The sequence below is a fragment of the Pinus tabuliformis genome, chromosome J (genome assembly GCF_031772625.1).
Source record: "Pinus tabuliformis cultivar Carrire ecotype Pingquan chromosome J, CPIR1, whole genome shotgun sequence".
Classification (NCBI taxonomy): Eukaryota; Viridiplantae; Streptophyta; class Pinopsida; order Pinales; family Pinaceae; genus Pinus; species Pinus tabuliformis.
Window position 1 is genome coordinate 604073066 of NC_142295.1, and position 72089 is coordinate 604145154.

Consider the following 72089-nt stretch of genomic DNA (forward strand, 5'->3'; position numbering starts at 1 on the left):
CTGAGCACCCTCAAACAAGAGAATTGCAGAAAGAAAAGGAAGTTGAGATCAATTGGATCTAATGATGAAGCTGAACCAAAGAGTAATTGATCTGGAAGGGGAGCTGGAGAAAGCACTGCAAGACAAATAGGGAGAATCAACCTCCCAGCCTCCTCAAACTGCCCCAACTACTACAACAACTATAGATGCTGCAGCGGCAGCAACAACAGCTCCTAAGGCTAGCATAAGCCTAGATGATTTGACGAAAGCTATCAAAGAGCTGGAACTTCAGGCAATTGACATCAAACAAGCCAAAGAGAAATTGGCTGAGATGGAGACAAAATATGACAAATCCAAAATGACAGTAGCAGACCATAACAGAGAGATTAAGGCCCTAAAAGACAAAATAAAGGCCTTGGAAAAGGAACTAAATTTAGAGAATACTATGGCAGAGATAAAGAAGATTTTGTGGACCCGGATTGACCACTCCATTACCAAACAGTGGAAGTCAATCAAAACAGTGCATGAGCAGATGGAGTTAATAAGCCAAGCATAAGTTGAAAGTCAGAAGGCCAGAGCGGCACTAGGGAATAAGCCTGAGCAGGCCAACAGGATGATAGATTTCCTCAACAATCACACCAAGGAGGAGTTGGTAGCCCTAAACATCAGCAGCAAAACAAATTCTGTTCTAACAGCTAAAAAAGTGCTAACCCTCAGAAATTTTGTGCAGATTGTGGAAAGAAAATGTCAGGAAATGCAGGCTGAGGTGGATGACTACAAGCTTAAAATGGGAGCATTGCAAGACAAAGGATTGCCAAGCCTATTGACCGGCGCAGGAAGTCTGCTCACCCGTGAGAAATATGCCACTAGGATGACCAACTTTATTACAAATTAGATCACAGCATCCACTAGCACTTCTGAAGAAGCAGGACCTCCATCAGGGCAGAGCCTCTAAAACAAGTTAGAAAATTTATTGTACATTGAGCATGAAATTAATCACCTGTTTGAGGTCCCACCAAATTTTTACAGGTATACAGAGGCAGATGAAACTTTAATAAAAATACGAAGACACCAACTACCCAAGGAGGATTGGTGGCAGGCAATGCTGCAAATTTTGCCTCAATAATCTCAGTTCGGTCTCTTCTAATCAGCTTCAGGTCAACAAAAGTCAAATACAACAGGAAGACAGCAGGCAGGGCGGGTGAAAGTAATGACTCAGCATAATACTGGGACAACAAGCCAAAGAAAGGAAACGCGCAAATTTTGGACAGCACGGCTCCAGCCGACTCAATGGGTCACAAAAGTCAAAGCTTTCTGACAATTTTGGACAGCTAATGCACTAAATAGTTATTACAGTATTTACTCTCTCAGCTGTAATTTCTCAGGGGTTGGCATAGAATTTATGAGCCATTAACTCATCAGCTAGATATTTTTGTACCAAAATTTTGTATATATACCTCCGCACACAACGTATTTGGGGTTGGTGATTTTCTCTCTCAGACACTGTTTTGTATACTTTTAGAGTATCTAATACAAAAGGCTAGAAAAGTTCACTATCTATGCACTGTTGAGGTCTAAATGATGATCTGCGTTCTGCTATAGAATTCCTGTGTTGTCTAATGGAACAATAAGTTATCCTAAACTATGTTTTGTCTTTTATGTTTGTTTAACTCATATATGTGTTTTACTAGCTTAGCAATAGAGAAAAAGAATAGTACAGGAATTGTTTGACTACACCCTATGCTCAATCTCTGTTGTTAAATATGTTTTCTTCAGAATTAATCATAGACATGAATTCTTAATTGCTCATGTTTGTATTTGTTCTATTAATATGAATGTTATTCAATAATTCTTAAATGCTCCTAAGTAATGCTCCCACTATTCCCCCTATCAGCTCTCTGAAAGATCCTTAGTTGCCTTTCACTCCCTGATTTCATCCCATCATATTACAGATTTGAAAAATTTGTTCCATAGACGCTTGTCTGGCTCTATAGCATAACCTCTTCCTCAAAAGGGACACTTCCAGCAATTAATATCATGGACTCCATGCCCAATGGCCTAGATCATCCTGCAAAAACATACCTGTTCTGACTAAAATCATCACCCAACAAATTCAAAACAAAATCCTGTGCACCATAACTAGCCTAAAATTACACCAAACAAAGATAAATCAGAAAGAGAGAGCTCTCTCTGGTTACAGGTAGGCTAGGACCTGTGGCCAAAAGATTGGTTAGTGGTTACCTCGGCCGTATTCCCTTCGGCGTCAAAGGGAACAACCTGAGTGATAACAGTACCATCATTGATGAAGGCGCTTCTACTTGCATAATGTCTATTGCTTGTTGGAAGGCTATTGGTTCTCCGACACTGAGCCAGTCTCCTATGACCTTGGAAGCCTTTGATGGGAGAGAGTCTCATCGTTATGGAATACTCCAACACTTTCCTATTACTTTTAAAGGGAAGATGGTTGAGTGGAGGTTGAAGTCATTGATGCCAATCTAACTTACAACCTCCTTTTGGGATGAAGCTGGACATATTCCATCCAAGCTATGGCTTCATCTCTATTTCGTGTCATTCATTTTCCTTATCAGGGGAAGATCGTCACCGTAGACTAGTTTTCTTTCTTCCCTTCCTCCTCTTTCGATGGCAATGTGCCTTTTGTGGAGCATACCTCCATTCCATGTGAGAGTGTGGGAGCTAGACTCTTTAAAGATCCTGCCCTTATGGCCATTTTCTCGCTCCTGCCTCCCAACATTTCTCCTATTAATATGATTTCTCTTTGCTCTAATCCTTGGGTTCTTCCCCCCGTTGATCAGATAGAATCCTGAGGCGATGAGATGCCATTGGGTCTTGCCGAGATCAACTACATCGAAATTGTTTCTGCATTGGCTCCCTCCTCTGAATCTGCTCCTTCAAGTAGAGCTCTCGACTTGTACGTTCAAACCCCTTGGCTTGGAGATGCCACTTCTTCAAACCCTTTAAAGGAAATTTTTCCTTCTGATGAAGTGATTATTGAGACTATGTCTTTCGAGGAACCCCCGTGGTTTGATCATCACCATCGTTCCTCGTTTCTCCCTGCCCATCGGGAAATGCTTACTTGTCTTGAGCGGTTTGCTCCTTGTCTCCCATTCCAACCCCTTCAGACACCCATCCAAGTTTATCAAGTGTCTTCTGAAGGGAACATGGGAAATATCACACAAACTTAGCCAATCGACATCTCTATTAAACCAAGGATTGTTGAGCACATCCATGTTGGAGTAACTTGTACTCCGAAGGAGATTTAGCTTTATACTAATCCTTTTCGCGAATTCTGTGATGTGTTTTCTTGGTCTTATGAAGAGATGCCCAGCATCGATCCTAGCATCGTGGTGCATGAGATACCTACATATTCCGGTGCTAAGCCTGTTCGGCAGCGTCTATGCCATGTTCACCCCCGAAAGGCTGCAGCTATTAAAGTGGAAGTTGAAAAGCTTCTTAAGGCTAGTTTTATTTACCCCATCCCACTCACAAATTGGGTCTCTAATATTGTCCCTGTGACTAAAAAAAAGGGCACTATCAGGGTATGTGTTGATTATCATGATATTAATCATGCCTATCCTAAATACGGTCACACAGTGGCACAATTTTTATTTAATCATGTTATCTCACGGTTCGGAGTCCTTCAGGCTATCATCATTGATCATGGCAAACATTTACGTAATCATATGATGACTAAGTTAACAACCCAACAAGGCTTGTAGCATGAGAGATCGACACCATACTATCCTCAGGCTAATGGCCAAGTAGAAGTCGTCAACAAAGTTCTAGTTACGATGCTTCAACGCACCATTGGCATGCACAAGTCCAACTGGCACTTGATGTTGTTCTTCACCTTATGGGTCTACCGAACTTCTATGAAGGATGCCACCGGGTTCACCCCATTCCAATTGGTTTACGAGCTGGAGGCTACCCTTCCGATTGAGTGTAAGATCCCTTCTTTGAAATTAGCCATCAAATTACTCCCCAACACTACTCCGGTAGAAGAACGTCTTCTCTACCTAGTGCGGCTCGATGAGACTCGTCGACTAGCCTCTCTAGCTATTGAAGCACAGAAGAAGAGAGTGAAAACTCACTTTGATCATACTGTCCATCCTCGTTCTTTCGTTGAAGGAGATTTAGTCCTACTTTATGATGAAGTAAATTATAAGCTGGGGGCAGGCAAATTTGAGCCCATGTGTCACGGGCCTTATATTGTTAAGCAAGTTTTGCAAAAAGGGGCCTATGAGTTGATTGATTATGAAGGGAACCCTCTCCATAAGCGCCAAAATGGGCTTTACCTAAAAATATATTATACATGAACCCCATGCACTTTGATTTGTACATACGTGTGTTTTCAGCAGGTGCGTTGTGTATGTGTTTTCATGTTTGGCTTGGTGTGTAGGCATAATTGCCGCTTATTGTGTCTTTTGCTTCTTGTGCAGATGTCTGGTACACCTTACGTTGGTTTCGTTGCCTGCCGCAATACCTGCAACCTTTCTTCTGTGGCATGGTGATCTACGATCCTCATGGTGAGTTAGTAGACCTTCAAGGTGTTTTTCTGGGTTGTACCACAAATAATGTCGCTGAATATAGCATTGTTATTGAGTTATTGGCCGAGGCTATCAACCTGAGTATTCATACATTAGTTGTGAAAATGGATTCTCAGCTTGTTGTCCACCAGCTTAATGGGCATTATTCTGTCAGAGACCATCAGATTTTAAGGTTGTATTTATGTGTTAAATTGTTAGAAAGGAATTTTGATTTTATTACACATCAGCACATTCCCAGAAGATTAAACATGTTAACTTATGCATTAGCAAACCATGTATTAGACAGACATTTGCGTAACATGTAATCAAAACAGCATATAGAAGCATTCAAAACACAATAATGAACCATAGGAATATATATATATATATATATATATATATATATATATATATATATATATATATATATATATATATATATATCGTGTGGTGCACCGAGGTGCTCAAAAAATAAGTGTATATGTCCAAATAGAGTTTGTGTTCTCCATACATCCGAGACACATGTCTCTCAAAAAATCAGCAGGAAATACAACCTAGGCATCTACTACGGTGGGTTATGCTCCCTATAGCACACCACTGCTCATGCCACTCGCCTCAACAAGCGATACACCTTGGGTGTCACTCCTACTATATATATTTGGAACTCTATGGGGACCTCCTTGACCCCCATGTAATAAGGGATCTCCACTGTCAGGCCCTCAAGATTTTGGGCCACTGTCTCCACTAGATCACCACTTGGGGGAGCTAAGGCCAGCTCTCTGATGCCTTGTGGGTCCCTCCGTGCCTCTAGAGCCACTCCTATAAGCCTCACTAGTCCCACATCTACGAATACCATAGAGTACATCATTAGGACATATACATGAAAAAATATAAAAAAACATCATAAAAGATAAAATGCAAAAATAATGTGATCAAGTGTCTCACCACCATCGTCCCACTACTCGCCAGTGGGAAGCTGCATGTCGGGGTCTCCACGAAAGTCCATACCAGCATATGGCCAGTCCTTGATGAAGATCTTCTGGCGATCCAGCCACTCACGGAATAGTGTCCCCCATGACATTGGTCGTCCGCCACCTCCTCGTGGCATAACGTGTGCCCACTGTGTGATCCTGGTCTCCCGAGGTCTGGGCAAATCCAATTCCATGTCCTATAAATACAGCACCGGCACCCACTCCAGCATGAGTGGGATCAAGATAGACCCGTATCTGAATTGTTTCGTCTCCCCACGACGATAGTTGGTTAGCTGTCTCTTCATGTTCATTGTCACTGTTTCCGCACAGTTGAACATGGTAGGGTTGAGGCATTCAAGAGCCAACTGGAGTTGGGTCTTTGATGCCTCGTGTTGGGCTTGGGAGCCCGCTACCCTCTTCAACATGAATAGAATTGCACGAAGAACCAAGTCTTCCATTGTCGGAATTGCCACCTTCTCGCTTCTCATTTTGTGTCCCAGTGGGCACACTCGTGCCATCAGCATCTCTAGTGATTCACTCCCAGTCTGTTGGCCCTCTATAATTGACCTCTCACTGTGACGAGACAATCTAGTCAGGAAATATGTGTCTGTAGCATCGAACTCAATGTCCCTGCCACGGATGATGAATTTTCCATCTGTTTGGTTCCAGACATGAATCAATAGCTCTAGCAACTCGGGTTGGGCTCAAAGGTGTGGAGTAAGGAAGAATTTTAACAACCCGCACACACGTAAAGCATTTTGGCACCCAGCATCAGCAAAATCTTCCTCATCGTTGACATCGTGAGTTCATTCCTACCAAACAAATGCCATGATACCCTGCATGACAAGAAAAAATGAATTAGAACTCCCTCTGTAAATTTAAATTCATAATTTACGTAAAAAAATTATTTTACATCGCCATCGTGACTGTTTTTAAAACAGTCGCGATGACGCTCAGTTCATAGTTTTTTTTTCTTGCTATCAACGTGAGAATACATCAGTTTCTCGCGGTGATCCGAAAGTGCTACGTGTAAAATCAGCTCGGTCATCGCGAAACTGAGCGGCTTTCCCACGATGACCGAGAAACGGATGCCGTTTCAAAAAACCATCTAAATTCATCTACCTAGCACCAAATTACGTGAAGAAAACTACTAAAATGTAGTGCACAACAAAATGTACTTACTTGGTGAAGGTTTTAGAATGAATTGTGGACGGATGAGGCCAAAATTAGCTTGAGAACTTTGCTCAGGTTGGTGCTCCAACACTCCAATGGTAAGATGAACAGTGAAAATGGTAAAAACAAATGAATTACCGCACCCCTTTTATAATAATTTTTGAAACTTAAAAAAAAAATAAAATTATATTTTAAAAATGTGGGTTTTTTCTCATTTTTATCACATGGTTAGTTAAATTTTTAGCTTTGTAACTATGTTTCCATATATATCGATCATTTATCTCGAATGGGTTTTACGTTTGCTGTGTCTTGTGCAGAACTATAGGTAGTGAGGTTATGCCATGCTTCATGTGCACTTGATCCATAAAGTCTTCTTTAACGCTCTTTTCCAACTTAAAAGAAGAAAAGATAGCCGAGTTATCCCTTTTGACTCGTTAAATGAAATAAGGAGTGGTCTGCTTTAAGCTCTTTTCCGACCATGTAAACACGAAAAAGATTGTCAAGCTTTTGTTGTTTCAAGCTCGTTATTAGTTACGAAATGACGTGATTTCGATCACTTTTCTACTCTTTCAGGTCGAGATCACTAACCATGAAAAGTACTCCTTGATCGTAATGGTCAAGCGGTTCTTTCGAGTATCATTTTATACTTTTTCGGGCTTGAGAGACACAAATCTATGAAAAAGGACCCCCTTGGAGTTTTCTTTTCTGTGTCTTTTTCAAACTCTCTAAACATGAAAAAGACTCCGAGTTTTACCTATGTTGGACTCGTTAAACCCTGACGACATTGGAGTCATCACCATGATGAGACTCGAGCTTCTCCTCCCTAGGGCTCGTTAAACTATTACTAGGTTGGATTCGACTGAAGCTCAAGCTTATATTACAGGCATATGCTATCCCCTTCAAGCTTGTTTTAAAAAATAATTAGGGTACTTGCCAGCAATGGTGGGGGAAAATTTAGAAATCATCATGGCAGCTCGTCACTCTTGAACATCGACACTTTCGCTTCTTGTCGGGTTGGGACATCCATACATCGTCGTTTGGCCTTCCGCAAGTTTGGGTTGTCATTTAGCCTCATTCCATCTGATTCATGCCGTCTCCATCAAGCCTCTGATCCCTTGGTACCTGAATGCTACCACCCTCTAGATTCGTGTGGCCGATATGTTCAAGAGTATAATCCTTCTGCAGTTTACATCCTTGCCTCCTCCTCTGATACTCTATTTCACCATCTACCGCTTGTTCCTTATCTTGTGTCATTGGTGGGGGAAACATTATGGCCCTCCTATGACAAATCATCTCTTGTCGACATCAGCTCATTATCCAGGAGATTGATCTAGAGATCCCATTTGGTACCATAGAGCTTGCATGCCTCAATGGCAAGTTCTTCGTGCTTGACGGTCGACTTTCATCATTGGTCATCAATTGGGTGATTCCACGAGTGTTCGACTTCAGCTCCTTCTTCACACTTCGTGGATTGTGCTAGACTGTACCTTGAGAACCATTGGCATTATTGGTGGTTTCTCTCGCGCTTGTTAACGGTTTCCATCATTGACCAGTAATCAAGCGACTTTCTATCATGCTCGACCTCAGCAAATCTATTCGCATGCTAGAATTTGTACTATGATCGGTTGGGTTCAAGACCCCGAACTCATATTACACATGTTCAGGCTGCATGGATTGGTTCGTGATTACATGACTCATTGATGGATGGCTGCAACCATACCTGAGTCTTCATGGATGGCTGCGACCATACCTTTATCACTATCATGGTCTTATTAGCTGGATGGCTATGTCCATACCACAGACCTAGTTCGTATGTCTTTTGGATGGCTGCACCCATGCCTAGACTACATGTATTTCACTAGCAGAGATATCAGTTGTACTTGCACCTGCAGGTTCTTCCAGATGGTGTTCCAGCTCAGTCAGTTTCGTAAAGCATTTCACCCCTCCCACTCTCTCGGGCTTCATACTTTAGGGGGCATCTGTTACACAGTAATTTGTCACTGCTTTCACCCCAGTCTTTCTGTTGTGTCATGTGTCCCAATGAAACATGCTCATACTGAACAAATGCTCTCTGATGTTGCCAAGTGACCCACTTTTCCTAATTTTTCTGCCTCATCACAACTCTGGACTTAATATACGCGATGAACAGTGGTTGTAAATAGTTTGGTCATGCTTCCGGCGTGGAAGTACATCTGTTTCTCGCGATAGTCTGATTTCATACTCCAGCATGAGGAGACTTATTATCTTTAGCTATGATCTGACTGGGTACATTGCTCACTAGCGATGTCAGTGCTAAGAATCTGTTTTACACTTGTGATGATCTAGATTGGGCGAATTCGTTCCAATAGTTGGCCTTCTAGATGTCTCCAGACCTAGTTGTTGGCATAGTTTGTGTCGCCCTTCCTCCTCTGGTATGGAGACTCCTTCTCCTATTTAAACACTCACCATTGCTATGATCATCTAGTTTGTAAATTCTTGGATTGAGCTGTGCTATTAGTGTTTTTGAGTTTGCTAGATAGTTGGCATGGGTGTGACAAGTGTGGGATTGTTGATAGTTTGTGGGAGGTTGTGAAGTGCCCTTAACTTTGTGTAAATCTTATGAGTGAGAGAGAACTTTGTATATTGGGAGATCCATCTTCAAAGAGTGAATGCTTGAGAAATATACTAGTTGGACTGTCTAAGAAGGCTTGCGACGTCAAGGCTTCGGTTGTAAGCTTGCTCTTATTTCATTATTAATACAATCAATGATGTTTTCCTATGTCTTGTATGTAATTTACTTGATAGCTCATGACTTCTTGACCTTGTGAGTAAATAGATCATTGTTGTTTTCCGGTTACATGATTTGTTGTATTTCATTTGCATTTTTTCAAGTTGATCACTCATTAAGGAGAAGGAAGCGGAAGCTGGAGTAGTGCAATGGAACTCCATTGACCACCGGCTGAGGTAGGCCTCCAACTATGATTGTTTAAAGAAAAATATTGTTGATATGTCTTTGCTGTGACTAGACCCACTCTAGGGCTAGAGGGGTTGCCTCTGTCTGTAGAGGGAACACTTTCCTACATCACAGAGGATATCCGGGATAACCTAGAATCAGATTTGCATTAGGAATGTTATAACCTCCTGGGAAACCAAGATTAACCAGACCAAAATGAGTTTGTTGAAGTTGTTGATAAGTATAGCTAGGATACGATTGATACTGATAAATTGGGTTTTGCACAGTAGGACCAAATTGATACTACTCCTGGTACAGTTGATAGGTAAATTGTGGTTGACTTGTAGCAATGGTAGCAATCGTACTAGCTTGTCCTGTAGGCATCTGGACCGAAGTCTGAATTGTAGGTCCCGACTGAGGCACAGAGACTTGAGGAATTTGCACTGATGCAGGGGTAGTAGAAAACGGAGCTATTGATACTCCAAAAACAGGTGTTGTAGGTTGAACAAAGGTTGCAGTAGTTGTAGCAGTTTGGGGCGGAGTATGAGGTGAACTAGGCCCAGGTTGCTGAACTGTACCAGATGCAGGGGTTTGAATATTAGGTTAGACAAGTTGTTGGGTTGGACCAGAAACCAAAGGTTATCTAGGTTGATTAACTAACTATACATTAGGTTGCAAAGTCTATTGAGTTTGAGACGGATCCCACACCATGTTCATTATAGAGCATGGACCGACAAAAGGTTCTGCATATGGAGGACCATAACCTAGTTGAACGTAGGGTTGATAATTAGGTGGTACATTTCCAGTTCCTTGAAAAAATGGTTGACCAGAAGGTGGTTGGAAACCTTGAGTTGGGTACTAACCTTGGGGTTGATAACCCTAAGGCAAGTACTGAAACTGGGGTTGACCTTGAGGTATGTACTGAGTCTGAGGTTGACCTTGGGGTATGTACTGTCCTGACGGTTCATAAACTTGAGGAAGCCTGCTAGGCAGTAACTGATTACCTTGGAGTTTCACCCTAGGCAATAACTGACTACCTTGGGGTTGCCCCCCGGGTGGTAAATGACTACCTTGAGGTTGCCCTCTAGGTGGTAACTGACTACCTTGACGTTGAGGATTTGGAATACTACCAGACATCATAAGGATTTGTTCTATGTTCAACACTTGAGTTCCATTACATCCAGATGATAACATTTGTTCAATTGGTCGAGGAGATGCTCCTGAAAATGTACCACAGAGTGACTGGTACCCCGTAGGAAGAGAAGGACCACCAGATAAAAAAAATTCTGGTGTTTGGGAAAACATAGATGATTGTCTTGACATAATCGATAAAGGATAATAACCTCTTGGCATAGGATGAAAGGGAATTCGAGGTGGAGAAAAACTAAGACCCGAGTTTTCTAAAAAATGTGTCAATGAAACATACCAAGAATCACTCCTAAAAGGACTATAGAATATTGATTCACGCTCCCTGAGATTTAAAATCTGTTGGTTTTTGGGAAGAGTTATGTCTTCTTCTGGATTAACAAGTTCTTCAATAGAAATGAGACTAGAAGGAATATTTTGAGTAATGATATTGCTTACTCTAGGTGAACCAAGATTACTAGAAGTTGGAGAAGCAAATCTTGAAGTTGGAGTAACAGCAGGTTCAGTGTCAGGCTTAGAAATTTTAGGTTCTTTAGTTAATTCACTAGAAGGAGAAATACTACCAGTAACTTTGGAAAATGAAATTGGCTCTTGAATAGACTATGTTGTTTGTATTTGATAATCAGGATAAACAATTAAAGATGACTCTCCGGCTTTTGGTGATCCAACTCTACTATCACTAGGTGATACAAGAGATCGTAGCCCTTCAAGATGGCTTGGTGAATACTCAGGAGGTTTCCCCTGAAGTCTACAATATTGTCTCCATAATTTAGCCATGATTAAATATTAACTACTCACACGCAAACAAAGAAATTTTCAATAAAACCACCTAAAGTCTCTAAAGAAACAAACACTTGAATCACACACCTAAAAAATCTAAGAGTTCAAACCATACACAAATAGTAACTTCCCATACTAAAAACACTAGTTGGTGATGAAATCCAACTTAGTAGAAATTTAATACAAAAAGGGCGGTTGGAACAGTTACCCCAACAACCTGCTTAATGAAATAGACTGGCACAAGTTTCTTCACAAAACCATCTCGAGTGAAGAGAACCCCCTAGAGAGTCCAAGTGAGTCTAGTCGACGTCTACTCCAGGTACAGTGAGACCGGTCCTTCACCGTCACCTTAGGAAATAATCTTAAGTTTATGGACACTAAGGTTACCAACAATAACAAATGCGACTGGGGCAACAGTCTACGATCCGATCTACATGCAAGAGCAGAGTAAAAAAGCTCAATCCCCTTGAAAGCTCCTCAACATGATCAATTCGAGGTTTACCAACAAGTGACCCCAGGTTCCTCGACAATGGTTAATCTAAGGTTTACCGTTTATAATACGCACAAATATTCTATCTTTCCCATGAAACAGACTTGATTGTCTCAAAGGTTCGGACATGATCTCGTGATTGACTCCTTTAAGAGAAGATTCCCAGAATGTATCGATTACAATTGGATTTATTTCCTACCGCAAGATATATCTACTTGTTTTTTTAACTATATTGGAGAGTTAATTACTCCCTACTCCAAGATACTAGCCTAAGCTATATTGGTGATAAGAGCCCTAGAAATAAAAAGGATTACTAGATCAATTTTAATTAAACGTTGCTTTTATGGGTTGTACCTTAAGTCAATACGTATGGAAATGAAACTTTGATGGTGTGAAGACTCGACTCCAAATGCTAAAATATGCACCTAAAATGATAAGAAATTTGTTTTTCTTTCAATGAAATTCTAGCTAAAAGAAAGAGTTTAAGAATGCAATTCTTTAAGGAACAATTCTTTCTTTCAACATGGAAATGAAAAGAAAATATTTTTGTATTTTTCAATAAGAACTCATAACGAGACTAATAATTAATGCTCACAATAAATCCCTTTCACTTTTCAAAACTTGAAACTACAAGAAAAACAATTTTCCTTTCTAAAGAGATCTACAAGTTCTAGAAAAGCACTCAATGTTGGCATTATGATTCAAGTGTTGTCCTTGATGGCAACTCACTCAGAGGTTAGTACAGGTGCTCAGAGGTTGGTACAGGTGATGGCAACTTAATCAGAAGACAGATCTTAGTACAGCATGCCAAGGAAGTTCATATACGCAGGTTCGTTAAGCCCAAGTCGCGTGTACACGCTAGTTGGATTCAGAAAAAGCGCGTGTATGTGGAAAAGTACCTTTGGTCCATGGTGGTTAGTCCTTGGAAGTTGTGCCTATGGTTTCGGACCATTGTGTCTCGACGGGCGTGTCGATTCCTAGTTTTGAAGTTGATGGTATTGTGTTACTATGGTTTTGACTCTTGGTATTGAGCAAGGCCTAAGGCTATATAAGGAGAAGAAGATCATTAGGCAAAATCATCTTTTGACAAGGCTTGAATATCTAATAGAGAAAGAGATCTGATATGCAGGGTTATGGGTTGATGATGCATTGCTTGATCTGAGCTAAGGAGAGATCTCACCGGTTGATGGAAGACTAGATCTAAGGATAAATCGGGATCTAATGGTTTGAAATGCTCTATTATGATATGGTTGATTATGCGTATTTCTAGATCTGCATACTGTCGCAATATTATGTTCTGGATCTAACTGATGTCTGGTACAGCTGCAAGTTGAGAGAATCTATTTTTAGATCTGTACGCAGGTTGGCTTAGGTAAAAGCGCGTGTATACGCGGGTTTCGCTTATTGAAGTAGCGTATATCTCTTAAAGCTTGATTTTTGGGTTTGCAGTTGGATCTGACTGTTATTGCAGAGTTCTGTAGACTGCTCTGTGTTCTGGTATCTGGTGATTGATAGGGTTCAGTGTTTCAGTGATTCAAAGTTTGATAATACTAGTATTGGTTGTTTTATGCTTCATTGATCTGTTGTGAAAGTTGAATGAATTGGGGTCTACAGATTGTAATGTTGTGCTTCAGGAATATCCAGTCTGAAAATGTATGAAAGGTGGTACCTGAAGGAAAGAAGATTGTAGGTCAGCACCTACGTACTAGTATCTTGGCTAGTACAAGAGCAAAGGGGGTTGGAGCTCCCTTCCAAGGAAGTTTGGAGAACGAGAGAAGGTTGTAGCCTTCTGCAGTTTGTAGCCTGCGTACTGGTATAAGGCTGCACCAGTACAAAAGATTGTAAACTGAAGTTTCATATTAAAGAAAGATAGAGACAACTTGCAGCAGGTGGTTTTCACCCACATTGGGTTTCCACCTTATATCTTGGTGTTCATGTGTGTGGCTTTTGATCTGTTCTGTTATACTGCACCTGTTTACTGTTAATGTGGTGAATAATGTCCTGATGAACTTAACTGAAGAATAAGCTAACTAAATTATGAGTTTTCTTCTTATACGCTGTTTTATTTAGTCACAGTAGCGTGTACACGCTGGTTCACCTAACTGAAGTAGCGTATATGTTTCTGAGCATTGAAAAAGTTTGATTGATCTGATAATACTGATTCACCCCCCCTCTCAGTATTATTTCCAACAATTGGTATCAGAGCAAGTCCTTCAGAGAAGCTTGATCGCTTGAAGGTAGATCATTCATCATGAGCAACTACGAGAAAGAAGCATCAATCAGGCCACCGATTTTTGATGGGACAAATTTCAATTATTGGAAGGTAAGAGTTACTGCATATCTTCAATCTCTTGGTACAGAAGTTTGGAACATTGTAGAAACAGGCTATGCTTTTCCTTCAGCTACTCCTACAGATCCAGCTGAGAAAAAGCAGTATGAAACAAATGCAAAAGCAGTCAGTACTCTATTAGGAAGTATATCCCAAACAGAATTCATGAAGGTCATGCACTTCAAATCAGCAAAAGAGATATGGGACAAAATGATCACTAGCTATGAAGGAGATGAACAGGTAAAGCAAGCTAAACTTCAAACTCTCAGGATTCAATATGAGACTCTCAAGATGTATAATGATGAAAGTGTGGCTAATTATTTTCTTCGGGTAGATGAGATTGTTAATTGTATGAAAAATTTGGGTGAAGAAATAAAAGAGACTATAGTAGTTCAAAAGATTCTAAGATCATTATCCCCCAAGTTTGAATCTAAAGTATCTGCAATAGAAGAAAAATAAAACCTCCGTGTTCTCACTATGTCTCAGCTACATGGAATTCTAACTGCTTATGAAATGAGAAAGGGAGGTCCATCTGACAGAAGGGAAGCTGCTTTTAAGGCATCAGGAAAAGAAGATTACTATGAAGCAAGCCATGTTCCAGAAGAAGAGAAAGAAGAATCAAATTTTGTCAGAAATCTTCAAAGGGGTTCTGGAAGGTTCAGAGGTAAGTTGCCTTTCAAATGCTTTGCTTGTGGAAGAGTAGGTCATTATGCTGCAAAATGTCCTTATAAGGATAAAGGAAAAGAACCTGCTAGATGGAACAAGAAACAAAGTGCAAATAAGAAAAGCTACTACACCCATGAAGATAGTGATGGCTTATCAAACAGTGATGAAGATGAACAAGGTAATAAATATAAGCTGTTAATGGCATTTGAAGATGATGATTATGAGGATGCTGTAGATGTGGATAATCTCTATAATGAAATTACTAGACTCAAGAGATGCATAGAAGAAAAGAATGTGATCATTGATACTTTGCAATTTCAAATTGATGAAAAGGAAAAACATTTTGAAAAACTAGAAGGTGAAATTGTTGGTCTCAGAAAAGAAATTGAGAAAACAAAAGCTATTAATCTTAAGTTTGTCAAAGGATCTGAAACTTTGGATGAGATTATCAATGTGCAGTGGTCTCCTCTAAACAAGACAGGTTTGGGCTATAATGGAGAAACCTCTCAAGCATCCACCTCAAAAAGTTATCTTGATGCAGCAAGAAGAAATGAGCAGAAGAACAATGAAGATAATCAGGTAAAGCAGGGACGAATTACAAACAGAAACTATCAGGGACAATCCTTCTTAAGGGTGAACAAAAGCTACAACCAACCACAGGTAAAATCTTCTCAGTTTGGCTCAAGAATAGATGAAAATAGAAATTACAATCAGTTGGCTGGTAGATTCAATAACCGCAGAAGCTTCTTCAATGGACAATGCTTTTCTTGCCATAACTTTGGTCACAAAACAGCTCAATGTGTTGCATATAAAACAATCATGACTAGGGAAGCTCAAAAACAAAGAAGTATGACAGGGATTACAAAAAGGACCTATAACAACTTTTCGGTTCTTGAAAATGAAGTTGAATGTTCTATTTGCAATAATTTTGGTCATAAAGACTCTGAATGCAGGAGCAGGTTTCAGGAGAAAAAGGAACAAGCCACGAGCACCAAAACATGGAGAATAAAGGAACCTCAAACAGAAAGATGTGGGATAGCATTTTATGCAGAAGGACAGGAAAATCTATGGTACATTGACAGTGGATGTTCGAAACATATGACAGGTGATAAAGAAAAACTTGAATCTTATTCTACTTTAGAAAAGGGAAAGAAAGTTTCTTTTGGAAATGATACTCCTGCAACTATAAAAGGAAAAGGTATTGCTCCTTTGAAAGAAAAGGTCAAGGCTGGAAATGTTTTGTATGTTGATGGATTGAAGCATAATCTACTAAGTGTCAGCCAGATGTGTGATCAAAAAACCGAGGTTATTTTCAGATCGAATGGATGTCTTGTTCGTGATCTTGATACAGGTAAAACAGTTCTCAAAGGCAAAAGAACTCCAAATAATCTGTACATATTTGAAGAAGGACAACAACAATGCTATCTTAGCAAGGATGAAGAGCACTGGTTATGGCATCGAAGGTTGGGACATCTAAGCTTCTCACAAATAAGGAAAGCATGCAAATATCAGGCAGTTCGCGATCTTCCAGATATCAAAATTCCAGACAACACCATATGCAAATCTTGTCAGTTTGGAAAGCAAACCAGAACTAACTTTCCAGAGAAGGAAGGATCAGCTAGCTTGCCTCTTGAGCTAGTCCATACAGATGTATGTGGTCCATTTAGGAAAAGGACACCTCGAGGAGAAGAATATCTGATATTATTCATTGATGATTTCTCAAGGTTTGTTTGGTTAGGGCTTATGAAGCACAAAGATGAAGCATTCGAAAAATTCAAATCCTTCAAAGCATTGGCTAAAAATGAATCAGGACACAAAATTAAGTGCCTCAGATCTGACAGAGGTGGGGAGTTCACATCAAATGAATTTTTCGATTTCTGCGATGAACATGGGATAAGAAGAGAATTCTCTACAGCTAGAACTCCTCAGCAAAATGGGGTTGTGGAAAGAATGAACAGAACTATCCAACAAATGGCTCGTGCTATGCTCGATGAATCAGGTACTCCTGCAACCTTCTGGGGTGAAGCTGCACATGCTGCTGTTATTATTCTTAACAAAACAAATGTCCGAGTAAACAGCACTCAAACACCTCATGAGCTTTGGAGTGGTAAAACTCCTTCCGTGAAGCACTTCAAAATCTTTGGGAGCAAATGTTATATTAAGAATACTGATGAGCAACTTGGCAAACTTGAACCTAGAGCAGATGAGGGCATTCTTCTTGGTTATTCTCCACATAGCAAAGCATACAAGTGCTACAATAAAAGACTTGGCAGAATTGTTGACAGTATTGATATAGTGGTTGATGAGAAGGGATATATTCCTAGGCAAGTTCATCATGAAGACATTGAAGAAGATGAAGGTTACTCTCAAAGGCGAAATGATGAAGAAGAAGAACCTCAAGAAGAAGAAGAATCTCAAGAAGAACCAGAGGAGCAGACAAGAATAGAAGAGAAGACTCCATCCAGATATGTTCAAAAGAATCATCCAGAAACTCAGATTGTGGGGCAGAAAGAAGCAAGAGTACAAACAAGAAGGACACTTGCAGAAGCTTCAAGCTACTTGGCATTACTCTCCTCCACTGAACCACAAAATGTGAAAGAGGCATGCAAAGATGAATGTTGGGTCAAAGCAATGGATGAAGAACTTGAGCAAATCGAAAAGAACAACACTTGGGAATTAGTTCCTAGACCAAAAGATAAGAATGTAATAGGAACAAAATGGGTCTTCAAGAATAAATTAAATGAAAATGGAGAAGTAATTAGAAACAAGGCCAGACTTGTTTGTAAAGGGTATGCACAGCAAGAAGGAATAGATTTTGAAGAGACCTTTGCTCCTGTGGCAAGACTTGAGGCCATCCGAATGTTCCTTGCTCTCTCAAGCTTTCAAAACTTCAAGGTATTTCAAATGGACGTGAAATCAGCCTTCCTGAATGGAGACTTAGAAGAAGAAGTATATATTGAGCAGCCAGATGGTTTCATTCTTGGGAATGATCCAAACCTTGTATGCAGATTGAAAAAGGCACTCTATGGACTCAAACAAGCTCCAAGGGCTTGGTACTATCGGTTGGACAAATATCTTCACCAACAAGGCTTTTCAAAAGGATCAGCAGATAGCAATCTCTATATAAAAGTTGAAAATAACAAATTGCTAATTCTTGTTGTTTATGTAGATGATATTATTTTTGGCAGCAATGAAGAGACTATGAGTCAAAACTTTGCCTTGGTTATGCAGAAAGAATTCGAAATGTCACTTCTTGGAGAATTGACATATTTTCTTGGATTGCAAATCCAACAAAATGAAGGAGGTATCTTCTTGTCTCAAACCAAATACCTCAAGCAGATCTTGAAGAAGTATGGCATGGAAGAGTCAAAGCCAGTATGTACACCCATGGTTACAGGATGCAGCCTCAGTGCAAATGATGAATCAGCAGCAGTTCACCAACCCACTTATAGATCCATGATTGGGAGTTTGCTTTATTTGACAGGTACTCGACCAGATATTACACATGCAGTAGGAATGGTTGGAAGATTTCAAGCCAACCCAAAGGAAACTCATCTTCAGGCAGTCAAAAGAATCTTCAAATATCTTCAAGGGACCCAAAATTATGGCTTATGGTATCCTAGAAATACAGATCTCACTCTTCATGCTTACACAGATGCAGATTGGGCTGGAAGTGTGGATGATAGGAAAAGCACAAGTGGTGGTGCTTTCTTCATGGGTTCCAGATTAGTATCTTGGTTCAGCAAGAAACAGAGTTCGATTGCCTTATCTACAGCTGAAGCAGAATATGTGGCTGCAGCATCTTGTTGCACACAACTTCTTTGGATGATGCAGACCTTGCAGGACTTTCAAATCACTTGCACTCCACCCGTCTCTATCTTATGTGATAATACAAGTGCAATCAGCATTTCAAAGAATCCAGTCATGCACTCAAAGACCAAGCACATACCAATCAAGTACCATTTTCTTCGGGAACAAGTGCTTGAGCAGAAGGTCAAGTTGGAGTATGTTCCTTCTAAGGAACAAGTTGCTGATATTCTCACAAAACCACTGCCCAGGGAAACTTTTGAATATCTCAGACAAAAGCTGGGAGTAGTTGATGCCTCATCCTGCTGTTGAAGCTTGTCTGTTCTACAGAAAAGTTGGTATACGCAAGTTACGAAAGGTATATACGGGTATACACGCGGATTTATGGTGGGAAAGTCGCGTGTATGGTGTACGCATGTTGTAGAGATTATATCCGCGTCCATACGCCGTTTCATGCAGGAGAAATCGCGTATATGAAGTTCTGAACAGAAAAGGCAAACTCTGGAGTTCTGAACAGCAATGGGTATGTCAGAATTCTTCAGGCATGGTTTCAGGGGGTGCAGCAGGCACAGGTTCAGGGGGAGCAGCTTAAAAGTCTCATAAAGTATTGTTGGCATTCAGATGTTTTGGTTGTTGATTTCAGGTTGCTGATCTAAAAAGATGTTTATCATATGCTGCTGGTGACTTTCATAAGTTTTGGTCTAGATCTGTTGTCTCTATGTCATGTATCTCTCTTGTGATATCTCTTTTATAGTGTCAAGGTCATGTAACGGCCTATGTTGGTTTCCCCACTATGCCTGGGATGAATGCTGTAATATAATTGGTTGTTTCTGATATGTCCCCTCTTGGTAGGGAGTATGGATGTATGTATTGAGTCTTTCGGTGATAGGACGGTCCCTTATGGTGTATAAGTCTTGGTTCTTGTTGAAGAACATCTTTTGCAGATCTGGCCTACTGTCAGGAGGAGCATGAGTCATCATAGCCAAGCAGAGGTATCAGCATGTCCTCAGGGGGAGCACAGCCCTTTGCCCTTGATGTCAAAGGGGGAGAGTGACTTGGTGTGGTGGTTGCGATCAAGTCCAAAGGGGGAGATTGTTGGCATTATGATTCAAGTGTTGTCCTTGATGGCAACTCACTCAGAGGTTAGTACAGGTGCTCAGAGGTTGGTACAGGTGATGGCAACTTAATCAGAAGACAGATCTTAGTACAGCATGCCAAGGAAGTTCATATACGCAGGTTCGTTAAGCCCAAGTCGCGTGTACACGCTAGTTGGATTCAGAAAAAGCGCGTGTATGTGGAAAAGTACCTTTGGTCCATGGTGGTTAGTCCTTGGAAGTTGTGCCTATGGTTTCGGACCATTGTGTCTCGACGGGCGTGTCGATTCCTAGTTTTGAAGTTGATGGTATTGTGTTACTATGGTTTTGACTCTTGGTATTGAGCAAGGCCTAAGGCTATATAAGGAGAAGAAGATCATTAGGCAAAATCATCTTTCGACAAGGCTTGAATATCTAAGAGAGAAAGAGATCTGATATGCAGGGTTATGGGTTGATGATGCATTGCTTGATCTGAGCTAAGGAGAGATCTCACCGGTTGATGGAAGACTAGATCTAAGGATAAATCGGGATCTAATGGTTTGAAATGCTCTATTATGATATGGTTGATTATGCGTATTTCTAGATCTGCATACTGTCGCAATATTATGTTCTGGATCTAACTGATGTCTGGTACAGCTGCAAGTTGAGAGAATCTATTTTTAGATCTGTACGCAGGTTGGCTTAGGTAAAAGCGCGTGTATACGTGGGTTTCGCTTATTGAAGTAGCGTATATCTCTTAAAGCTTGATTTTTGGGTTTGCAGTTGGATCTGACTGTTATTGCAGAGTTCTGTAGACTGCTCTGTGTTCTGGTATCTGGTGATTGACAGGGTTCAGTGTTTCAGTGATTCAAAGTTTGATAATACTAGTATTGGTTGTTTTATGCTTCATTGATCTGTTGTGAAAGTTGAATGAATTGGGGTCTACAGATTGTAATGTTGTGCTTCAGGAATATCCAGTCTGAAAATGTATGAAAGGTGGTACCTGAAGGAAAGAAGATTGTAGGTCAGCACCTACGTACTAGTATCTTGGCTAGTACAAGAGCAAAGGGGGTTGGAGCTCCCTTCCAAGGAAGTTTGGAGAACGAGAGAAGGTTGTAGCCTTCTGCAGGTTGTAGCCTGCGTACTGGTATAAGGCTGCACCAGTACAAAAGATTGTAAACTGAAGTTTCATATTAAAGAAAGATAGAGACAACTTGCAGCAGGTGGTTTTCACCCACATTGGGTTTCCACCTTATATCTTGGTGTTCATGTGTGTGGCTTTTGATCTGTTCTGTTATACTGCACCTGTTTACTGTTAATGTGGTGAATAATGTCCTGATGAACTTAACTGAAGAATAAGCTAACTAAATTATGAGTTTTCTTCTTATACACTGTTTTATTTAGTCACAGTAGCGTGTACACGCTGGTTCACCTAACTGAAGTAGCGTATATGTTTCTGAGCATTGAAAAAGTTTGATTGATCTGATAATACTGATTCACCCCCCCCCTCTCAGTATTATTTTCAACACTCAAAACAACAAAAACTAATTTTGAGCTCTAAAAAACTTTTAAAAATATAATTAAATGAAAGCTTCAATTCTTTTTGAGGATGTTTTACTTAGTTGTTCAGAAAGCTAAGGATTCATTTGTTCAGAATAAAAAATCAACCAAAAAACATCCAGATATGTTTTCTTTTGTAAAAATGAAATTCAACACTTATAACGAATAATGTTCAAAGATTTGCAACGAGAAAAATAAATCTATTTCTCACAAAGGATAGATTTCACAACCAAGTCAAACTCATCAAGAAGAAAAAAATACACCTAGGTAATCTAAGGTTTATCAAGCTTCTGATCTTTGAGTCACTACAGAGACCAACTGAAAATCACTCCAAGCATGCAAACTTCTAGAAAATCATCTAAAACAAAAATACTATCGGAACTCACTCACAAGAGGTTTTTGAAAAGAAAAACATAGATCTGGGTAGACCCTAAAGCTTCTAAATCAAACCTAAACCTAATTGGAAAAAGGCATTTTAGGTTTTTCAAAAAAATTTACAAGGCCTGCAGGCTCCAGAAATAACAGATGCGGTCCCACTCTACTTACTAAAGGAAAAGTGTGGAGATGCCCACACTGTCTATGAAAAGAAAGTGCGGTCCCCTGAAAACTTTGAAAAAAACAAAAAATACTCCCAGATTTAAAAAATACCCAATCCAGTATACATCAATCAAAAACCATAAATGAAAACACTTTTCTCAAGTCAAAACAAAGGAAAGCCAAAAATCGAATCCATTCCCCAGTGGAGTCCATGATGACCAGCCGCTCTTCTATAGGATAACTATACATTTGGAATGCTTGTCCCCTAGAAATTTTTTGGTCAAGATATATATCATAGGGTTACAGTTAGAAATTACCGTGGTTTTGCTTAATAAGATGTAGTGATGAAATCTTTGGACAACTTGAACAGCTGTGAAGGCCAATTTCTCCATATGCGAATATTTAATCTTAGTCAGATGTAGAGTTCGATTAAGATAGTAAGTCACATGCTCACTGTTGAATTCATCTTCCTACAATAAAACCATCCCAATGGTGGAATGAGAAGCGGTGAGGTACAAAAAGTAATCCTGGTTGTAATTAGGAGGATGCAGTAACGGTGTATGCGTCAACGCTTGTCTGAGTGCATCAAAAGATCGATCAACGATCTCATACCAAAAGAATGGAATATTCTATTTTAACAACCTGGTAAAACCTTTCATTATCTCAACGTAGCCAGGAATGAAACGATGTAAAAAGTTTGCTTTCTCTTACAAACCTTGGATTTGACGAAGAGCCGAAGGAGGAGGTAGATTGACAATAGCTTCCACCTTCGAGGGGTTGACATGAATGCCTGCATTTGGTACGATAAATCCCATTAAGCGACCCATTTCTACAAAGAATACACATTTGTGTGGATTCAGAAGAATTCGATAATGCTTACATCTCATAAAGATAGCTCGTAAATGAATGAGATGATCAGTTCTATGTAATGAATGGGTAGGTAAATCATTGAGATAAGGCTGCACAATGTGCTTGAAGTCATGAAATGCATAAGACATAGCCCTTTGAAAAGTTTCTCTAGTGTTCTCCAATCCAAAAGTTAATTTGCAATAAGCAAATGTCCCCCATGGACAAATGAAAGTTGTTTTAGCTTGATCAGCAGGGAGTATGTTGATTTGATTATAACTAGAAAAACAATCCATAAAGGAAAACATTTCATTGTCGGCACAATCATCAATAATTTGATCGATATAGGGTGTTGATAATTGTCTTTAGGAAAATATCGATTAATATCCCTATAGTCGATACATACTCTTATCGTTCCTTGCTTTTTGTTGATAGGAACAATATTCGATACCCAATCGGTTAAAGGAATTGGATAAATGAAACCTGCAGAAGTAATTTCTTGATTTCGGCTTTGATAGCAGCATCTTTTCACAGATGTATCTAACGTAAGCATTGTCAGATAGGTTTAGCATCTGGGCATGTTTTAATTTCATGGACAACAATTGACGGATCAATTCCTGGCATTTCTTCATATGACCAGGCAAACACTTCACAGAATCCTTGCAATAGGGCTTTGTAAGTTTGGATTTCATCGTCCGTATAACAAGCACCTATATGAATGTTTTCAATAATTCCAGGCTTAGCTGAAATGTCAATAGGAACTATTCGAGAAATAGTTTCCAAATTTAACTCAGAATCAAAATGTTGCAATGGATTCTGTAGTTCCTTGACATAGTCAGTCGTAAAAATAGAAGAGAAATCATTTTCAAAATGATCAAACTCAAGTAAAAATGAAGACCCGTGATGCAGATCCTCCCATGGTAAATCATCAACATACAATAGTTCACGAATCTGCTCATTAGAATGAACAGGATCAGAAAGTGTTGATGAAGTTGAGTTTGATATTGAAAGCGACTCTCCATGGATCACATTCATTGGATCTGTTTCAGTTGAATAGGCATCAGAAAACAACTGTACAACCTGATATGCAATTTCAAAGGGACTCAGAGGCATCATGCCACTAAATGAATCCACCTCAGAATCAGAAGGTACAATCCAAGGATCATCAAAAGTAAGATTATTCGATGAAATTATATGAATAGTAAAACAAAACCTTTGATCAAACCTACGCCAACATCCTTGTAAGGGATAGTCATTTTTCAGATGTGCTGAATACTATTTGTAGTGGCTGGGTCAGATGAGAAATAAGTCAGCTGGTTTATTGTAATGATCTTTCCATTATGAGGAAACTTGATAAGCCGAAATACCGATGAAACCACAACAGTCATAGCATAAGACCAATTGCAACCCAAGGGAAGGTTGTAATCTAGAGGGGCATCAACCACTTCCACATCTAGATTCACAGTTTTTCCTTCGACCCCTATAGGTAAATCTTACAAAATGCCAAAAGGATGGAACCCGTGGCCATCAAAAGCCTTTAGAATTATCGGAGACTGATTAAGTGTGGGAGAACCAAGTGATTTCCAACAATGGATCGACATAATACATGTAGAAGCCCCTTCATCAATCACAGTCCTAAATTAAGGTCTATTTTTGACTAACACTGGAATCTAGAAAGCCATTTGATGAGGGAGGCGGGGTGTACTATTCTCTAAATCGAATATTATTAGGTTCGAATCCTTAATATTGACAGCTCCTATAGTAGAAAATAGTAATTTACATTATGCTAGGCACGATTGCAGCACTTCCAAAGCCAAAATCACTGAAGGGGAAATAGCTAAGTCTTCAACAATGTTATAATTATGAGTAGCTCTCGCATGTGGATTGAAAGCTGATTTCCGAAGTATACCTTTAGTAGGTGGTTTGATTACTAAGTCATGGTTTGGTTTCTCAATCTGTAGTGGACCAGAACCATTAGGAGGTGTAGTTGATGTGTTTGAATTAGAAAATTCTACTTCTTTACCACCAACATGACTTTTACTACCTTAATCTTACGATCGCGTCGCAATCCTGACATGAGACATCATCATAATGGGTTCTTTTGAGGCATTCGAGGAAGAACCAATCATCTTACTATCTTGAGTAGGAAAAGGATCCTTCAAGATAGCAAGCATTTGAGAACCTTTAATGATTTTTGAAACCTCTGCTCGATGTGGGTAGTCTTTGGTAAAATGATCCTCGTCGTAAATGAAACAAGGATAACAAGGTTTTTGTTTTTCGTCAGTAGATTCATTTTTATCTATTTTATCTTTTTAATTTTTTATTTTTCTTCTTCCCCTTCCTTTTACTACCAGATTTTTATTTGGTCGTAGATGATTCTATGACATGGATGTCAGCAGAAATTTCAGCGGAAGACTCTCCCGTCAGGGTATCAGGTAAAGTTATTATAGGAGAAGAATTCTTTGAATATTTATTCTTACTTTTGGTGTTAATTGTACCAATCATACCATCAACAGCATGAGACCCTGAAGGAGCTGCAGTTATTTGACTGTGTTTTGGAAGATTAGGGATTTTTTCAAGTAAAGTACCTGATTGTGTATAAACAAGGTCAAGGTATTGAGCTTGAGCAATGACTTAGCTAACAACTCCTCCCTTAACTACATCTTCAGTGATTTTAGGTAAAAATGATTTAATGAACCATTATGCTAAAATTTGATCCAGAATGAAAACTTTCACTAAACACCTTCTACATCGCCATTCATGAATGTGATCAGAAATATATGTGGACGTTGATTGTTTCAGTGAAGTTAACAGTTCCGTGCCATTGTTATATCTGACAGGCAACTGAAAATGAGTTAAGAAAGCAATGGCTAACTGATTGAAATTATAAAAAGAGGCTCATGGTAACTCAATGTACCATTTGGCTGCAAGACCAATAAGAGTTCGTTGAAAAAGACGTAATCGAATTGAATCATCAATGATGTGATTAGATGCACATCAGAGGTGATAAGTCATAACATGATTTGATGGATCCTCTCCTGACTTACCCTCAAATTTTGAGATATCACTAGGCAACTTAATAGGCATTTGCAGCCAATACGGAAGATAGTAAATTGGATCGTTCATAAGGCGCGACAAATCAGGTAAATCGAAAGTTGCAATAAATGGTAACTGACAGTTAGGGTAGTGAAAACCTTGAGTAGCGAGACCAGTTCCAGGAGGAGGATATCCAGGATAACCTAGAATCAGATTTGCATTAGGAATGTTATAACCTCCTGGGAAACTAGGATTAACCGGACCAAACTGGGGTTGTTGAGGTTGTTGATAAGTATAGCCAGGATACAGTTGATACTGATAAATTGGGTTTTGCATAGTAGGATAGAATTGATACTGCACCTGGTACGATTGGTATGTAAATTGTGGTTGACTTGTAGCAATGGTAGTAATCGTACTAGCTTGTCCCACAGGCATCTAGACCAAAGTCTAAACTGTAGGTCCTGACTAAAGCACAGAGACTTGAGGAATTTGCACTGATGCAGTGGTATTGGAAACTAAAGCTGCTAATACTCCAGAAATAGGTGTTATAGGTTGAATAGAGGTTGCAGTAGTTGCAGCAGTGTGGGGCGGAGTACGAGATGAACTAGGCCCAGGTTGCTAAATTGTACCAGATGCAAGGGTTTGAATATTAGGTTGGATAGGTTGCTGGTTTGGACCAGAAACCAAAGGTTTTCCAGGTTGATGAACTAACTACACATTAGGTTGCAATGTCTATTGAGTTTGAGATGGATCCCACACCATGTTCATTCTGGAGTATGGACCCACAAAAGGTTGTTCTTATGGAGGACCATAAGTTGCTTAAACGTAGGGTTGATAATTAGGCGGTACATTTCCAGTTCCTTGAAAAAATGGTTGACTAGAAGGTGATTGGAAAACTTGAGTTGGGTATTGACCTTGGGGTTGACAAACCTGAGGCACATACTGAAACTAGGGTTGACCTTAAGGTATGTATAGAAACTAGGGTTGACCTTGGGGTATGTACTGAGTCTGAGGTTGACCTTGGCATATGTACTATCCTGAAGATTGATAAACTTGAGGAAGCCCTTCAGTGGGTAACTAACTACCTTGGGGTTGCCCCCTAGGTGGTAACTGACTACCTTGTGGTTGCCCCCCAAGCGGTAACTGACTACCTTAAGGTTGCCCCCCAGGCGGTAATTGACTACCTTAAGGTTGAGGATTTGGAATACTACCAAAAATCATAAGGATATGTTTTGTGTTCAACAATTTAGTTCCATTATTCCCAGATGATAACACTTGTTCAATTGGTCAAGGAGACACTCCTAAAAAGGTACCAAAGAGTGATTGGTACCCCGTAGGAACAGAAGGACCACCAGATAAAAATGTTTCCAGTGTTTGGGAAAACATGGATGACTGTCTTGACATAATCGATGAAGGATAATAACCTCTTTGTGTGGGATGAAAAGGAATCCGAGGTGGAGAAAAACTAAGACCCAGTTTTTCTAAAAAATTTGACAATGAAACATACGAAGCATCAATCCTAAAAGGAATATAGAATATTGATTCACGCTCGCTAAGATTTAAAATCTGTTGGTTTTCAGGAAGAGTTATGTCTTCTTTTGGATTAACAAATTCTTCAATAGAAATTAGGCCAGAAGGAAGATTTTGAGTAATGATATTGCTTATTCTAGGTGAACCAGGATTACTAGAAGATGGAGAAGCAAATCCTGAAGTTGGAGTAACAACAGGTTCAGTGTTAGGCTCAGAAATTTTAGGTTCTTCAGTTAATTCATTGGAAGGAGAAATACTACCAGTAACTTCGGAAAATGAAATTGGCTCTTGAATAGACTCTGTTGTTAGTATTTGATAATCAAGATGAACAATTAAAGATGGCTCTCTAGCTTCGGGTGATCCAACTCTACTGTCATCAAGTGATACAAGAGCGCGTAGCCCTTCAAGCTGGCTTGGTGAATATTCAGGAGGTTTCCCTTGAAGTCTACGAGATTGTCTCAATAATTTAGCCACGATTAAATATTAATTATTCACATGCAAACAAAGAAAATTTAAATAAAACCACCTAAAGTATCTAAAGAAACAAACAATTGAATCACATGCCTAAAAAATCTAAGAGTTCAAACCACACAGAAACAGTAACTTCCCGTACTAAAAACACTAGTTGGTGATGAAATCCAACGTAGTAGAAATTTAATACAGAAATGGTGGTTGGAACAGTTACCCCGACAACCTGCTTAATGAAACAGACTGGCACAAGTTTCTTCACAAAACCATATCGAGTGAAGATAACCCCCCAGAGAGTCCAAGTGAGTCTAGTCGACGTCTACTCCAGGTACAGTGAGACCCATCCTTCACCGTCACCTAAGGAAACAATCTTAAGTTAATGGACAATAAGGTTACCAACAACAACAAATACAATTGGGGGAATAGTCTACGATCCGATCTACACGCAAGGGCAGAGTAACAAAGCTCAATCCCCTTGAAGGCTCCTTGACATGATCAATCCGAGGTTTACCAACAAGTGACCCCAGGCTCCTCGACAATGGTTAATCCGAGGTTTACTGTTTATAATACACGCAAATCTTCTATCTTTCCCAATGAAAAAGACTTGATTGTCTCAAAGGTTCGGACATGATCTCGTGATTGACTCCTTTAAGGGAAGCTTCTCAGAATGTATCAATTACAATTGGATTTATTTCCTACCACAAGATATATCTACTTGTTTGTTTTAACTATCTTGGAGAGTTAATTACTCCCTACTCTAAGATACTAGCCTAAGCTATATTGGTGATAAGAACCCTAGAAATGAAAAAGATTACTAGATCAATTTTAATTAAGCGTTGCTTTTATGGGTTGTTCCTTAAGTCAATAGGTATGGAAATGAAACTTTGATGGTGTGAAGACTCGACTCCAAATGCTAAAAGATGCACCTAAAAAAAGAAACAATTCGTTTTTCTTTCAATGAAATTCTATCTAAAAGAAAGAGTTTGAGAATGCAATTCTTTAAGAAACAAATCTTTCTTTCAACATAAGAATGAAAAGAAAATATTCTTGTCTTTTGCAATAATAACTCATAACGAGACTAATAATTAATGCTCACAATAAATCCCTTTCACTTTTCAAAACTTGAAACTACAAGAAAAACAATTTTCCTTTCAAATGAGATCTACAAGTTCTAGAAAAGCACTCAAAACTACAAAAACTAATTTTGAGATCTAAAAAACTTTTAAAAATCTAATTAAATGAAAGATTCAATTCTTTTTGAGGAAATTTTACTTAGTTGTTCAGCAAACTAAGGATTCGTTTGTTCAGAATAACAAATAAACCAAAAAACATCCAGATATGTTTTCTTTTATAAAAATGAAATTCAAAACTTATAACAAAGTTTATTCAAATATTTGCAACGAGAAAACTAAATCTATTTCTCACAAAGGATAGATTTCACAACCAAGTCAGACTCATCAAGAAGACAAAAAGACACCAGGGTAATCTAAGGTTTCTCAAGCCTTTGATGTTTGAGTCACCATAGAGACCAAGTGAAAATCACTTGAAGCATGCAAACTTCTAGAAAATCATCTAAAACAAAAATACTATCGGAACTCACTCACAAGAGGTTTTTGACAGGAAAAACACAAATCTGGGTAGACCCTAAAGCTTTTAAATCAAACCTAAACCAAATTGGAAAAAGGCATTTTAGGTTTTTCAAAAAAATTTACAGGGTCCGTAGGCTCCAGAAGTAACATATGTTGTCACGCTCTGTTTACTATAGGAAAAGTGCGGGGATGCCCGCACTGTCTATGAAAAGAAAGTGCGGTCCCCTAAAAACTTCGAAAAAAACATAAAATACTCCCAGATTTAAAAACTGCCCAAGCCAGTATACATCAATCAAAAACCAAAAATGAAAACACCTTTCTCAAGTCAAAACAAAGGAAAACCAACAACCAAATCCATTCCCCAGTGGAGTCGCCAATTTGTTGGCTGGATAAATCGATCTTGTGGACAAGACCGATCTCCCTAGTATCACAAGATAATCTAGCAACAAACAGACAAAAAAATATATCTTTCTCTAGACATATGCAATTTACAAATAGATACTATAGAGGTGTTACGATCCTACCTTAGATCCAATGCTTGTTCGTTGTAGTCATCCATCGATCATTCGAAAGAGTTATCTTTAAAGACTTGCAATCACAAGCAAGCAAACATCAAATAGCACGTACATAGAAAATATTATAAATCATGTCTATTATGGTGATCAAGGAATCCATAAAATAAACCATTAATGAACAACTTATTGAGAAAAACAAACTTATTTCCATTAACTTTGAAGTAGAAGAACCTTACAACCTTTTCAGCCTTGATGTTGAACAAGCTCTTCCTAGGCTCTGAAACAGGAGTTTCCTTTACTTTGACAAGCCTTGCACTCTTCCAAATGAGATCTTAGAGATATGTAATCTCTCCTCATAAAAGCTCAACTAAAGAAGACTAAGTTCCAGTAGCATTTCACCTCAAAAATATTCAGCTTCCAACCTCTCTAGTAACCAGCCCAATGCTTCATTCTATAGTGCAAAGGAGGAGGTTATAGGTCCATCTATGAAGGGATAGAATCCTCCTTCAAAGGGATAAGCTCCTTACATCAAGGGGTTAGCTCCTTAAGGTATGGGATGCATGAAACGTAAGAGAGCGAACTTGCCACCTCAAGAAGAGAGCGAACTTGCCACCTCAAGATTCCTTCCAGAATCTTCTAGAAATTACTAAAAGTGAGTTTTTTTTAAGAATGTACTTGTGCCTTTTAAAATTTTACAGGGGTTCGCACCCATAACACATGGACAGAGCAGTCAGGTGCATAGGGGACATGACTATTAGGTGTGGGACCGCATGTAATGCAAAGAGAAAGTGGAGAACTAGTGTTTTAGAGAATTTTAGGGCTTTTCTCTTACTTTCAAGGCTTGATATGAAGAACTGAGGCTTTAGACTTACAAAAGAGGAAGGTATGAGTGATAATGAACTCACATAGATTGTAGAATGTCAAGGTGACAATTTTTTAGTGCAACAAGAAGCAAAAACGGTGGAGAATATGTCTCTCAAGAGTTTAAGAACCTCTGTGCAATGAAAGGAATTAAATGAGAGTTGACGGCACCTCATAATCCACAGAAGAATGGGGTGTCCGAGAGGAAGAACAGAACTATTGTAGGGGTAGCACGGGAAATGTTGCATGACCAAGGCCTACCACTTCACTTGTGGTCTGAGGCATGCAACACAACGTCTATTTGCAGAATATAAGCCTGCATCGCATACTTGGGATGAAGACACCAGAGGAATCTCTCTTTGGTAAGAGACCAAATGTGGGTCACTTCAGGATCTTTGGCTCATTGGTATATTTCCATGTGATGAAGGATGCACGGAAGAAGCTTGAGCCAACAGAAGATTTAGGGATACTTGTGGGATACACTGATACACCTCACAACTATTGGGTTTACTTGCCTACCAGTCGGAGGACAGTGGTTTGCAGAGATCTCAAGTTTGATGAATAGAAGGCCATGCAAGTTTCCCTTGAGAGAGAGCTCCAAATACAGGCTGTGGAGGAGCCTCAGACTGATGCGAAGCAACCACATGCATAGTTTCCAGGAGTGGAGACATGCAATCAAGCTGAGTCTTCTAAAGATGGATGGAAGCGCACAAGAGAAGTTGAGAGATTGTTGGAGGATGCAAGAGAGAATGGGGGAGCACCATCTTCTTAGCACAAATAGAGGAGGTCACCTGAGAGGTACACTGGATACATGGCCCTTGCTAGGGAATGTGTTGAGACCGAGCCATCTTCCCTTGAGGAAGCAGTGCAGCAGTTGATTTGGGTTGATGCTATGGTGGAGGAGTATGACTCCATAGTTTGTAGTAATGCTCAGGACGTGGATACCGGAGAACAAGTCAGTTGTGAGTTCCTGTTGGCTTTACAAGGTAAAGCAAGCTGCTGATGGTAGTGTGGAGAAGCATAAGGCAAGATTTGTTGCCCATGGCTTTTCACAGGTTGATAGGATCATGTTACTGCAGTATATTTTGACAGAGGAGAAAGATGCTGGCATTTTGACAAAGGCATTGTCAAAGTGAAAATTCGAGTTCCATAGAGACATGATTGGGATGGCAGATAATCCCTTTCTTGTTGAGAAGGAGTGTTGAAATATGGCAACAAGAATATTCCAATTTAATTTTTCCTTGAATTAAATTGTGAATTAAAATCGAATTTAGTCATAACGGCTACTTGGAAATAATTAGTTAATTTATTTTAAATTAATTAGTTGGAGAAATTCAAGTTAGAAGTCTTTCTGAAGTCATGCAAGAGTTATCCCTTAAATTAAGGAGATAAGATTGAGTTATATTTGAGCTGTAATTAGTTAACTCAGTTTACTGAGTTAAGTCCAGTTAAATTAGTTCCAAACTATTTGAGGAACTAATGGTGAGTTAACTGATAGTTGATGCATGCATGCACTCAACTAGTGCTACTTCGGTTAACTGAATATTCCCTCATCAGAAACTCATGCATGTCTATTCTGAGAAAATCCCAATTGAGCTAAATGTTAAGGCCAATGTACTATCAACTTCATGTTTTTTCTCATGGAGAAAACTCATGCATGTAGTCAAGGATAAATCCTTAAGGATTGCGCAGTTTTGAAGGAGATAATCCACTTGGTTGAAGGAAAATCATCCACAAGGAACAATGCAAGGAAATAGGAGCTTGAAGGGCATAGAGGAAGGCTGGAGAGAAGCCAAGATTTCATATGAGCATCTGTGAGGATTGTATTGACAACTAAGGCTTTGTATAATTCCTATGTATTTACACCATGTATGATAATACAATGGTGTGGGGTTTCTAGCTGAGGCTTTCCCCAAAGTATTTTCATGTGTATTGTGCCATTGATTCTTCTTCTTCTGGTTATATTGTTCAGCTTGATCTTTAAGCTTTTGCAAATTGATAGTAGAAGTAGGTTATAGTATTTTTCTTTGATTTATACTGCATTATTGGGTTAACCTACAACAGATTTTCTACAATTAGGTTAGGCATTTGGTAGGTTAACTAGCTCACCAATTCTTGAATTTCTTGTTTTTAGAGTAGCAATTTTCGGCTATTTTTTTGCATTTGTTAAAGTGGTATTTTGGAGTGATTCAACTTGGAATGGTGTACGAGGACATCTTAATTAATAACAATAATTCTCCCATATCATTTGTGTTAACTATTTCACAGGGCTACATTGTTCTTGGCTTTGACAATTTCATCTCTTCATTAATTCATTAAGTTCACCCCATAACATCATAACATTATTCAAATTTACATCTTTATTCATCAACATATGAAAATATGTAGAAAGAAAAATAACATCATTGTCAATGTAGAGAAACATAAAGGAAGAAGAGAAGAAAAGTATGCACACATAGAGACACCAGGATTGGTCAGAGACCAGGGAAAAACCCACTATGGGGAAAACCCTTGCAAATCTTCTTCTAATACATTATCATCAAATGATTCAGAAAAAGAGAGTACAATGATCCATATATTCACAACAACTAGAATATACATTAAATTCATATAAAAATCAAAACTCTGATTCAAATAACTGTAATTTATCGTCACTACCTGTAGCCTACTATCGAACACTTCTGTCACTAAGAAAATCTTTGGAACACTGAAATCTCATCCTGGAGTCCCAGTCATAAGGTGGATTAGTTAGGTGAGCGACTATGATAGACATTGTCACTCTATGTCAACTATGTGACAATGACTATGGTTACTCAGTTTCTCCCATACCACTATGTGCAGGTGACTAGGGAGCAAATTGACCCAGACACCCAGTCACTCTCATGAAGACATTGTACCAACATCCAAGAGTCCCCGGTCACTCTCATGACCATTGCATGCTAGTGTCCAAGGACTAAAATTCTCAGTTATGTGCCAGTGATGAGGAATCAAAAAACCCTAACTCAATCGAGCTTCACCCTATATCTTTAGACCCTTGTGCAACGTCCCTCCATTAGACCTATGTGATCCAAGAAAAAAAAGAAGAGGAGAAGAGATCTTGATCAATGTGTCTAAATGAGCTTGAGGTAACTTCTATTTATAGGCTTCCATGAGGTTCCACTTGACCTGTCCATTGGTACATGTGCATAGGGCCGACCTAATCCAAAATATATGTATGTATAAAATAATTCATAACTCAACTTCCACTTGTCCAAATGAGGTGGTCGTTTGGTCAATTTTGGTCCTTTCGAAAAGGGGAATTCAATGCAATAATACTATCCATCAAATGAGTAGTACAAAGTGGAATTTTACCTTAGTTTCATATTCTAACACTTCATCTCAACTAGGGAGAATTCCACCTACCAATATCTAACCATTGATCAACATGACATATATACCATATCAAGTATCTCATCATCTTGGATCATAAATGTACATCTCTTTCTTATTCTTTCTTATCTCTTGATTGCTCATGCTCATATATTGAATATTCTCGTATCTAGAAGAAGAAGAATTTTCTACCAGACGGGAGCTTAAGCTACCACCCTCTATTCATCGATCTACAACCCAGAATCTCTATCAACAGGCTACTACCCAGAATATCTGTCAGCAGGCTACTACATGAAATATTTTTTGACAAGATACTACCCAGAAATACCATCGGGCTACTACCTAGAAATACCATCAAGCTACTACCCGAAATTATCGGTGGGGAGTCAGATCTACAGCCTACATCATCATTGGATATCATATCATTAGGGAGCACATCTCAACCTAGAATCACATTGGGGAGCTACTACTCAACTCAAAATCTCATGGGGGAGGTACTACTACAACGCGATATCAAGCAATAGTTGATATAGTGGAGCTACTAGTCAACCCATCCTATCACCTATTAATCTTCCCATCAATGACCCTAAATAGTCAAGTGGTAGAACACCTTCATCATAATCCTATCCTTTGCGAGATACTCCACTTATCAAAGGTAAGGATCTCACATCCCCAAGCCTTCTCAACCTTTGGCCAGATGGAGAGGGATAATACCAACAAGCCCATCTTGTGGGTATGATGCCAAATGGGGTTACTCTACAAATACCAATATAGAGTGAGTATGACTCCAACCCTATGGGTAACAGATAGGGGTAACACTCTATTTTCTAGATTTCCCTCAACCCTAAGAACCCTCTATCTCAATTCCTCACCCTGGTAGCTCAGACAGGGAGGAAGCATATAGCTCAGTGTCCTCAATCAACGCTTCTCTCATCATACTCATATCATCATACTTGTATCAAGTAATCATCATATATCAGTAGAAGTTGTCTCCTATTTATACAAGACATCAAATCAAATATCATGTTAGAGCATAAATAATCATATAAATCACAAAAGGATACCATAATCATCCTCCCTCTCAAGGAGGTGCCAACCATAAGTCTAATCTTGTCTCGTACAACTGCATTATCTCAATATATGAGAGTATCATGGTTCCAACTATATATATGGGACTTTTTTCCAATCAGATCTCACTCTATGTCATTACAATTTATCCATGTCATATCTAGACCATGCTCAGACATTTCTCTAAGGATCTTCTTCAACCTGCTCATAGAGAGGCTAGAAAGATATTACTCGACATGGGTTATGTCACGAACCTCTCATCATAGCAGATCTCATAATAAGGTAGCACTCATATGTGCTCATCTCATCAATAATCAAGATTATCATATCCATACAGTCATATATCATATGAAGAATATCTCAGAACAAGAATAGATCATATCATGCAAACATCTCAAAGGATTCTTGGTGACAATTTGTGTGAAGTGACTCAATCATGAACTTATTCGGGTTCTATGCACATCATATATATATACATGGATGATCTGAATGGAACATCAATGTTTTTATCAACTGTCAGGTGTCATGTCAAGTTCAAAAACATATTTAACTTTGAATCGGAGTTTCCAAGGATTTTCATTTCCAATTTCCAATGCTTCTTCAATAGATTCACAATATAAATTATCTTTTTCCAACTTCGGAAATTGATGCATCATGCCATGATACATTATTACGAGCTTCAGAAGCCATCTCCCTCTTATTTATATCATTAGAGGCTCTTTATCTGACAATAGTAGATTGTTAGTATATAAAAATCAAAGTCATGCCTTGGAACACTTTTGAGGTAGAGGCTTGGATTAACACACCATCCTAGCTTCATTCAATAACTATCAATGCGCACATATCTAAAGCGGGAGAGATTGCTTCATGAAATTCTCATGTTGGGCAGCGGATCCCCCCCCACAAAATGTTTTTGGGGCTTAAATCTTGAATTTTGGTAAATGTAATGTAAAGACTCCGCAAAGTACGGGCGCGGAGTGCGAAAGTGTAGGATGCGTCATAGGGTTTTCCTCCCTAAGAATTGTAAAATAATGTAAAGTTGTGTCAACCTACCCATGGTCTGCAGACCATGGGATTGTATAAATAGAGCAAGGCTCTAAGTGTAAAGATAGTTTTTGAGCAGTCAGTAATAGATAGATGCAAAGGCAAGGTTAGAGGATAGAAGTGGATCTGAAGTGTATTGGGTCGTAGTAATAGGAAGAGGCTCTGCAGCTGAGTGCACAGAGGCCTAGTCGAGTCTGCAGCTGAGTGCATGGACTCCTACAGTTGAGTGCGCAGGGTAGAGTCAGGTCTATAATTGAACTAAACTTGGAAAGGATTATTAATAAAGATAAGTTTGATTTGAAATATTGGGCATCTATGGTTTTGTTTATCTTTATGGATTTATATTGGTTTTGATTATGCATACTTACTTGAAAGTTGAATAAGTAAGAAGAATATTGGGCCCACACAAACTAAGTCAAAGCACTAATATAATAGCGTACTAAGGATCAAGATTAAGATAGTACTATATTCGTGCCCCTTACAGAGGTGCGCACAGGCTATTGTGTGGAGCAGCACAAGCACGTAGGGTCGGACCGCGAACCTCTATAACCTTCATCAAGACATCCTTAAGGTGTAGAAACCTGGTTCCAGCACCCTCACATACTACTTTGGGTGAGACCTCAGTCCGCACTCTGCATACTGTTGCCGAAAGGGCCAGTAGTACTGGGATTTGCTTGGCTAAATCACTTATGAACCTGGGTCAGGCCCCACGTAGCCAACAAATGGTTCCATTTTCGAGACTGGGGTCTGCCTAAGGGATGTCTGATGTCGTGCCACTGGAACCCAACAAAGAAGGAAATTGAAGAGTGGTTGGACAAGAAGATTCACGAGTTCACGACATAGGAAAATAGAACTCTACAACTATCTGAGAAAAAGTGGCTAGACCACTACATGTATATGGAAATCCATGAAATTTTCTTTGCATCCTTTCCATCTAAGCTATATGAGTGGATTGCAAAGTTAGCCGACAGCCAGGGTAGTGTAGGCTTGACAAACCAATAGTGTGGACTCCAAAATTAGTGCGCAGACTAGAGGCATCAGAAGATAAGATCGCACGAGCTATGGACCATTGGCTCAATCAAATGGATGTTGGTGGCCACCCACCTATCCCATTTGGACCCCCACAACTGTCTCTTTCAGCTTTTTTAGTTTCCTAAATTGTAGCACAGTTTACTATTTTTAGCAGTTTTTCGGGTCTTGAACTTCCGGAGCCGTTTTGAGGCCCTAAACGACGTTTTCTGGAAAATCTAGGGCAACATGGTCCACAGACCAATGTTTCCTCCCAAAGTGGTAGTGCTTGGATAGATCTTTCTAACGAGCTATTGTACGCATCAAACGGAGATCGTATGCCAAAGTTACGACCCCGGGAAATTGATGTACTAATTTACCCAAACGGGGCCCACAATTTGGCGTTTCATCTTCTAGGGTTAGGTTTTGGGATGTGAAAGGTTTCCCATTGTTTCTCAACAATAAATAGGCCTTCAAGCCTCATTGTAACACAGTTCAGAGGCATGTAGCCACCACATCTCTTCTCAGAGATAAGCTACCATCGCCTTAGCTGGTTTATTTCCATTACTGTTTGTAAGCATATTTCAGTATTTTACATTAATGAAATGAAGTATTATTTCCACTGCATATCTATGTTTATGGTTATCTCTATAATTTGTTGTGTTCCTGTTTAAATCCGGATCAGCGTCAGCACATAGATGGATTTTGAAGTGATAGATATTGTCGATGATAGTAATCCCTATCTCATGTTGTTAGGAATAGACTGGGCCACTGATATGAACAGAGTCATCAACCTAAAGAAGCAGAAGATGATATTTGATAAAATGTCACTACACATAGTAGTCCCACTAGACCCAGCCAAAGGAGCACGCTACACTGAACCAGTGCGCCACGATGAAAGTGATGATGAGTTGGATTGTATTTAAAAGATAACTGCATGAGACCAGGATTGAGTGAATCCGACTGCAGATGGGAGGATCTCGTGGGAGCACGAAAGCTCCTGCACTTCAGATTCAGACGAAGAAGTAGAGCATTGGCAGAATCGGTTGAATGAAGAGACGACACTGAATTGCAACATGATGATTATATCACTGTGTTGCGTAATAACAAAGGCCCAAGAACTGCCTACATATGATGGATTGATAGCGGTGGATGAATTCTTGAGCAAGTTTGAAAGTGTAGTACCAGAACAACAGGGGTTAGATGCTTTTAAGTGGGCACTTTGTGCAACACCTGTGCACTAGTGGGGAACACATCAAGGAAATTTTGAGGAATGGCGCGGATGTAGAAGGATGATGTGCCTATGATTTGTCAAACTGTAGCTACAGTTAGAAAACAAATACAATGGATGAGATGACCCACGCACGCACCTTGCGAAATGGACCAAGGCCTATGGGGAAGAACCACAGCCTGAATGGGTACATTTATTCTACCATACCCTAGATGTCATACCCATGAACTGGTATACCGAGACAGACTCCGACATGTTACGGGCGAATGGGATGTCTTACGCGAGGGAATTTTGTTAACATTCACATTTGAAGATCGGTGGTCAGTTATCGTTAATGACGTGTTGTAAGTAGTAAGCCACCATCTTCAAAATACCACAGCAACCACTAGAAATGCTTCAACTAGCATGGGTGACCCAGTTCAGCAGCATCGTATAATGTTATAATGTGCAGGTAGAGGAGGATGATGATGACCCCTGAAATATTAATATTCCAGAAACCGAAGGTTGTCACGAGGTTCGAGGACCATCAGTTAACGATCTCGAAATCACCATGTTGGTAAAAACAAAGCAGGTAAACATTGGCACAGAAGAGGAGACGAAGTACATGACGCTTGGGGACTATTGGGACGATGCTACGGTAGATAAGGTTGCCAAGTTACTCGGCGAATATCAATACTTGTTCCCGACCAAAATCACGGACTTAAAGGGGAGCATTGGCGACTTAGGGATGATGAAGATCACTTTGAAACTAGATGTGAAGCCAGTTAAGCAACAACCTTACCACTTGAATCCAAAGTATAAATAAAAGGTCCGTGACGAATTAGACAAAATGCTCGTAGCCGAAATTATTGAACCGGTGGAAGAATCTGACTAAGTGAGTCCTATGGTAGTGCAGGAGAAAAAACAGAAGGGCAAAATAAGAATATGTGTGGACCTCAGGAAGCTTAATGATGCATGTGTTCACAATCCATTCCCAACAATGCTCATAGATGAAGTATTGGAGAATTTGGGCAGTTAGGAAGCTTACTCATTGATGGATGGCTTCTCAGGGTACCATCAGATCAAGATCGGATTGGAAGATAGGAGCAAGACAACCTTCGCAACAGAATGGGGTTGCTTTCAATACACCATTATGCCCTTTGGACTAAAGAACGCGCTAGCGATATTTTTGCGCATAGTAGTGGCCATGTTCAAGGAATACATCCACAAGTTCTTGGAGGTATATCTGGATGATTGGACTATTTTTGGGTTAGTTAAACACCATGTAGCGAGCTTACGTTTGATGCTAGATACTTGCCTTCGACACCAGATTACACTGAACCTTAAAAAATGCACCTTCCTCATTCCCTTTGGAAACCTGCTAGGCCATGTGGTCTACAAACAAGGCCTGATGGTGGACCCTGCGAAGATTGTTGTTATTCTGAATTTGGAAGTGCACAAAGTGTCAAACAATTATGCACTACTTTTGGGCACACTGGTTACTATAGAAAGTTTATCAAGAGCTATGCGCAAATAAAAGCACCAATGGAAAAACTATTGAAAAAGGACGCTACATATTGTTGGAATGATGATTGTATGAAAAGTTTGGATGTTCCCAAGGAGAAACTAGCATCCCCTCCTATCCTGGTCTTCCCAAAATGGGACGTGGAATTTCATGTACATGTTGACATGTCGTGTATTGTGCTAGGTGCTGTACTCATGCAGGAAGGCGCGGAAGGCGTGGATCACCCGATCGCATTCACGAGTTGGCAGTTGTCCAAAGTCAAAAAGAACTACTCTACTACTGAGCACAAACGATTGGCAATGGTGTACGCACTCCATAAATACTGACACTATTTACTTGGTGGGCACTTCAAGATGTATATTGATCATTCTGTGTTGAAATACTTGGTGAACAAGCCTATGTTGGGGAGGCGCATATGTAGATGGCTTTTATTGTTTCAAGAATATGACTATGAGGTCATCGTCAAGCCAGGATGCCTAAATGTAGGACTAGATCACTTATCATGAATTGAGACAGGCGAGGAGCCAACAAATTTGGAGGAGGGACTACTTGATGCACAACTCTTCGCAGTGCGCGTCGCGGATGGCCATTTCGAAGATACAATCTATTTTTTAACTACAGGGACTGTGCTGAAGGAATACTCAGTCCAGGAGAAGAAGGAATTAGTGGTGTGCATGGCAAACTTTTCTGTCATTGTGGGGCACCTCTACAAAATGGGAAACGATGAGATATTGCGAAGATATGTACCTGAATTTGAACGAGGAAAGATCCTCACAAAATCACATGGGGGTGCTATAGGAGGACACTATGTAGGATGCGTGACTGCATAGAAGATTCTTCGCGTTGGGCTATGGTGGCCAACCCTACACCAAGATTCGAAAGCACACTGTTTGGCCTATGACATATGTCAAAGGACTAGAAAACCATCATGAAGGGACGAGATGCCACTCAATCCACAAATGACACTGCAGATGTTCGAAAAATGGTCAATCGACTTTGTGGGGCCGATCAAACCTCAGGAAAAGACAGGTGTCCACTACATCATCACCGCGATGGAGTATCTGACCCAATGGGCAGAAGCACAACCAGTTAAGGACTGCACGACCACTACAGTTGCAAAGTTTTTGTTCGACAATGTGTTGACTTGATTTGGTTGCCCGAAAATCTTAATGAGTGACTACGGAATGCACTTCCTGAATGAAACCACAGTGTGCTCACCGAGGAGTTCCAGGTGTATCATAAGCAAAATACACCATACCACCCGCAAGCTAATGGGACAGTAGTAGCATTCAACAAAATATTGGAGACTGTGTTGACCAAAGTATGTAACACACAGTGAAACAACTAGGACCTGCGCATACCTGTCGTCTTATGCGCATACAAAACCACGTGCAAAAAATTTATGGGTCAAACACCTTTCAGGTTAGTCTATGGCACGAAAGCTATCATGCCAATGGAATACATCGTACCTAGTTTGCAAATAGCAGCACTTACAGGCGTGTCGGACTGTGAAGCCTTGGAAGAGAGGCTCGCACAATTAGAAGAACTCGAGGTAGAACAATTTCTGGCAGGATTCCATCAACAGGTACAAAAACAGCATGAGAAAGCCTGGCACGACCGCTATGTCAAGTTGCGCACGTTCAAGGTAAATGATTTAGTGTTGTTGTATGATAGCAAGTTCGAAAAATTTCTCGGAAAATTCAGAATGCACTGGTTGGGACCATATGTTGTAAAAGAGGTCAGAGATGGAGGCATGGTCCAACTAGTCAAACCTAATGGAGAACCCTTCCTAGGAAAAGTAAATGGCAGTCGCCTAAAGCCCTACACGGGTGGGACGACTGTCTGACTAACCAACCAAAGCACAATCTTCACAACTCAAGAAGCCGGACAGGGGTGCAGGACTATAAACACAAGTACTAGAAGTTGACACCAAAGAAGAGAATCTAGTCAGACACAGATGATTCAGAAGCAGAAATGGAGCAGATTCTACAGACGGCAGAGTAGTGCGCTATAGACCTTCACACAACACACACACATTTGGATGGAATTTGTGCAAAGATCACCGCACCATTAGAGTGACTTGAGACGAGTCACGTTGATTGTGTTGGGGGCCTCTTGGGTAGCGGATCCCCCCCACAGCATGTTTTTGGGGCTTAAAGCCTTAATTTTGGTCAATGTAATGTAAAGACTTTGCAAAGTATGGGCGCATAGCACGAAAGTCTAGGATGAGTCATAGGGTTGTTTACCCTAAGAATTGTAAAATAATTTAAAGTTATGTTGGCCTACCCATGGTCTGTGGACCATGGGATTGTATAAATAGAACGAGGCTCTAGGTTTAAAGATGGTTTTTGAGCAAGTAGTAATAGATAGACGTGAAGGCATGGTTAGAGGATAAAAGTGGATCTGAAGTGTATTGGGTCGTAGTAGTAGGAAGAGGCTCTGCAGCTGAGTGCATAGAAGCCTAGTCGAGTCCGCAACTGAGTGCATAGACCTCTGCAGCTGAGTGCGCAGGGCAGAGTTGGGTCTATAATTGAACTGAACTTGAAAATGATTATTAATAAAGATAAGTTTGATTCAGAATATTGTGCATCTATGGTTATGTTTATCTTTATGCATATATATTGGTTTTGATTACGTGCACTTACTTGAAATTTGAATAAGTAATAAGAATATTGGGCCCGCAAAAACTAAGTCAAAGCACCAATATAATAGTTCAGTAAGGATCGAGATTAGGATAGTATTGCATTCACTCCCCTAATATAGGTGCGCACAGGCTACTGCGCAGAGCAACACAAGCGCATAGGGTCAGACCACGAACCTCCAGAACCTTCATCAAGACATCCCTACAGTGCAGAAACCTGGTTCCAACACCCTCCCATACTACTCTGGGTGAGACCTGAGTCCGTGCTCCACAGACTGTTGCTGAAAGGGCCAGTAGTATTGGGATTTGCTTGGCTAAATCACTTCTCAACCTCGGTCATGCCCCACATAGCCAATAGCTCACTACAACTATAACAGTTTACCAAACCATCAGCCTTTCATAAATACTTATTTTGCAATCAAATAGGCTCATCAGAGTTTAGAAACTAGATCAATACTAATATCAAAAGTCATCAATATCTCAGGGTCAATTCCTTGAACCAGATGACAAGTAGGGCTTTCATAATGTCATGACACCATCTATTATCATGCCAATAGGTTGTCATAAACCAGACAATATCAATAAATTCTTTCCCAGAATACAAGTCATTGGAAGTCACTATGCTCATATATCATTGCCATTAAGACAAATAATCACTCCTCAGGTCTAAACAGAAGACATCATGTCATTATCCAAATTTCCTATCATAAAAATATCTCAATCATTGAGTAAGAGATCTAAGTCATCAGCAGACATCATACAACTCATATGTATCAATTAGTCAAATCATGTCAAACTCTTATGGCACAAACTTCAAACATAATGACATATCTATATGTATGTCATGGTCACCTGCAAACATTCAAACTTCCCTTTTTCAAATCTTTCAAATATCTACTACTTGTCTTTGGAACTGACATCCTCTAGGTGAACATCTTGATTCAGAGCTTAGACAACTTCAGAAATATTCAGGTGACGGTCAACAGTAGTCAAACCTCTAGATTCTCCCTTCATGTAGCATGGGAGTGAATTTAGCTTCCTAGACGCTACATGGACATTAACATGCATGTGTTTAGGGACGAGTATTCCTATTTCTATGCCTACAACCAGAGCAAAGACCCTAATTTATGTATAGGCTTAAGATCTGAGACCTTGTTGCAGATCAATAATGCATCAACCTATCTTTACTAGGTTCATGCAAGTGTGGATCGTAGAATCAAAGATATATCCATCATGGTCATAACATGATCATGTCAGCTACTACATCATGAAATCAATCTTTCATAAAAGGTTTGATTCACATGATACGAACAATAGATAGGTGTGAAAACATACTTCAAATATCATGAACACAATATCACTTCTATCAATTCAATCCATCAAGTTAGTGCAATCATATATTCCATAGTTTCTCATCCCATCAAGACATGACCATATTTAGTAAGAGATATAGAGTATCAAACTTGTAGTTCTATTATCAAGGTTACCATAGGACCAAATTAGGTAATTCAATAAAAGTTTACCAAAACTACAAGAGTGTCAACATACTTTCATCATACTTATCACAAGCATTATAAATATCAAAGAGGTAGCCTTCTATAAGAGATCCATAATGTCTAGTGCATGTCAAGATTCAAGAGTATCATTTAATAGAGTCAAGGTACTAGCCTTATTCATAGAATCAGGATCTCCAATAACAATAGATGTTAGTCAAATATCAAGTTATGACACTATATCCAAGATTAGCAATAAGTAGTCTCATAAAATCAAGAAGATCAACATGATCAAAATATTCAATACTACGCAGATCATTTTATCATAGGAAACATAAATCTATATCTATTTCATATGCAAGCATGAACCATTTGCAAATAATACATTCTCAACATACCATAAGCCTTACCTAGTCATCCAAGATTATAGATGAAACATAACATTGAAATAATATACCTTTCATACCTTGTAGAGTTCAAATACTTGTGCACCATCTCATAGAAAGCTTGTGGTGCTTGTCACCTTTTCATCAAGTGATTCTTTACCTCTTTCTAGATATAGCTTTTATTTCCTACATCTCAAATGATCCTCAAGAGCGATCTACTTATCGAATCTCATCAAGGAGGTTAGATACATCCATACACTCAAATATACATGCAGGAAGTATAATCAATGATCAAAACTATAATCATAATAATCAGATCCATAAGTCTAAACAAGAGTAAAGACACAAGAAACATCATAAGTAAAGGAGTACTTATCTTCAATTAGAAGTGATCCTCTCCCTCTTAAACCGGCCTTCAAGAGTCATCATTATCCATAGTCCACATAACAATGTTGCCTCCAATCAACTTTACCAACATCTAGGTCATCAAGGCTTCATCAAATTTGTCCCAAGTACTTGAGCATCTTCACATAGACCATGCTAGAGTTTCATACATCAAATCTCAAGTGTTTTCCATAAACCAAGGTTTCTCTCAAACCCTAACCATCAATTCCTTATGAAATAACTACCTAGGGTTTCCTTCATACCCTAGGATTCTTTTAGGTCTCCACCATCCTCTTCTAGCTTCCATCAAAAGTGTCTCCATCGGGGTGATCTCCATGGCCTTTCTTCAGCCTAGCTCTAACTCCATGTTAATTTTTTCATATTTTTCTTTGCTTTGATAATTGAATCTCTTAAGTAATACATTAAGTTCACCCCATATCATCATAAAAAATTCAAAATTACATCATTATTCATTAGAATATGCAATTATGTTAAAATAGCAATAATATCATCATCAATGTAGCAGAACATAAAGGAAGAAGAGAAGAAAAGCATGCACACATAGAGACACCGAGATTGGTCGGAGACCAGGGAAAAACCCACTATGGGGAAACCCTTGAAAATATTCTTATAATAGATTGTCATCAAATGATTAAGAAAAAGAGAGTACAATGATCCATATCTTCACAAAAACTAGAATATCCATGAAATTCATCTAAACATCAGAACTCTGATTTAGATAATTGGAATTTATTGTCACTACCTGTAGCTTGCCACCAAACACTTTTGTGACTGAGCAAAATATTCAAAACAATGAGATCTCATCTTAGAATCTCGGTCGTAGGGAGGAGGAGTTATGCAAGTGACTATGACACACATGGTCACCCTTTGTAAACTGTGTGACAACGACTATGGCAACTCAGTTGCTCCCATACCATTCTATATGGGAGACCAAGGACCAAACTTACCCAGACTCCTGGTCACTCTCATAAAGAATCTGTGTCGGCGTGCAAGGGTCCCTGGTCACTCTCATGACCACTGCATGCCAACGTCCAGGGACTAAAATTCATAGTTATGTGCCAGTGACCAGGAATCAAAAAACCCTAACTTAGTGCGAGCTTCATCCTGTAGCTTCAGACCCTTATGGGAGCTTCCTCCATCAAACCTATGTGAACCAAGACAAAATAGAAGAGGATAAGAGATATTTATCAATGTGCCTAAATGATATTAAGATCACTCTATTTATATTATTACTTGAGGGTCCATTTGACCTGTCCATTGGTACATGTGCATAGGGCCGACCTAATCCAGAATATATATGTATGAATAAAATAATTCATAACTCACTTACACTTGTCCAAATTAGGTGATATTTAGGTTGATTTTGTTCCTCTCAAAAAGAGGAATTCAATGAAATAACCATCTCCAAAAAATCAGTAGTCAAAAGTGGTATTTGATCACAATTTCATATTTTAACAATTTGAATTTGATTTACTTGGGAATTCAACAATTTATCTCACTCCTATAGCAAAATAGGGCCTCCTGTACCACATCTTGTAGCACGTGTAAACTTGACTAGATTTTCTCCAAAATCTTGGTTTTTGTCTCTTAAGCTTGAACCATGAACCCTAGGCTCTAAATATGTGATTGAGTAAGACAAAAATGTTAAGACTATGCAACTGTGATCAAATTCCAGTTTGTATAGCTCATATGATGAAGATAATAATTGCAATAGATTCTTCTTTTTTAGAGCACTAAAATCGACCCAAATATCACCTTATTTGCACAAGAAGAAGTTAGTTTTTGAATTTATTTATTTACTCATGTGTATTGGATTAAGTCAGCCCTATGCACATGTACAATTGGACAGGTCAGCCTCAACATCAAATGGATGCTCATGAAAGCCTATAAATAGAAGGGACCTCAAGCTCATTTTGCACACAATCATCAAGCACTCTCTTCTCTCTTTTATTGTTTGGTTCGCACAAGTCTGGCGGAGGAAAGATCATGCAAAGGGGTTTGAAGCTATAGTGTGAAATCTTATATGTGTATAGGGTTTTTGTTTCTTGTACACACGCTCTTAAATAATAATTCTCAGCCCCAGATGCATGCATAAAGTGGTCAAGGGTGTGTCTGGGAAATCTCAAACGCAGACACACAATGTCCCAAGGTGCGTCTTGGAGGATAGGGTTTCTATAGTCTACTTTGACCCATAGACGTACATATCCAGTTCTCTATGGAGTGTCCATATCAGTCTTAAATGCACACACACAATGTTTTAACGCGCATCTAGAACCAAAAGATAAAGTATCAGTGTTTTGAAGATTCCTCATGGTGGCAATCATATTCAGTAGTTGACTATAGTCAATGAGAGTGCATTACAGTCCTCAAAATCATGGATTTGAGTACAAGCATGTTTAGTGTCATTTCATGGATGTTCTAGTTGTTTTGTTGCATTCATGAAGAGATGGATCATTGTAATCTATTTTGCTGAATCATTTGATGGTGATATAAGAAGAAGAGGAAGTTGCAAGGGCTTTCCCCATAGTGGGTTTTCCCCAAGTCTCTAACCAATCCTGGTGTCTCTACATGTGCATGATTTTCTTCCATTGTTCCTTTATGTTCTGCTACATTGATGATGACGATATTGTTCTTTCTACATAGTTGCATATGTTGATGAATATGATGTAAATCTGAATAATTCTATAATGTTATGCGGTGAACTTAATGCGCCAATGAAGAAATGCAATTATCAAAGCAAAGAACAATGTAGCTCTATGAAACATTAACATGGTATCAGAGCTAGGATGAAGAAAATCCATGGAGATCACCCTGATGATGACACCATTGATGGAATTAAGAAGAAGGTGGTGGAGACCTAAAAGAATTCTAGGGTTTAAAGAAAACCCTAGGAAACTTGATTATTAGGGTTTGTTGGATTCTATGAGTTTAGGGTCGGAGAGAAAACCTTGGTTTATGGAAAACACATGAGATATAGCATGGTCAACTTGAAGAGGCTCAAGCGCTTGTGAAATATTTGATGAAGCCCTAGATGGGATAATCCCTAGTAGGTATGGTGGGATAATTGAAAACAACATTGGTATGTGGACAATGGACATTGATGGCTCTTGAAAGTTGGTTCAAGAGGAAGAGGATCGCTTCTCATTGAATATAATTGTTTCTTGACTTATGATGCTTCTTTATGTGCTTAATTTTTTTTAGACGGATGGATCTTATTATTATTATTATTATTATTATTATTCATACTTCTTTCATTTGTATTTGCGTATATGGATGTTTCTAACCTCCTTGATTAGTTGTGATCCTTCTTGAGGATGATTTCAATTGGAGTAAAGGTGGCTAGAGTTGGAATGTAGGTTTTAACCCCATATAGAAATTACTTGCACACAAATTCTAAAAATAGAAAATAAAAAGTGGCAAGAGAATAAAACATAAAACATATATACACAGAGATTTTCACCTGGATCCCAAAACCGGGACTACCATATTGACTTTTCATTATGTTCCTTTCAATGTTACAATAAATATATATCCATGTTGAAGCATCCATAAACCCGAATCCATTAACCATGTATTAGAACATAATCATAGTTCCCTTGACCAGATCTACAAAATACCATGGACAAAAAATCATCATGTCGAAAACCATGTGCGAAATCCATGCACAAAACCATAGGTAGGTCCATGTTGGGTAGTCGTGGAAAGAATATAACACAACCCAACATGGAAAAGGTAAAGAGGCACTACATGAAAAGAGAACAAATGCTACAATATGCCTATGTCTAATGAGAAGGTGCACATGTACTTGAATATTTCAAGGTATGCATGATGTATTGTTTCAAAGCCCTAACGAAAATGTCTCCTTCTCAAATGGTCCATATATGCATATGAAGGTGATTTGATTTATGATAAAATGATGCACCTAGTATTAAACATTTTTTATCTTCTTGAATTCTATGAGGCTACCTAATGTTGATCTTTGATATACTTGATGTTGGATATTTTGATCCCATAAAGAAAGCTAGCACCTTGACTCTAGTATAAGATACTCTTGATACTTGACATGCATAATACATGATGGATTTCACATAGAAGGTTAGCTCCTTGATTCTTATACATGATACTATTATGCTTATGGAAGGGTTGACACTCTTGTTGTTTTGATAAAGTTTTATTGAATGACCTAACTTGATCTTATTAATAATGATAAGCATGATCGTGGTCATGTCTTGATGTGATAAGTAACTATAGCATATGGTAAAACTTGATGGATTGACTTGATAGAAAGTGTTATTGTGTTCATGATATTTGAGATATGATGTCACATATGTCTGCTTCCCTAATCACTTAAATCTAACCTTTGATGAAAGATTGATGTCATGATGTTGATGACCATGATGAATATGTGTTTGATTTTATGATATAATAGATCTGTTGTTGCATGACATTAGTATAAGACAGGTTGATAAATGAAAAGGAATGAAGTGGATTCCCATTCAGAGGGATAATCTCTCCACAAGATTCTTACTCATATTACCATCTGCATTATATATATATATATATATATATATATATATATATATATATATATATATATATATATATACATATACATATATATATATATATATATATATATATATATATATATATATATATATATATATTGTACTATTCATGTATGATTTATGTGTATCTGACATTGTTGAACTACAACACAACTCTGATCTGAGATAAGAAGTTTTTTTCTAATTCAAAGTCTGAGTTGTACAAAAAAATTAGGGTTTCTATTTTGGATGCATGCTAAGGCCAAGGAAGCTTCTGGGAGCTAACTACGCTTGCATGATAACCTGAAGGGAGCGTCTAGGGATTTGATTACAGTTGACCATCATTTGAAGTTTTTTGGAGCTATATGAAGTCTGAATCCATGTGTCTCTAACATATTCTGCCACTGTGAACTAATTTATGAAGTTTTTGGGTTGAATTTTTTATCATAGAAAAATAAAGTATTGTGCATGAAATCAGATGTCCACTTGAAGCATGTCAGTCCTACAAATAAGCCTATAGATATGCCATTATGATTTAATCATTGAAATTTGTGATACAAGAGATTTGGCTGACTGGTATAGATAAGCAATGTTTGAAGTTTGACATGATGTTTGACAATGATTTAGAACTTTAACTTGATATTGCGATATGTTTTTGGACTATAGAGCTCTCTACGATAGAAAATTTGGATTTGAACTAATGTCTAATGATTTGATGTCACGACTGATGATTTTCTTTGATGAGAATGATAAATGAGCATAGTCACTTACGATGACTTATATTGTGACAAAAATGGCTTTTATTATGATTATGAGAATGATTTGATTGATATTGCATGATAGATGACAACTTGTTAGTATAATAATAAATGAACTCAAGACTTGATATGATATCTACCTGTCACCTGGTCTAAAGAATTGACACTGTGATATTGATGACTTTGATGAGCTAACATAATTTATGGTACAATATTGATTTATGAAAAGATGAGAAATTTTGTTTGGTAAAGTGTTATGTTTGTAGAGAGCATTGCATGCAGCAAGCTTCCTGATCCAAATATGTCTACATTGATTGTTATCTGGTGAAATCAGGATGATGTATTCCAACGCATGACTTCAATTTGGTTTTTTTTTTATACACTAATGGTTTAGTCTTGACAAGTAATGAGCCTCTGATGATCTAAGTAAGAGGGATATGGCTTATGAAGCTCGAGATGATGAATCATGGCATGATAAATTGATTTCTAAAAAATGGGAAAATATAATCTATATTGTGAAGCTATTAAAGAAGTATTGAAAAGAGGAAATTAAAATTCTTTGACACTCCAAGTAAAGAGATATTCTTGAACTTGACTTCGCAACCAACAATTGATTGAAGCATAGTTGTTTTGTTTTTTAACATAACTTGGTATACATGCATGATGTGCATAGAACTTGAGTCAATTCATTCAAATAGAGTTGTCATAGAGCACCCTTCGATATACTTGAATGGGACGATCTATTTTTGGTCTGAGATATTATTCCTATGATATATGAATGTATGGATTTGTTGGTGAGATGAGAACATATGGGTGTTGCCTTAGTATGAGATCTTCCATAATATGAGAGGTTTGTAGCATGACTGATGTTGAGAATGATGTTGCTAGCATGACTAGCTATGAGGCAGAATGAAGAAGCATTTGAAGAGATTTTTTGGATGCATTGTGGTGTTAAAGAATGGGATTTTATTGGCATATAATCCCATATATATAGTTGATATGATTTCAGTGAACTAGTGTAGCTATTTGACACAAGCTTAGGCTTGTGATTTTCACCTCCTTGAAAGGGAGGATGATTGTGGTATCCTATTGTGATTTATATGATTATTTATGTTCTAACCTAATATTTGATTTGATGTCCTATATGAATAGGAGACAATTATTATTGAGACATGATGATTGCAAGATATATGTTGCTATAGAGATAATCATTGATCAATGAAACTTAGCCATACTCTTCCTCCCTTGCATGAGATCATATGGTGTGGAATTGAGATAAAGGGATCCTGGGGTTGAGCGAACTCTAGACAGTAGGGTATCATTCCTATATGTTACCCATAGGGTTGGAGTAGTATCTCAACCTATCTTGGTCTTTTCAGAGTATACCCCAATTGGCATCATACCCACAAGATGGGCTTGTTGGGATTATCCCTCTCCATCTGGCCAACGAGTGAGGAGGCTTGGGGGCGTGAGATCCTTACCTTTGGTAAGTTGGGTATCTCACCCAAGATAGGATTACGAAGTAAGTGTTATACCCAATTACTATTGAGGGTCATTTCTGGGAAGATGAGTAGGCGATAGGATGGGATGAGTGGTAGCTCCCCTATATTCCCTATTGCTCGATATGGGGTTGTAGTGGTAGCTCACCCATGACATTTTGCGTTGAGTAGTAGCTCCTTGATGTGATTCCAGGTTGGGATGTGATCCCTAATGATATGATCTCCAATGATGATACATTGAAAAATATTTCGAGTAGTAGCCCAATGATTGATATTACAGGGAGTAGCTTGCTGACCGATGTTTTAGGTAGTATTGTACTTAAAAACACCCAAGTTTTGGGAAATTTTCTGATGTAAAAGACTAAATTCGATATATATATATATATATATATATATATATATATATATATATATATATATATATATATATATATATATATATATATATATATATAGATATATATATATAGTTATTTTGCTATTTTTATGATGTAAATGTTTTTTAAGGGTTTTTATGGTAAATTTTTAACTGTGTAAATTTTTAGTTTCATACATGTATCTCTAATAAATCAGATAGATGCCCATCTAACACATAGTTTGCCAATGAACCAGCAACTGTATTAAATTCTCAAGGAATGTGTTCATATGTAATAAACTCAAATTGATGTTCCAAGAGTCATACCCTTAAATAATTATGAAACAAGATTAGATTATGAATGTGATAATGATTTGTCAATTGCATAACGACAAGATGAGAGTCTAACCTAACCACTAGATTAGTGATGTCCTGAGATGACGCTTTAGTGTGAAATTATAGACATATACTCAGCAATATTGTTGGTGGTAGTACCAAGAAAGACTCCCATAGAATGAAGCAGTTTCGTCTCAGGTGTGGATATGACCCAAGTAGCTAATGCAATGTGCCATGTGTGATGACTAGAACCATCCATGTATCCTATGTATGCTAAGGGTAATGAAGACATCTTCACAACGAGAAATATGTATGAGACAACTACTAGAAAAATACCAAAAAGAATCCAGTCACATCAAAAAGAAGCAAAACTTATAAATACATAGAATTACAAAGCACATCCCTAGTGCGGTACTAGGCATAATACTTTTTCAGATAGAGCCCATTTCAGGGCTCATCGAGTGGGATTCCTTCCCTGTCCTAAAGTTCATATGCCCCTTTTGAGAGGGCCTTGGTGATGACATATGAACCGATCCATAAGGGTTGAATTTTTCCTTCCCCCAAGAGGTCATGTTTTTTATCATAGAGTAAAACAAGGTCTCTCTCTTGGTAAGAACGAGGCTTGACATTTTTTTCATGTTGGGCTTTGACCTAGTGCTTGTGGGCTTCTAGTGCCAATTCGGTATCTCAGTGGGTTTCATTAAGTAGATTGAGGTATAGTAGGCGCTCTTCTTCGGTAGTGGTGTCAGGTAAGAGTTCAACAACAATTTGTAAGGAAGGAATCTGACATTGGATAGGTAAAATTGCTTCCAGGCCATAAGCTAGTTGAAATGGTGTAAAGCCTGTAGCTATTTTTACTGAAGTTTGATATGCTGACAACGCAGGATATAACATTCAATACCAGTGGGTTTTGTGAGTCCCTACTAACCTTCAGATCATGGTCTTCAAGATGCCATTAACGGATTCTACCTGGCCATTAGCTTGGGGGTAAGAGGAGGATGATTCGTCCAGGCGAAAACCTAGTAACGATGTTAAGTCAGACATCATGTGATTCTAAAAGTGTGACCCATGGTCTGTAACAATCATGAAAGACACATCAAAACAACCGATAACCTGATTGAACAAGAATAACGCTGTGTTTTCTACATCGGCCCAGAAAGTGGGAAGGGCATTGACCCATTTCGTGAAATATTCCACAACTACAATAATGTAGTAGTGTCCGACAGAGGAAGTGGGGATGCATATGACGAAGTTTATACCTAATTTGGCAGAAGGGCCGGTGGAGATGACTAGATGTAGTAGGTCTAGAGGAGCACACATTTTCTTTGTAAACACTTGACAAGGGTGGCACTACCGGATAGGCTTGATATAATATTTGAACAAGGGTGGCCAGTAGTAACCTGCGTGTAAAATTTTCGGAGTAGTAGACATGGCAGAAACATGACCACCACATGCCCTAGGATGGAATTCATTTAAAACATGTTCCGCCTCTTCATGAGTGAGGCAACGTCAAATAACTGTATCAGTGCCATGATGATATAAAGTATTATTTAGCACTAAATAGTGTTGCTCTTGGTGGCGGATGTGCCGATGGTCACCTGACGATAGTTTAGGGTGGAAACATTGCGCTTGGAGGTAGACAAAAATGTCACCATACTAAGGGTCAGTAGAGTCGATTAGATAGACAACTTCATCCGAGAGAGGGTCATGGGCTATCTCTTTGGGATCGACAATGGGAAGATCCGACAATAATTCAGTGAAGACTAAGGATTTTTTTTCCTTAACAGTGGAAACAATCAAATCAAATTGTTGGGGGGTAACTATCCATTTGGAATATTTTCCTCCAATGAATTGACGAGACAAATGTGTCTCATGGGATTCTCCAAAGTGATGATAGTATTCTGTTTTAGTAGTATATAATGTCAAATTTGATTGACAATAAAGATAACTGCCAAGGAAAACTTTTCCACATGTGAATATCTGAGTACGGGCCCAACCAGGCCTTTTGAAAGATAATAGATCACATGCTCACTAAGATCATCATGATTTTGGACCAACACCATTCCAAGAGAGGATGGTGAGGCTATCAGGTAGAGGAGAAAGTCGTGCCCATAGTTGGGAGCACTAAGAAGGGGGGCTGACATAAGTGCCTTTTTCAAGGCATCAAATGATCATTGGGCTTGATCATCCCACAAGTATGGTACTCCTTTATTTAGTAGGCACATAAATATTTTCGTTAACTCAACATAATTTACGATGAACTGTCATAAGAAGTTTTCTTTCCCTTGCGAATGTTGGAGCTACAAAATGGATTGTGGTTCAGGGAATTGGCTAATTGCCTTTACCTTATCAGGATCAACCCTAATCCCGTACTTGGAGATACTAAAATCAAGTAGGCTTCTATACTTGACAAAGAAAATGCATTTATGTGGATTCAAACGTATGTTATAGAACCTGCACCTAAGAAAAATTGCTTATAAATGAACTAGGTGTTGAGTTTGCTTCTTGGAAAGGGCTGGGAGGTCATCTAAGTAAGTCTGAACAATATGTCTAATATCATGGAATGCGTATTCCATGGCCTATAGAAATGTGGCTCTAGAATTCTTTAAAATGAATGGGAGTTTTTGATGTGCAAAGATTCCCCAAGGGAAAATGAAGGCAGTTTTGTGCTAGTCTGCCAGTTTTATGGTGATCTGGTTATAACCTCAGAAACCATCCATGAATGTGAAGGATTCACAATTGGCACAGTCGTCGATTATTTGGTCACTGAATGTGTTGGATAATTATCTTTTGGATACATAGTATTCAAGTCCAGATAGTCGACAGAGACGCAGATGGTACCATGTTTCTTATCTATAGGAACCGGATTGGAAACCAATTCTGCTAAGGGAACAGGGTAGATGAAACCAGCACATAATAATTTTTCCACCTCAGTTTTGATGGTTGCAGTTTTGTGGAGGTGGACTAGTCAAAGCCTTTGGCGGACAGGCTTGGCATTGTCATATACCTTGATCTCATGCTTGAAAATAGATGGATCTGTGTTGGGTATTTCCTCGTAAGACCAAGAAAATACATCACAAAATTCCTTAAAAAGGCATGTGAAGCTTGCAATTTCCTCAAGAGTGCAATCATCTCCAATATTGATGTTTTCCATGATGCCTGTCTTCACTGAAATATCGATGAGCAATGTCTTTGAAATATTTCCCATGTTCCCCTCTAAGTTCAAATTGTGGATAGTTGTATAAGGTGAAGGAATGATTTCAGGTGCGTCAAATCACAGGATTTGTCATCTAGGTGGATATTGGTGGCCACCCTCCAATTCCACTTCGACCCCCACCATTGTTTCTTTTAGTTTTTCAGTTTCCTTAATTGTAGCACAATTTACTATTTATAGTAGTTTTTGGGCCCTAAACTTCCAGAGATGTTTTGAGGCCCTATCCGACCTTTTTTTGGCAATCTACTGCCAATGATTTTTCGATAAAATCATATTTTTTTGTCATATTCCTCAGAGATATCTTTCCAATGGGGTATCATGCATGTCAAACATAGATAATATGACCAAGTCATGACCTCGGGAAGTTGACTATCCAACTAACCCCAACGGGGCCCACAAACTCTTGGTGTTACATCTCCTCGAGTTTGGTTTTTGGTTGTTTAGGGTTTGCTCTTATTTTTTAATAATAAAAATTCCCTTGAGCATCATTTGTAAGGTAGTTCAAAGGCATGTAGCTACCACATATCTTCTCAGAGATAAGTTGCCATCGCCCGAGGTGCTTCATTTCCATTTCTATTTGTAAGCATATTTCAGTATTTTACATTAATGAAGTGAAGTATTATTTCTGCTGCATCTCTATATTTATGGTTATATATGTAATTTGTTGTGTTCCTGTTTAAATATAGATCAATTTGAATGGCCATCATGTCTGAATCAGATATTGAAACACGATGGTGAGAATCCTCCCAAGTTCTCTCTTCTAAACACATGATCTCTCGAATAGCTATATCCAAAGGTAGGAATTGATTTAGGAGATCGTTATAAGGAGAATTTATGGGAGAGGAGGCAGTACCATTGGAAATGACCAAAGTGACCAGAGATTCAGATGTAAATTGAATGGGTTGGTAGGCCAATTCAGCCAGTGACAGTGGAATTTTTTCTCCGTAAGAGTCAATGTCTAAAGGGGCCGTGAGGATCCAAGGATTGGTTGGTTCATGAGGAATAGAGGATACCATAGAGACTGTCTGTGGAACCGTGGGAAACGGGAGAGGAAAGCAAGCCATCAGGGAAGAGTCTTTCAATAGACTAGTATTGATACTAACGTAAGAGTTAGGAACACCACCCATTAAAGGTATGGAGCCGCTAGGTAACAGGGAGTAATCTGGGGTGAAAATGGATAGTTGGTCCATTGTGACTGTCTTTCCATCCAAGGGAAATAGAATGATATGAAAGATAGTAGACACAATAACAGTCATGTCATAAGTCCAACTATGACCCAACAACAGAATATAGTTGAGTTTTTGATCCATGACTTCAATATCCATCGTTATCGTTTTCCCATTCGAAGTGATGGGGTAGCTAGCAGGGTAACCTTTTGGGATGAAAGTGTGGTTTTCAAAATATTTAAGGGAATTCAATGGTGGTGATAGGGTTGGAGAACCCAAAGTGAGCCAACATGAAGCCAACATGACGAAGGTTGAGGCAACTTCGTCAATGAAAGTTTTGTGTACCCCTCTCCCTTTCAAAAATATTTTCCCCTGAAATGCAAGATGTTGTGAAAGGGAAGATTTACATTTTTCCATGTCAAAAATTGCAAGCATGGAATCCTTAGGGTCAATCCCACCAATTTCTAAAAGCAAAGCTTTCCTTTGTGCTGGACAGGTTTGCAAAACTTCGAACGCTGACATAGCTAATGGTGCTTGCACCAAATCTCCTATAATATTGTAGTTTGCGGAAGCACGTGCAAATTTATTATGCGTTGTGTGATGAAGTGCCCCTTTTGGGTGGAAAATCACAAGATCAGCAACCAGGCTTTTGATATGAAGATTGTTAGGCGGCGGTGGGTTTTGAATCAATGAGGATTCCTCAACATTAGCGATTGGAGCTCCATAAATTTTGGTTCTTGTTTAAAGATCTGCAGTTTCAAAGGTGTAAACAGTAGATGGTTATTCATGAGCTGAAGGATGATTTGAACCATCGTTTCCCCCCTGCAGGGGTTGGGGTTGGTTTGCAATAAGATAATGTTGTTGCTAAGTAGGGAAAGGGTTGTTTAAGACCGTAGGGATCTGGCCAGTGTCCTTTTTAGCAAGGAAATTTGAGCATTCTTGGAGACGCGAACAAATATGTGCCATATGGTCTTCCACATAGATTTTGTAAGGGAAATTGGGAGGTTTGTCCTTACCACTCTCAGGAGGTGCAACAACTTTTTGCTTTGGGTTGCACTGCTTGGTTGACTGCTCTTCAAAAGGAGCATTATTTTTCTTGTTCTTCTTGTTCTTGCTGCCAGGTTTTTGTGTAGACTGCATAGAGTTTATCGTGGCGGTAGTTAGAGCAGTTGATTGGGTATCGAGGTCAACTGAAAACTGGGAAATGTGACTGCTAAGTTGTTTTACAGCAGTTGTGGAGGTAGTGCCGATAATACCATCAGCGTGCGCATTGGGTTGTTGAGTAGCGGGAGCATTGGAGTTTCTAGGGGCATTGGGAATGACATCATATAAAGTGTTAGACTATGAATACATCAAATCTAAGTGTTGGGCACAACAAATGGATTGATCTTCCATTACCGTACCACCTATGGTGACATCTTTAGCGATTTGAGGGAGGAGATTTGTGGAACCAATCCACTAATAGATAGTATGCGAGGGGAGCTTTGAGTAGCCTCCACCTATGTCTCCATTCGTGGATGTGATAAGAGATGTGGGTGGTGGTGTCCTGACATAAAGAAGTAGTTGGGATGCATGTGGTAGCTCAATGTACCACTTGGATGCATTTTTGGTAAGTGTGTGGGGAAAGAGCTGTAGTCGGATACTATCATCCACCATGGAGTTAGAAATTCACCATAAATGATAGGTGGTGATGTGTGTACCTAGATCCTCCCCTTGTTTCCCTTCGAACTTCAGGATGTCTATGGGAATTTTGTGCGGGAATGGAGGGCAAATTAAGTTTTGATATATGGGGTCATTGATGAGTTTGTACAAGTCGGGGATATCAAACGTTGCCAAGAAAGGCAAGGTGTTCGAAACCCCCAAATTGGACCAAGGTGATGACACATGACTTGAGGATCCTTGCGGTCCTCCCATCGTGTTGTTCCCAATATTATACATAGGATGCATGGAATAATAATTTCCTTGGGGTACAGTCATATATTGTGGTTGTCCATAGGGGTTGTTATGCTAGGGGATATAAGTTCCCCCAAGGTAAGGATTTTTCCCTTGAATAATTTGTGGTTGAGAGTGGGGTGCCCATATGGATTGAGTGAGACCTTTTTGAGGGATCCCACTAGCCATGTAATTAGCCATATGCCCTTAACTGACATAGGGAGGGTTTAAGTCAATCAATGATTGTCCCTGTTGTCTTGTAAACAGAGGGGGAACTGTAACATTCCCAACCAATATGTGCATATTGGGAATCGTGACCCGAGGCATCTAAACCTAGGGGTTGTAACTAAAAAATTGACCAACCAAAAGGGTTGTTGAAGGGACCCGTGCTAACTGTGCTATATGCAGTTTTATAAGGAGCGCTATATGTAGAACTTGTCAAAGGTTTGGGAGCTAACACAAAAGTGGCAGAAACTGTTATGTAATGGGTTCTACTCGTGTTGGGTGTCACTATAGCGTTTGAACCTGGGATAGTTGGGATAGCGAGGTTTGTCATCAGAGGTGTGGTACTGACTGTTGATTAGGGAGGTGGTGGTGGACCAAAAGTGTCCACAAAATCACACGATCCATTAGTCGTCGATGGGATGGTAGGTATAGGTCCAACAAAATACATAGGAGGTACAAATGCAAATAGAATCAAGATTGGTCCCAACGGGTTCGTGATCAGAGGATTGTATGGAGGAATGAAACCTTCAGTAAAGAAATCTTGCAGTAACCTTGAGTCATGGGATGTCCAAACTGATTCAGTGTTAGATCTTGGAGACTGATTACCCGAATATGGGTAATCTGGTTCACTAGGGTTCGGTCGATCCTCCATGATGAGTGGGGGAATACCTAACAGTTTCCTAGATTGATGATGAGGGTCAGATGTAGCCATGGTGACGGACAAATTTTCTTAATAGATTTTACAGTGATATGTATTCAAGTCTTAGTGATAACAAGCTAGCACCTAAAAAATAAAAAATACTCTAGAGAAATCAATCAACAAGCAGAGGGTATGACCCTGTCTGATAACCACCATTTGCTGGAGATGAAACCCAGTATCACAATGGATAAAAGAGAGAGTTGGCCAAATGTATATTTACGATTACTCTTGAGCTTCGCCCGAATAACCGACAAAACTACAATGCTCACTAACAACTTTTGAAACCAAATAAATGTAAATCTAACCAACTAAGTAGAAAAAAGTAAAAAAATTGTATTTTCTTTAAAAAAAATATAAAAAATAAAGCAATAAAGCTATTTCTTTAAAAGAAAAATTTGTTCAAGATACAGATATCAATCAAACATGCACAACTCCAGATCCCTGATCAGTCTACAAGCAGATTTACCAACCCATGAGGTCACATAATAATCTATTTATCAAGAAATGGTTGGCTAATGCACTATAACAGAGGGTATAGAGATTTAATTGCTGCACTAACGCACTGTGTGTATGGCCACAGTGATTTATAAAGCACTTTTTACACTTGCATACAATATTAGTGAGGAAATAGGCTTAAAAACAAGGTTGTGGTGATCAGATCTAGGGCTGAGCATAGACGGGAGGGTGTTGTATAGTCGTGAGTGGTCAGAAATGGGATCAAGAAGTACAGGAAGGCTTGGAAGAAAGAGAGATCTAGGAAGTTTTTGGGAGAAAAGTAGGAACTAAGTGTAGTCCCAAATGGAGTCGCCAATTATGCTATAGGGATTAATGCATGAGTGTTTGGTGATAGAGAAACCCTCAAGGATCTTTCTGGGATCCTTCGCAAACTATTAGATTAGCTGCAGCTGGCAAAAAGATACATGAATATCCATGCTAATCAAATGAGAATCAAAGTAGGAAGAAGGACTTATTACCTCAAGACATGGTGTGTTGTTGTTGGAGAGCGCAAAGTAGTAGAGTGGAAGACCCCTCAGCTAGCTCCAAGATCAAAACCTACACATAGATAACACAAGGCGTAATATTACAACATATAACTTTGACAATCAATGCACTAACATATAGAGATATCTAATTACATGTATCTAAGCCACTCATAATAATGACATTGAATAAAAATTTAAACTAATTACAATACCAATGCCATGAAGTGGACAACATAATTGCAGTTCTATATTAATGATAGAAAGGTGTGATTACAAGCATCGGTTGTATCAGCCTTCCCTTACTCCTCCAACTGCTCTCTCTCTCTCTCCCTTCTTAACCTCTTACAGTGCCTTTGTCGGGTACTAGCTTCAATAGTCAAATAGGCAATTCTTTCAAATGTTTTGACCTCTTCCATAATGGCCCTAGCCTCACATATATAGCATGAGAGGATAAGCCTTACCAAATCCTTCATGAGTTACTTTGGGCGAAAGTAGAGATGTTTCCATGCTTTTATTCTCTTTCCCCGTTTGTAGACTCCATTAGGAATAGTAATTCCTCCAAACAGGTTGAATCTGGTTGTTTCCCTACTTTTATGAGATGGCATAGGAGTGAATATTGGGATATTTCTCGGTCAACTTATTCCTTTGACTCATGGAAACACACTTAGGTTGACTAATTCTCTTCCCAAGGCAACAAACAAAGTTACCCTAGGCACTAACGCACCCGATGCATTGCTAGGAAGCTTTATAAAGCAGGTTTCTAGTTCCTGGAGAGCGTTAGCTTGACAAATAAGCCCATGAACTTGGTTAGTCTTTCAGTCATCTAACCTTTCTCCTCTGAGCTGGTGAGGAGGTCATTTTCCTGTGTAACAAATAGTCCCCATCAAAATTGAAAATTTAGTTGGCCAAAAAGAAAATAATTGGGGCCAGGGAAAAGAAAATTGAGGTCACCTCCCCCAAATCGAAGGGTAAACAACCTGTGACATCGATGGCAATGCAAACCACTAGATCAACCATAGCTAAGAAACTAAAATCACAAACATCCTTGCTATAGGATAAAACAAAGGTTCTACAAGACTTGACACCATTGCTACAGGAATACCTAAATTGCTACAGGAAGGAACAAATTTACAAAAATTACTACAAGATAAAGAAAAAGTGCTACTGGAGGAAGAAACAACATCAAAAGAGGTATAAATTCCCCCCTAGGAACTCCAAGAGCCTGGACCATAGCCTAACTTGGAGTCCTATTATAAATTTGTGGAAGAAAGAAGGATTATTCCAGAGAAATTTGCAATAGCCCTCTTATTTGAATTGAAAAAAGAGAGGGGAAGAACTCATAGATGGATTCAGATTGCAAAATCAAAGAAGGCATAGGATGTGGGACAACAACACCAAGTTAGCCCATCAAACTAGTATCAAGATCAGAGTGGCCACCTAGAATAGGACCATCGATGGTTGATTTATACTTAGAAGAAACTGCCTCTATAATTTCCTAAGGCATCAAGTAAATACAAAGGGACACCATGACAAAGGCACGGAGGAAGAAGAAGGCTAAGTTTCTCAAGGGTGAGCAATAATTTCAGTAGGGGGAGATGATAGGCCCTAGAATTTTCCACTTTATCAAACCCATTTGATTAATTATAGACACTTAAAACATGTCTTTGGCCCCATTACTTGCACATCATAGAGTTAATTCGTAGTATTAATGGGTCTTTAGGAATTTGGTTTATCCTTTCTTATTATGTGCCTAATATTATTTATTTTTGTAGAAAAGAATATTGAGAAAATTATGAATGAAATAATATAGGGAATTTCCCCCTAATATAGGATGGACCAAGATTTTATAATAAATGAAAAAAATTCAATGAAATTATTGACAAATTTTGGAGCTCCACTAATTGAGAAAATCTAGGAATGTGTTCCTTGTCAGTTAATGAAGATTCCTAGTGTTGGGAACTAGATCAACTTTTTGAGGGATTTTGGAGGGGAAAGTTGCCTCCTTTCAGGGAGAATACTTCCTCATCACTTTATATAAGTACCAATTCTAATTTTCTTCCAGGGGAATGTATTTTTAGTATTCTTGTGGGGCAAACTTGTTGTTTAGCAGCTCCACTTTCATTTCTAGCAGGGATGTACTTGGATTGAATAGAATAATGAAGTTTGGTGCTATTTTTAGCTTCTAAAAATTGATTTCCTTCATATGACTCTGAGTTTCCTTGGGCTTAGCCACTCTAGGAGCCTCAAATCCCTCTTGTACAATTTTTTTATTTCCTTTGAATATCTTTTTCACTTGCATCTTTTATTTTTGCATTTACTATTTGTGCTTCTTTTGTTGTAGGCCATATTGGTTAAATGATTGAAGTGAGTTTTTTTTGTAGGTTATTTATAGAGTCATAATCATGATGCATCCTTAGAATAGCTTTGAAAATTCATATTCATCCTTGAGCTACTTGGATTAGTTTACTAGTTCACAAATCTAGAATTTCTGGAAGTCCCTTGTAGCAAAATAGTAGTAATTTTCTGCTATTTTTTCAAACATGTTAATGATCTTCATTTGAGCTGATTCCACTTGTATTAGGTCAAAAAAATATTCAAGTTAATAAAAAAAATTACCGTATAGCATCTTTTCTTTATTAGGATAGGCATTTGGTAGGATAACTAGCTCACCAGTTCTTGAATTTCTCATTTTTGTAGTACTTTTCTATTTTTTTTAGCACGTGTTAAAGGGGTATTTTGGAGTGATTCAACCTAGAACAGAGTATGAGGACATATTAATTAATAACAACAATTTTCCCATCTCATTTGTGTTAACTTTTTCATAGGGATACATTGTTCTTTACTTTGATAATTTCATCTCTTCATTAATACATTAAGTTCACCCCATAACATCATAACATTATTCATATTTACGTCATTATTCATCAACATATGAAATTATTTACAAAGAAAAATAACATCCTCATCAATGCAGAGAAACAATAAAGGAAGAAGAGAAGAAAATCATGCACACATAGAGACACCAGGATTGGTCAAAGACCAGGGAAAAACCCACTATGGGGAAAACCCTTGCAAATATTCTTCTAATACATTGTCATCAAATGATTCAGAAAAAGAGAGTACAATGATCCATACCTTCAAAACAACTAGAATATACATGAAATTCATACAAAATCCAAAAATTTGATTTAGATAAATCTATAGCCTACTGTCGAACACTTCTGTCACTGATAAAAATCTTCAGAACAATAAAATCTCATCTTGGAGTCCTAGTCGCAGGGAGAAGGAGTTATGCGAGTGACTATGATAGACATGGTCACTCTATGTTAGCTATCTGAAAATGACTATGGCTACTCAGTTCCTCCCATACCATTATGTGCAGACGACAAACTGACCTAGACTCCAAGTCACTCTCATGACCACTGCATGCTAGTGTCCAATGACTAAAATGCTTAGTTATGTGCCAACGATGAGGAATCAGGAAACCCTAATTCAATGCGAGCTTCACCCTGTATATTCAAACCCTTGTGTGAGATTCATCCATTAGACCTATGCAAGCCAAGACAAAATAGAAGAGGAGAAGATATCTTGATCAATGTGTCTAAATGAGCTTGAGGTATCTTCTATTTATAGGCTTCCATGATGTTCCACTTGACCTATCCATTGGTACATGTGCATAGGGCCATCCTGATCCAGAATATATGTATGAATAAAATAATTCATAACTCAACTTCTGCTTGTCCAAATGAGGTGGTCTTTGGGTAAAGTTTGTTCCTCTCGAAAAGGGAATTCAATGCAATAATACTATCCATCAAATGAGTAGTACAAAGTGGAATTTGACCACAGTTTCATATTTTAACACTCCCTCTCAACTAGGGAGAATTCCACCTGCCAATATTTGACCATCGATCAACATGACATATGTCCCATCTCAAGTATCTCATCATCTCGAATCATCAATGTACATCTCTTTCTTATTATTGCTTATCTCTTTATTGTTCATGCTCATATATTGAATATTATCGAATCTAGAAGAAGAATAATTTTCTACCAGAGGGAAGCTTAAGCTACCACCCTCTATTCATTGGGATACAACCCAAAATCTCTATCAGCGGGCTACTACCTAGAATATCTATCAACGGGCTACTACCCAAAATATTTGTTGACAGGATACTACCCAAAATATCTATGTCAACGGGTTACTACCCAGAAATATGTCAACAGGCTACTTCCTGAAAATGTGTCAATGGTCTACAACGCAAAAATATGTCGTCAGGCTACTACCTAGAAATGTCATCAGGCTACTACCCAGAAATACCATCGAGCTACTACCCAGAAATACCATCGAGTTACTACTTAGAAATATTGGTGGGGAGTGAGATCTACAACCTGCATCATCATTGGAGAGCATATCATTAGGGATCACATCTCAACCTAGAACCACATTGGGGAGCTACTACTCAACCCAATATCTCATGGGGGAGCTACTACTACAACCCCATATCGAGCAATAGTTGATATAGTGGAGCTACTACTCAACCCATCCTATTCATATTGATCTTCCCATCAATGACCCTGAATAGTCAAGTGGTAGAACGCCTTCATCGTAATCCTATATTTTGCAAGATAATCCACTTACAAAATGTGAGGATCTCACATCTCCAAGCCTTCTCAACCTTTGGCCAGATGGAGAGGGGTAATCCCAACAATCCCATCTTGTGGGTATGATGCCAAATGGGGTATACTCTACAAATACCAAGATAGGGTGAGATACTACTCCAACCCTATGGGTAACAGATAGGGGTAATGCCCTTTTTCTAGATTCCCCTCAACCCCAAGAGCCCTCTATCTCAATTCCTCACCTCGGTAGCTCAGACAGGGGGGAAGAGTATAGCTCAGTCTCCTCGACCAATGCTTCTCTCATCATACTCATATCATCATACTTGTATTACGTAATCATCATCTATAAGTAGAAGTTTTCCCTTATTTATATGAGACATAAAATCAAATATCATGTTAGAGCATAAATAATCATATAAATCACAAAAGGATACCATAATCATCCTCCCTCTCAAGGAGGTGCCAACAATAAGCCTAAGCTTGTCTCGCACAACTGCATTGTCTCAATATATGAGAGTAACATGGTCCCAACTATATATATGGGATTTTCTACCAATCAGATCTCACTCTATGTCATTACAATGTATCCATGTCATATCTAGACCATGCTCGGACATCTCTCTAAGGATCTTCTTCAACCTTCTCATAGATAGTTATGCTGGCAACATAGTACTCAACCTGGGTTGTGTCACAAACCTCTCATCATAGCACATCTTATACTAAGGTAGCACTCATATGTGCTCATCTCATCAGTAATCAACATTAGCATATACATACAGTCATATATCATAGGAAGAATATCTCAGAACAAGAATAGATCATATCATGCAAACATCTTGAAGGATTCTTGGTGACAATGTGTATGAAGTGACTCAATCATGAAATTATTCGGGTTCTATGCATATCATATATATACATGGATGTTCTAAATGGAACATCAACGTTTAAATCAACTGTCAGGTGTCATGTCAAGTTCAGCAACATATTTAACTTCAAATCGGAGTGTCCAAAAATTTTAATTTCCAACTTACAATGCTTCTTCAATAGCTTCACAATATAGATTATCTTTTTCCAACTTCTGAAATCGATTCATCATGCCATGATACATTATTATGAGCTTCAGAAGCCGTCTCCCTCTTACTTATATCATCATAGGCTCTTTATCTGACAATAGTATATTGTCAGTATATAAAAACCAAAATCAAAATCAAAGTGATGCCTTGGAACACTTCTGAGGTAGAGGCTTGGATTAACACATCATCATGGTTTCATTCGATAACTATCAATGCAGAAATATTTGAATTGGGGGAGCTTGCTTCATGAACTTCTCACTATAACCATAATACTTTACCAAACCATCAGCCTTTCGTAAATACTTATTGTGCAATCAAATTAGCTCATCAGAGTTTATAAACCAGATCAATACTAATATCAAAAGTCATCAATATCTCAAGGCCAATTCTTTGAACCAGATGACAAGTAGGGCTTTCATAAAGTCATGACACCATCTATTATCATGCCAACAAGCTGTCATCAACCAAACAATATCAATAAAGTCTTTCCCATAATACAAGTCATTGGAAGTCACTATGCTCATATATCATTGTCATTAAGACAAATAATCACTCCTCAAGTCTAAAAAGTAGACATCATGTCATTATCCAAATTTCCTATCATAAAAAATATCTCAATGATTGAGTCAGAGGTCTAGGTCATCATTAGACATCATACAACTCATATATATCAATCATCCAAATCATGTCAAACTCTTATGGCACAAACTTCAAACATAATGACATATCGATATGTATGTCATGGTCACCTGCAAACATTCAAACTTCCTTTTTTCAAATATTTCAAATATCTCTTAATTTTCTGTGGAACTAACATCCTCTAGGTGAACATGTTGATTCAGAGTTTAGACAACTTCATAAATATTTAGGTGACGGTCAACAATATTCAAACCTCTAGACGCTCCCTTCATGTTACCATGGGAGAAAATTTAGCTGCATGGACACTACATGGACCTTAGCATGCGTGTGTTTAGGGATGAGTATTCCTAGTTCTATGCCTGCGACTAGAATGGAGACCATAATTTCTGTGCAGGCTTTAGATCTAAGACCTTTTTGTAGATCAATAATGTATCAACCTATCTATACTAGGTTCATGCAACCATAGATCATGGAATCAAATATATATCCATCATGGTCATAAGATGATCATGTTAGCTACTACATCATGAAATCAATCTTTCATCAGAGGTTAGATTCACATGATAGGAACAACAGACAGTTGTGAAAACATACTTCAAATATCATGAACACAATATCACTTCTATCATGTCAATCCATCAAGTTAGTGCAATCAAATATTCCATAGTTTCTCATCCCATTAAGAGAGGACCATATTTAGTAAGAGATATAGAGTATCAAACCCATAGTTCTATTATCAAGGTTACCATAGGACAAAATTATGCCACTTAATAAAACTTTACCAAAACAACAAGAGTGTCAACATACTTTCATCATACTTCTCACATAAATTATTAGTATCAAAGAGGTAGCCTTCTATAAGAGATCCATAATGTCTAATGCATGTCAAGTTTTAAGAGTATCATTTACTAGAGTCAAGGTAATAACCTTCTTCACATAATGAGGATCTCCAATAACAATAGAATTTAGTCAAACATCAAGTTATGACACTATATCCAATATTATAAATAAGTAGTCTCATAGAATCAAGAAGATCAACATGGTAAAAATATTCAATACTAGGTGCATCATTTTATCATAGGAAACATTAATCCAAATCTATTTCATATGCAAGCATGAACCATTTGCAAAGAATACATTCTCAACATACCATAAGGCTTATCTGGTCATCCAAGGTTATAGATGAAACATAACATTGAAATAATATACCTTTGATACCTTATAGAGTTCAAATACTTGTGCACCTTCTCATAGGAAGCTTGTAGTGCTTGTCACCTTTTCATTAAGTGCTTCTTTACCTCTTTCTAGATCTAGCTTTTATTTCCTGCATCTCAAATGATCCTCAAGAGCAATTTACTTATTGAATCTCATCAAGGAGGTTAGATACATCCATACACTCAAATATACATGCAGGAAGTATAATCAAGGATCAAAACCATAATCATAATAATCAGATCCATAAGTCTAAACAAGAGTAAAGACACAAGAAACATCATAAGTAAAGGAGTACTTATCTTCAATTAGAAGTGATTCTCTCCCTCTTGAACCAGCCTTCAAGAGTCATCATTATCCATAGTCCACACAAGAATGTTGCCTCCAATCAACTTTATCAACATCCAGGTCATCAAGGCTTCATCAAATTTGTCCCAAGTACTTGAGCATATTTACATAGACCATGCTATATGTTCATACATCAAATCTCAAGTCTTTGCCATAAACCAAGGTTTCTCTCAAACCGTAACCATAAAGTCCTTATGAACTAACTACCTAGGGTTTCCTTCATACCCTAGGATTCTTTTAGGTCTCCACCATCCTCTTCTAGCTTCCATCAAAAGTGTCTCCATCGGGGTGATCTCCATGGCCTTTCTTCAGCCTAGCTCTGACTCCATGTTAATTTTTTCATATTTTTCTTTGCTTTGATAATTGCATCTCTTAATTAATACATTAATTTCACCCCATATCATCATAACATTATTCAAATTTACATCATTATTCATCAGAATATGCAATTATGTGGAAATAACAATAACATCATCATCAATGTAACAAAACATAAAGGAAGAAGAGAAGAAAAGCATGCACATATAGAGACACCGGGATTGGTCGGAGACTAGGGAAAAACCCACTATGGGGAAAACCCTTGCAAATATTATTATAGTAGATTGTCATCAAATGACTCAGAAAAAGAGAGTACAATGATCCATATCTTCACAAAAACTAGAATATAGATGAAATGCATCTAAACATCAAACTCTCATTCAGATAACTGGAATGTATTGTCACTACCTGTAGCTTGTTGCCAAACACTTTTGTGACTGAGCGAAATCTTTAGAACAATGAAATATCATCTTGGAGTCTCTGTCGTAGGGAGGAGGAGTTATGAAAGTGACTATGGCATGGTCACCCTCTGTAAACTGTGTGAAAACGACTATGGCAACTCGGTTGCTCCCATACCATTCTGTGTGGGCGACCGAGGACCAAAATTACCAAGACCCCTGGTCGCTCTCAAAAAGACTTCGTGCCAACGTCCAAGGGTCCCTGGTCACTCTCATGACCACTATGTGCCAACGTCCAGGAACTAAAATTCTCAGTTATGTTCTAGCGACTAGGAACCAGAAAACCCTAACTCAATGTGAGCTTCATGTTGTAGCTTCAGACCCTTGTGCGAGCTTCCTCCATCAAACATGTGTGAGATAAGACAAAATATAACAGGAGAAGAGAGCTTTATCAATGTGTCTAAATGATATTGAGGTCTCTCTATTTCTATGATTCCATGAGGGTCCACTTGACCTGTCCATTGGTACATGTGCATAGGGCCGACCTAATCTAGAATATATGTATGAATAAAGTAATTCATAACTCAACTTTCGCTTGTCCCAATTAGGTGATCTTTAGGTTGATTTTGGTCCTCTCAAAAAGAGGAATTCAATGGAGTAACCATCTCCATGAAATAAGTAGTCCAAAGTTGTATTTGATCGAAATTTCATATTTTAACAATTTGAATTTGATTTACTTGGGCATTCGACAATTTATCTCACTCCTGTAGCAAAACAAGGCCTCCTATACCACCTCTTGTAGCACATGTAAGCTTAACTAGAATTTCTCCAAAATATTGGTTTTTGTCTCTTAAGCTTGAATCATGACCCCTAGGCTCTAAATATGTGATTGACTAAGACGAAAATGTTAAAACTATGCAACTGTAGTCAAATTCCACTTTGTACAGCTCATATGATGAGGATAATAATTGCAATAGATTCTTATTTTCTAGAGGACCAAAATCGACTTAAAGATCACCTTATTTGCACAAGCAGAAGTTAGTTTTTGAATTTATTTATTTACTCATGTATATTGGATTAAGTCGGCCTATGAAAATGTACAATTGGATAGGTTAGCCTCAACATCAAATGGACGCTCACGAAAGACTATAAATAGAAGGGTCCTCAAGCTCATTTTGCACACAATCATCAAGCACTCTCTTCTCTCTTTTATTGTTTGGTTCGCACAAGTCTGGAAGAGGAAATATCATGCAAAGGGGTTTGAAACTATAGAGTGAAATCTTGCACATGTATAAGGTTTTTATTTCTCATACGCACACTCTTAAATAATAATTATCGGCCCTAAATGCATGCACAAAGTGGTCAAGGGTGCGTTTGGGAAATCTCAAACGCGGACACATAGTGTCTTAGGGTGCATCGTGGAGGAAAGGGTTTCCATAGTCTAGTTTGGCCCCCAAACGTACATATCCAGTTCTCTAGGGAGTGCCCATATCAGTCTTAGACCCACACAAATAATGTCTCAATGTGCGTCTAGGACAAAAATATGAAGTATCAGTATTCTGAAGATTCCTCTTAGTGGTAGTCATATTCAGTAGTTGACTATAGTCAGTGAGAGTGCATTACAGTCCTCAAAATCAGGGTTTTGAGTCCAAGAATGTTTAGGGTAATTTCATGGATGTTTTAGTTATTTTGTTACATTGATGAAGATATGGATCATTATGTTCTCTTTTGCTGAATCATTTGATGACGATCTAAGAAGATGAATTTGCAAGGGCTTTCCTCGTAGTGGGTTTCCCCCTAGTCTCTAACCGATCATGGTGTCTCTATGTGTCCACGATTTTATTCCATTGTTCCTTTCTATTCTGTTGCATTGATGATGGTGATATTGTTCTTTCTACATAGTTGCATATGTTGATGAATAATGATGTAAATCTGAATAATGTTATAATGTTACGGGGTGAACTTAATGCGCCAATGATGAAATGAAATTATCAAAGCAAAGAACAATGTAGCTCTATGAAACATTAATGTGGTATCAGAGCTAGGATGAAGAACATCCATGGAGATCACCCTGATGATGACACCATTAATGGAATTAAGAAGAAGGTGGTGGAGACCTAAAAGAATTCTAGGGTTTGAAGAAAACCCTAGGAAACTTGATTATTAGGGTTTGTTGGATTTTATTAGGTTAGGCTCAGAAAGAAAACCTAGGTTTATGGAAAAGACTTGAGATATAGCATGGTCAATTTGAAGAGGCTCAAGCAATTGTGAAAGATTTGACAAAGCCCTAGATGGGATAATCCCTAGTAGGCCTGGTTGGATCATTGAAAGCAACATTGGTATGTGGAAAATGGACATTGATGGCTCTTGGACGTCGGTTCAAGAGGAAGAGGATCACTTCTCATTGAGTATAATTATTTCTTGACTTATGATGCTTCTTTATGTGCTTATTTTTGTTTAGACTTATGTATCTGGTTATTATTATTATTATTATTATTATTCATACTTCTTGCATGTGTATTTGGGTATATGGATGTTTCTAACCTCCTTGATTAGTTGTGATCCTTCTTGAGGATCATTTGAAATGCAAGAAATGTAGCAAGAGTTGGAATGTAGGTTTTAACCCCATACAGAAATTACCTGCATACAAATTCTAAAAACAGAAAATAAACAATGGCGAGAGAATAAAACATAAAACATATATACATAGAGATTTTCGTCTACATCCCAAAACTAGGACTACCATATTGATTTTTCATTATGTTCCTTTCAATGTTACAATACA